General features: G+C 29.8%; 5 protein-coding genes across 12 annotated transcripts; all 5 read left to right on the top strand.

The window, feature by feature from the left end:
• Positions 1 to 11,079: 11,079 nt before the first annotated feature.
• LOC113873497 (protein IQ-DOMAIN 1-like) lies at positions 11,080 to 14,970 on the top strand. Of its 4 annotated transcripts, none has more exons than XM_027511649.1 (5): positions 11,080 to 11,277; positions 11,440 to 11,541; positions 12,662 to 12,955; positions 13,573 to 13,935; positions 14,037 to 14,970. In XM_027511649.1, the coding sequence occupies exons 2-5, from the start codon at positions 11,455 to 11,457 to the stop codon at positions 14,688 to 14,690; spliced, it is 1,398 nt and encodes a 465-aa protein (XP_027367450.1). In that variant the 5' UTR covers positions 11,080 to 11,277; positions 11,440 to 11,454; the 3' UTR covers positions 14,691 to 14,970. The 4 variants fall into 4 exon arrangements, with proteins under 4 accessions (XP_027367450.1, XP_027367466.1, XP_027367459.1 ...); XM_027511665.1 differs by having other exon boundaries at positions 11,437 to 11,541; XM_027511658.1 differs by having other exon boundaries at positions 11,434 to 11,541.
• Positions 14,971 to 16,778: 1,808 nt separating this feature from the next.
• LOC113852412 (soluble starch synthase 1, chloroplastic/amyloplastic) lies at positions 16,779 to 24,782 on the top strand. Of its 2 annotated transcripts, none has more exons than XM_027482643.1 (15): positions 16,779 to 17,599; positions 17,799 to 18,148; positions 18,376 to 18,453; positions 18,544 to 18,668; positions 19,238 to 19,319; positions 19,901 to 20,074; positions 20,318 to 20,399; positions 21,673 to 21,764; positions 21,844 to 21,906; positions 21,978 to 22,067; positions 22,446 to 22,570; positions 22,693 to 22,801; positions 22,882 to 22,937; positions 23,437 to 23,476; positions 24,126 to 24,782. In XM_027482643.1, exons 1-15 carry the CDS (start codon positions 17,287 to 17,289, stop codon positions 24,279 to 24,281), a joined length of 1,935 nt encoding a protein of 644 aa, XP_027338444.1. In that variant the 5' UTR covers positions 16,779 to 17,286; the 3' UTR covers positions 24,282 to 24,782. The 2 variants fall into 2 exon arrangements, with proteins under 2 accessions (XP_027338444.1, XP_027338445.1); XM_027482644.1 differs by having other exon boundaries at positions 17,287 to 17,608; positions 24,126 to 24,688.
• Positions 24,783 to 26,794: 2,012 nt separating this feature from the next.
• LOC113852789 (phytolongin Phyl2.2) lies at positions 26,795 to 28,187 on the top strand. The gene has a single exon (XM_027483160.1). The coding sequence runs from the start codon at positions 27,088 to 27,090 to the stop codon at positions 27,745 to 27,747; it is 660 nt and encodes a 219-aa protein (XP_027338961.1). The 5' UTR covers positions 26,795 to 27,087; the 3' UTR covers positions 27,748 to 28,187.
• A 15,432-nt stretch (positions 28,188 to 43,619) lies between these two features.
• LOC113849557 (PP2A regulatory subunit TAP46) lies at positions 43,620 to 48,161 on the top strand. Of its 2 annotated transcripts, none has more exons than XM_027479558.1 (9): positions 43,620 to 43,879; positions 43,957 to 44,076; positions 45,266 to 45,352; positions 45,557 to 45,661; positions 45,746 to 45,907; positions 46,718 to 46,753; positions 46,834 to 46,905; positions 47,288 to 47,568; positions 47,695 to 48,161. In XM_027479558.1, the coding sequence occupies exons 1-9, from the start codon at positions 43,799 to 43,801 to the stop codon at positions 47,939 to 47,941; spliced, it is 1,191 nt and encodes a 396-aa protein (XP_027335359.1). In that variant the 5' UTR covers positions 43,620 to 43,798; the 3' UTR covers positions 47,942 to 48,161. The 2 variants fall into 2 exon arrangements, with proteins under 2 accessions (XP_027335359.1, XP_027335352.1); XM_027479551.1 differs by having other exon boundaries at positions 43,954 to 44,076.
• Positions 48,162 to 50,325: 2,164 nt separating this feature from the next.
• Positions 50,326 to 56,720, top strand: LOC113872214 (myosin-2 heavy chain, non muscle). Of its 3 annotated transcripts, XM_027509599.1 has the most exons (5): positions 50,326 to 50,492; positions 51,313 to 52,488; positions 52,606 to 53,519; positions 53,931 to 54,271; positions 54,441 to 56,720. In XM_027509599.1, exons 2-5 carry the CDS (start codon positions 51,345 to 51,347, stop codon positions 54,442 to 54,444), a joined length of 2,403 nt encoding a protein of 800 aa, XP_027365400.1. In that variant the 5' UTR covers positions 50,326 to 50,492; positions 51,313 to 51,344; the 3' UTR covers positions 54,445 to 56,720. The 3 variants fall into 3 exon arrangements, with proteins under 3 accessions (XP_027365400.1, XP_027365392.1, XP_027365409.1); XM_027509591.1 differs by having other exon boundaries at positions 50,573 to 52,488; positions 53,931 to 54,551; XM_027509608.1 differs by having other exon boundaries at positions 50,326 to 52,488; positions 53,896 to 54,441.
• The last annotated feature ends 8,619 nt before the right edge of the window (positions 56,721 to 65,339 follow it).

Below are 65,339 nucleotides of genomic sequence, written 5' to 3'. Positions count from 1 at the left end.
CTATTTTTTAATTTTAAAATTAAAAACTCTATTTAAAAAGAAAAAACAAACAAGCTCTAAGTTCTTGTAACTTGTATTTTTTTCTTTCACAGTCTTATCATAATTTATTGTTTCATATTCTTTTATGTAATTTTTTATTTAAAATTTAACAATTAATTTTATCAAAGTACATTACTTCTTACCAAATACAGTCAATATTATGAATTTCTCACTCTAAAATGAATTAGGGTGAATTAATTGATTATTCCTGAGCAAGAGTGATTGTTTCATTTATTAGAGGAACAATTAAAAGGCATGGTTTTGGCTTCATCAATGATAAAATATGGTAATGTTTAAACAAGGTTGGGGTGTAACTCTTTCTACATTTGCAATGTCTACTGTTTCAGTAAATCATCAAAACACGTGGTCCCCTGATATTGTGTGGGACGTTGTTTATTTCAGGTTCATTTTCACATTAGAGCTTAGTAAATTGGCATACAATCACATGTTTAAATAAGAGCAGAGTCCAAGGTATTAGGAAAAGTTACTATATAAATGATAGTTTTCGTAGAGACTGTTTATTTGAAGGAATCTGAGGGAAGAGACGGAAGAAGAGATTATTTATTATTTTAAAATTAAAAAACATTATATATTATTTATGATAATAAATAAATAATTAATATATTAAATTTATATTAATGTATTATTTTATATATTTTAAATTAAAATATTTATTTATTTAAAAGAAATATTTGTTCTTTTCTTTTTTTCAAATTATTTTTAAACTATTTTTAAAAAAAACATGTTTGTTATATACTAGCCAAGAAAGATAAAATATAAGTATAACTTCTCAACAACAAGAATGTGAAGAATACAAGTATAATTAATGTGACCCACCTAGATATTTTATGTTGTTAGAACTCATAGTAGGAAATTAATTGAAGGTAATATTTATATACAATAGCATTAAGAATTAAGATGTCTTAAACTTTTGTATAATCTAATTTTTTTGGTGTTTTTTAAATTTTTGTTGTTATTATTTTAATTTATTATAATGAGTTATAAGTTATTATGATAAATTATGAATAACTATAAACATGAGTTTTAAAAATGAAAAGACATGTTTTTTCTCATGCAATAAAAGGTAGTGTATATACTTATTATAATAATAAAAAAATCTTAATATGTTCATGAACATACGTCAGTTTGATGGGATTACGTTAATTCTTACTTATTTTTCTTTTTTTTTTATTACTCTTTTTTGTTTTTATCATACCAAGTGATATCAGAGTCAAAGTTTATCTAAGCATTATATTTGTAGGATTATTTCATTTAAAAAAGTTTTTTTATAAAATTCTTCTACTCCTTCCCTCTACTTTTTGGGGGCTTTAAAGTAACAATTTCTTATATAACTCGTTTTTCTCTTATTCTTTAAGTAAAACAACAATCCTTCTAATTATTTTATTTTTCTCATTTTTTTAAATATTTTTTCTACTTTTGGATATTATCTCTTTTTATAGGTTAGTCTCTTTCTTATCACTATTGAGCACCATAGTGTAAAATCATAAAATTGAAGCGGTATTGATAATCCATGAGTTTAACATATCATACTTAATTTAATGGTTTAAGAATTCACTCTACTTTAATAACTCCTTTAATTTTTAACATCTCATTCTAACAATGCAAGTTTCTCGAGTGTCTGTGATTTGCTTGTTAATTATCTCCTTTCTCTTATAGTAGTATTATTCTTACTATGTGATTCTTCATTTTTGTAAACATATCTCTTTTTAATTCACTTAGTCAAACTATTAATGAATTATCTTTCTCCTTAATTTAATTTCATCCTTAATATTGTATTTAGTTACCAACCAATAGCTAATTCAAATTTTTATTTCTTGTTGGTGGATAAATTATCTTGTTGAATCCAACTCATAATTGGCTGACGATACCCTTAAGTCTAGCCAACTATATTGTCTCCTCCTTTATATTAATAAATTGGAATTTTTTTTTTGTTTAACTTTAGTTTTAAATTATTTAATTTATTTCCCAAATGGGAGTCTAAAAAAAAAAAAAAGTTACAACTTAAGTAAACAAAAATTAGGCACATGTATTTTCTTACTGTTTATTTAATAAATAATTTGTAAACAACTTTTTTTATTAATTTAACAAAATAATTTAAAATAGTTGATTTTAACAAATTATATAAAAAAAACTAAAAATAATTTATAAAAATCATAAATTATTTATAAATTTTACTTTAAAAAAACTTTAAAGTCTCGTACAGGTAAGCCACCTGCAAAGTGCATGTTGAACATTTGTTTGTATTAAAAATAATTTTCTTTTTATAAATGGTTCATAAATTTTTCTTAAAAAAACTCGTACAGGCAACCCCCTTATACAGTGCATGTTGCTTGTTCATTTGTTTTATTTTGCTTTTTTCAAGAGTGCATGTTGGACTATTTTTTTTTTTTTAATATATAATGCACACAAGCTACTTCTAGGGCCCAGAGGGCTATGAAAATTAACAGTTTTTTTTTAATTCGGTCGGTGACGTCATATTGGTAAAGTTATTACCCAAAAATATCTTTGTAAGTGGGCTAAAATTTATGGACTTGTGCATAAATATTTTAAGACTACTGCATTCATTTTGGGCCTATTAGTACAGTCCTTTTGCTTGCTGTTCAAATAAAAATGGCATTCCTTATGCGTTTCTCTTTTAATTTATAAAAATAAATAAGAAAAAATGTGTTTTAGAGAAAATTATAAAATATGAAAAAAAAACTTTCAATTTATTGATATTTTTTTACACATGAACATTTGATATTATTATGGATTCAATTTCAGTGTCATTTTCTTGTACACTAACATTTGATATTATTATAAGATTAATTTTAGTAATATTATGTATATTAGTCAATTTAAATTAGTATATAAAATTTTTAATTTTATATATTATGTTACCCTTTCAGATTTGTTGAATATACACAAATTTTTAATTTTATTTAACTATTCGAATGCATTTAAAAGATCCTTTGTAAAATGAAAAGGCAATAAAATATTGAACGAAATATTTATTGTAAAGTCCTTTCACAAAATCAAATATATAGAAAAGTAATAGTGAGTCTTAAATTTAAATTTTCATTATTCAACAATAAATATGTGTTTTTACAAAATATTTACAAATAAGAGTGTTGAATAAACTAAAATTGAAAACATACAAAAAAAAATTAATGAAAAGAATAAAAAACTACAAATGTAAAAAATTAAGAATTATAAATGTTATAAACTTCAATACTATAGTAGTACATTACAAACAATGTAGTAATGCAGTATAAAACATTGTAAAAGGAAGAAGAAAAAGGGATAAAATATGACTTGTTCATGTTTATTTTTATTTTTGTCAAATGAAAAAAATGCATAACAAAGATTGTGTAAGTAATCAAAATATATGAAGAAAAAAAAAACATCAATGTTCTATACATTATATAAGAGAAAAAGGAAAGAAATTCAAGAATGATAAACTAAGCATGAAGTCAAAAGAAAACATCAGATAACACTTAAGTTTTATCGGTTAACATTTCCTGTATTCATATACAAAACAAAGAATAATAGAGTTACAAAGCACACAAACCTGATTTAAAAAAAAAAGGTTGAAATGACAAATTGCTAGTAGGTAAATTTATATGGTAGGGTGTTTATATAGTTTCATATTTTCTATAATTCTTTAAAATTAACTCCAATTCAACATGTCAATACAGAAAATTAAGACTAATAAAATTTTGTTAAGTAATAATAATAATTTTTTATAATTTAAAATTTTAAATAAAAAAATTTCTAAAAATAAAAAATAAAGAAAAGTAAAAGAAAACTTTTCATGAGTTCAAACTTTTTACAAAATTAACTCTCTCTCTCTCTCTCTCTCTCTCTCTCTCTATATATATATATATATATATATATATATATAAAATATTTTAACAAATTAGTGGATATTCATACATGCACAAAGTTACAATTCAATAAGTTAAAATAATTTAAACTAAAATAATCAATATCATAAAATTTTCTAAAGATATATTAAATGAACTTAAATTGAAAAGTGAATCACGTAAATCAAATACCTAACTTTCTAAAGTTAAACTTAAATAACAACGGGTTCGAATTTTTAATCTTAAAAGTTATTTAAAATTAAAGACAAGATTTCAAAATTAAATTAAATTTGTTTGTTAATTTAATATAATTTTTATTTTGAAGTATTTTTAGCCATTTAGGTTATATTATTTGATAAAATATTTTATTAAAGATCTTATTTCACCAATGAATGAAATTTTTAAAAAATAAAATACCAATTTCTTTAACCATAATTAAAGGAACCATAAGTAGTATGATTCAAATTAAATTATTTGCATTCCAATTCATTCATTGATTTCTTCCACAAAATGTGTTTGTAGGAGGTACGATGCTTCATTATGCAAGACTTTTCCTTACCATGTTTCTTGCTTCTGCATTTTCCCTTTACCCATTCTTTCTTCACTGCAACTGCATGCTGCACCTTTCGTCGCTTCATTTTCTGCTCTCCTAAATGTTATCCGATCAGTTTGATTAATTTACATAATTTTATCCTAAGTTCGTATATGAATTTCATCTAATGGCGCGTTTTAGTTATTAGTTCAACTTACATATTAAGAGCATATGTTTCGTGAAATTGAGAATGTCGCTGAAATATTCACTAATTAGTGTTTGAATATAGGCATGCATTGAAATGAAATCTCAGCTGTTTATGTCTTGTCTTTATTTGATATAGGTTAATTGAAAACTAAATGGCTAAAAGACTTCCTAACTAGGATGTGTAAAGCAATTACATTAATTGTTGAAGCTAACAGAAAAGTATTTGAATTTGATTTTTTTTAATACCTGCAACTTTCCATAGCATAATAAATTATGTGCAGTAATTTTTATTAAAAAAATATAAAATTTAATGTAATTTAATATATTGATATTATCAATATTATAAACTTTAAAATACATAAATTTTTATCCTATATAATATTATATATATATATATATATATTTTTTTTTTTTTTTTTTTTATTTTTTTTTAATTTGTCCCTGTCGATATAATGCACACATAGATATCTTTTGACTTAGAGGGGGCAGTTTTCTAAATGAATCATTAATTTAAATCGTAAATATATATTATTGGCGTAATAATATTTATATAACTATTTTTTATTATATTTTTATAAAAATATATAATTAATGATATTCTCAGTAATAATACTGAGAAGATTGTGTAAGCCATGAATAAGAATAGGATTTTTTTTTGTGAATATGGTTAAAAGTTATGATCAAATAAATTAATTTTATAAAAATTTATTAAAAAATAATAAGTATTTTATTACATTATTTTATTTTAACATGTAATGTAATTTTAAAATATAATTAAATATTAAATTTTAGATAATATACTTATAAATATTTAATTATATAAATTTTGATATATATAATTGTGAAAATAGTATAAGATAATTCAACAGTTAAATTGATAAATCTTATATTTTATAAAAAAATTACTAAAAAAATATAAGTATCTAAATTTAACATATATCCTAACTCTTATTATAAATTCTGCTGTCATCAAATTGAATAATAATAATAATAATAATAAATTGTTAGAGATTGACCGTGAGTGATCGTAAAGTTATCTCTAATGGTTACTATCTTTTTTATTATTATGATTATGTTTTAACTAATCTGTAGATATTATAATACTGAAAACAAGAGATAACTGATGAATCAGATATATGTTTGGAGTTATTGGCTTTTAAATTTTTTCATGCAAACCAATGGGTGTTGCTGTTTAATTCGAGCGCGGTGCTAAAGGCTCCAATTTATTGAAATGAATAAAACAGCATAACAAAATAAAAATGATGAAAGGTGCATATGACCAAACTTAATTATAACCATATCAAATGCATGAAAAAAGAGGGCACAAAAGACTACTCACTTTCCAAATGCACACCTTTTACCTTGCTCCCTTTCAATGCAAGCAAGCAAATAAGCAAAAGTCTTTGATGGGTCAATAAACTTCACTTCCTTTTTGTTTTTCTATCTACCTCAACTACAACTCCCTAAAGTGCATGTAGCAATAAAGAAACGTTTGCATCATCACTCCTCAATGAGAGGGGAAAGAGATACATATGTTGAACTGTCTCATGCCTCAATTTGCTGATATTTGCTCCACAGTTTGAAGTGGACAACAATAGCCAAGTCAACATATAGCAGCAACAAATATGTTCAATTTTTTTTTATCTCTATAACAAGAAATTAATAAGTAGTAATTTTTTTATTAAAAATAAAGAATCCAATGAATTCTGTATTGTTTTATAAATTTTATTAAAAACTTACTATACATGAGTTTTTATTTTGTGTCATTGAACATATACGCATCACAAAATTCTTCAACTTTTTTAGTTAAGATTTTATTGAATAATATATTTGATTTTATTGAAAATGATTAAACAAATAACTTGATGTGATTATTATTATTATTATATTTGAAAAATTTTACGCGTGATTCATAAAAAATAAATTATCACTTTAACTTTTGACATTCTATCTATTACTTAACTTTGCCAATTTTTTTGTCAATGTGCTTTGATGAGACTTGTATATTAGGAAGTTAAGAGTTTATAGGTGTGCCTATATATTTATGTACGTGCACTTTGCACTTTTATATCATCACTTATTTTTTAGAAAAGCATAACAAATCACAACTTCATATTTATTAACATACTTCTAAAAATATATTTTTCAAAATATACCTAAAAAACTAAGTGGAGGTGCTATAATATATATACGTAGACACACACGAAATGTATTAGGTAAAAGGAACTAATCTTAATCAGAGAATGAAGACAGATGGATAAGTGATAGATAAACATATTGGGTAAGTGATAAGAGGGAAGTCATCTATGTTAGTTTTGCTTAAGTTGGAACGAAGAAACTTGGCATTTCTTTAATGACATAAGAGGTTCACAAAATAGAGAGGGTACAAGAGGAATATATCAGGTTTTTAATAAAGGAAATTTTGTAGGACATGAGATAGATTCGAGAGTCTTTAGCTGAAATCAAGTTAAATGTCAATGGGCGTAATCATTGGATAGAGTTGAGTGTATAATTTTGATTATGATATCTTGAAAAAGTAAATTAATAAAATTTTAACATAAATATACAAAATGACTCTAAAATATTTAAAATCCTTGTATTTATTTATGATTTATCATCTCTTGATGAAATGGGCAATCTAGTTTTGATTTGCATCTTAATCAATGCCTTGTGAGGGGGGTTTGGAAGATTTTTGAGTAAAGGGAGTGGGGACCAAATGTTGAAGATGCAAAGAATGGACAAGGCAGCGTACAGGGCGTGAGAGGAAGGGTTGAAGCCCGTGAACCATGACCTACTTGTTAGTCACATGAAGAACTCGCCACCCTACATTTAATTTTATTGTGATGTTCTAATTGGCATTGAGCTCTTAGGAATTAATAGTTTATTTTAAACCTATGTTTACATTAGGTCCACCAAAAATATACATTAAGTTCCAAATTCATTCGTATAGCATGAACTTCACTCTAAATAGTTAGATAAATGCAAGTTTTTACAAATATTTAATGTAATTATATACAAAACAAATATAGTTTTTTTTTTTTAAGAAACAAAGATAAATATTGAATTTAAACAAAGTATAGGTTAGGTTTAGATGGATGCATTTTCAACTTTATCATTTTGTCAAATGACTTTGTTTTGTATTTAACATGTGAAATTATTTAAACTGAATTTGAATTTACAGTTGTTTATTCTTGAACTGTATACTTTAATTATCCAATTTTTTTAAATTTCAATTACTAGTACTTGGTTCATTTATTTTATTTTAACTGTTCAAATTAAAATTTGTATTCTAATTTTTTTCTAATAATTCATAAAGATATAATAATTATGTGACATATTAGTTTTAATATATTACAAAAATTATTTAAAAATAAATTACTAAATGAAATACTGAAAATATTTATTTTTAATTTATTAATTTTTTATTGAATCTAAAGATAATAGCAGAATAAACTTTTACTTAATGATTAAAAAACATTTTAATTTAATAACATACCTATACATATATTAGATCTCTTATTCTTACCCATCTTTTTAAATAAATATGTCTATGGGAAAGAAACCACGAAACAAAACTCTCACATTGATTACACATATCTTTGCAGAAGGAACAACTTTTCCATCTATGATGCACACAGCGATATGAATTTTAATAATTGAGATTGTGATAGAACACTTACACGACAATTTATGAAATTGTTACAAATTTATCCATCAATTTTATAATCACTAGTAATAATTATGCATTTGTAAAGAGTAACTTTAACACATGCATGTGTGTGTAGTTTGCTAATATATATTTATTTATTCACAATAATATATTAATAAATTTATAATTTTAGGTTTGTTTAAATATTTTAAAAATATGATTTGTGAAATATTATTTTTAAAAACAGAAACACATTAACGTATATATTAATGTATTTAATTAGAATACATTAGTAATGTAAGAAATTTTACATTATTATTTAATTAATATCGTCAAATCCATAATTTTTTTTTTATAATCATTAATTTTAAAATTATATCTATTGTATATTTTAAGTAATGTTTTTTAGATTCACTGAGACTCTTAAGTTGAAATAACCTCTTCTTATTAATTAATTTATGTGCTCACCAGTGTGTATTTTAACTAATTAATAATATAAAAAATACTCAAATATAGCTATAATGACAATAACACTTACGTACATTCCTTTAGAAGTTGTTGAGCTATTGTAATAAATATAATATTTGTATTAGTTGTGAAATTTCTATTAAATATTAATTTTATAATATTTAAAAATTCATTAAAGACAATCATAAATTAATCAAATCTTTGGTGAATATTATATAGTATAGCACATATATTTTTATAGTATCCTATATTTTTATAGTATACCACATATATATCTTGATCGAAATATTTTTATCATTATATTTATTACGTAACAAATAAAGCAAATATTAATCATATAGAATTTATGAATAATTATGATTAATATTTACGTATTTTAATTAATCTATTTTAATTATTTACGTAAAATTAATTGTTTAAACTTTCTTTTCTCACACTCAAGGACGCTCAGTCCTCAAGCAAGTAAAGTTCCCGTTTTAAGTGCTAAAAAGGATTAACTTATTAGTTTTCATAAATAAAAATAATAATTACTTAAAAATAAACATTATATTATTAAGTATTTTTATTTAAAAAGATTGTTCATCCTATTATGAACTTCTCTTATGAAACAAAAATATTAAAAAAACATTTTTATATTCAAAATAGCTGTTCAACTAAAAAAATGTTAGGATTTATCCAATAGCTTTAAAATAATTTTCTTATTTTAATTTTAAGTTTTAAATATATTTTAAAATTAAAAATATAAGTCAAACATTCATTGTGACTTTCTCTCGCTCCATAAATTTTAATTTATTTTTTATACTCGTTAAAAAATTATCCTCTTAAAATTAGACATTGAATGAGCCCTACTTATCTACTTTTAATAAATAATTATAAATTTTTTACTCTTTATCCTTCCAAAGATTTTAATTACTGAATGAAAAAATATTTAATATATTTTATATTCTCAACATAATAATAAATGAGCATTTTTATTTAATATTTACTTCATAAAATAGTAAGATGACTATTACGAAGATATAACAAAAACTTTTTTTAATAAATCTCTTACTGGTGTTATATATATATATATATATATATATATTGTGAAATTATATAAATAAATTTTAATAATTACATTTTATCATAAATAATTAAAATTAAAAATATAAATTATGTAAAAGAATATCGTAAAAAGTAATTACATCACTTATCAAATTTTGTAAATTTTAACCATCATAAATGTTTGTACATGCATGTTTGATAGAATTGTTTAGAATAAATTTCTCATGTTAATCTTTTACATGAATCTTTTATATAAAAATTATAATCACCCTTTATATGTATTAAATAAATGTGATTTGATTAATGTTTATGAGCATTTATAAACACAATTTTTTTACATTATAAAATATTGTAAAAATGTAATGTAAACGCATATTTTTCATGATAAAATATTATTCAATACAATATTTTTAATATATTTTTATCATTTATTAATTTTTTAAAATTATAAATTATACAATCTCACTCTAATTTAACTACATTTACTAGTAGTTTTATAATTTTTAATAAATAATAAAAATATATTAGAAATGTGTTAAAAAATTTATTATTAATATATTTTTTTTGCTATTATTGTTAATATCTTTTTTTGTTGCTAAATTTGTTAATATCTTTTATATGTATTAAATAAGTGTAACTTCATTAATATTTATGGATCTTTATATCACAAATTTTTACATTATGAAAATTTGTGAAAATATAATATAAAAGAATTAATTTTATAATATCTTTTTTATTATTAATAAAAAATATAAAAATTATCAAATTATGCATGTCTTACTCTAATTTAACTACTATTATTCATAATTTTATAATTTTAATACATTGTAATAAATAATAAAAATTATACTAAAAATTATGTTAAAAAATAAGTTACTAGCACTCTTAATCAATAAATATCTAGACCCATTTTATATAAATTTATAAATAATTTTTTATAAAAAATTAATATAAAAATAAATAAAATATTTTTTATAAATTAAAAATAACTTACACTCTTAAATTTAAATAAATAAATACATAAATAAAATATATAAATTAATTTTAAATTGTAAAAAATTAATAAGTTTTATTACTTAATTTTAATCCTATAACAATTTATTAATAAATTTATCCACTCTAATGGAATAATTAATGACTGAGTTCGATTAAATTTATTAACATTGAATAAAACATTTTTTAGGTACAACTTAAATCCCCTTTTATATTTTCATATTTAGATTCTATTTCTCACCCACCTGCGTGATTACGGTTACTTACAATCTCTGTCTCTCTCACACACACACGCTCTCAGATACTGCATCCTCCCTCTCTCTCTCTCTCTCTCTCTCTCTATTCTGTATCTCAATTCACATTTCACAACCTTAGGACTCCGCTAAATGACCAAACAACACTTTCCCATGAATCTAAAAGATGCCACATACACACACAACACGTAAAGTTCCAGACACCAGCATTCGACTCAGTGGCAGGTTTGTTGTTTCACATCAAAACTCGTTTTCTTCTCTCAAATTTAGTACACATAGATATATATTCCTTCGTTGCATGAGGTTTTGGTAACAAATCGATTTTTAAGGTTCTGACATATCTGAATTGGTAATGCATATGATGTTGGTGGTGACTGTAAGAAGCAGATCCTTTCCTCACAGATGGGGAAGAAAGGAGGTAGCTGGTTTTCCTCTGTGAAGAAAGTTTTCAAGTCATCTTCTAAGGACTCGCCGGTAACGGAGAAGAAGGTGATTCATTCATTCCCTTGTTTTTTTTTTTTTTTTTGTTGTCTTCTTTCGTGTAGTTTTTTATTTATTTTACGACCAATGAATTTCTTTTTTTTATTCATATAAATTAATTTACTGATTTAGGATTTTGCACTTTGATTGAAGTTCCGTAAGCATAATGAAATGCTCATTATTCGTGAATTTTCTTCCCTTGTCTTTTCCTTTTTGTCCTTCAGTCGTTTGCTTACCGAGTATATACGCATTCTCACTGTTAAAAGATATTTGGAACATAAATTTTCATTATCTATTCCCTTAAATGATAACAATTTATCATCGAAATGGTTGAAGCACTATACTGACTGCTGCGATCAAATTGATATTTTCCTATAATAGCAATAATCATTTGAAGATTAAGTCCTTAATCTTTAAATCGTATCATGAAATTGATGTTTTAAGCATGTTTCCAAGACTAAATTGGAGGTTTTCTTGCTGGCATTGTTTTAAAAATTTATTGTCTTTTTCATTTTTCTAATCGTAGAACTAAAAATTGTTATTTTAATAGGCAATACGAAACTGGTTGTATACGTTAATCTATTTGTACATATATTTTGACGACTCTAATTGTGAATTACGTCATTAATCACCGATTCATGTAGAAGTTCTTGAATTAGTCATGAACCTTTTCTCAATCCCCAACAAACATAAAGAAAGCAGAAATTGCTTAACCGCAGCATAATTAATGTTATCATTGCGTTCTACCTTACACATTGAAGGCTAAGAGCTCCTTCATAAGTACGGTAAGTGAAGTTCTTAGTTGTTTTTGTTGTTGTCTTTTATGCCACCACATAAAAGGATGAGCTACCTGGCTCTTAGGACCATCAATCCAATACAGTATGTAATTATGTGAGTATATGGTCCCCTATCATGTGAACATGTATCAAATAATTTTACTAGTATTTGTGTCACATAGTTATCGTACCACCTAACCCATCACATCATTCATCTCCATCATCATGTGCTTCCCATGTCAGATCTCCATCATGTTAAACAAAACACATTCCATTTGATGTTTCATTATTCCTTGATTTTCCAAATGATTGGTAATTAGGAGTTGATCGATGTTGGGGTTTTGCACTTTCAGAAAGAGAACAACGAAGAGCAATGGCAACATGAAGCGCCTGAGGTTGTGTCTGTTGAGCATTTTCCTGCTGAGAGTTCTCCAGATGTGACCAATGAGGAGAGTGACACGTCAACACCAGTGACTGAAGGTAGAAACCATGCCATTGCCTTTGCAGCAGCAACTGCTGCAGCTGCTGAAGCTGCGGTTGCTGCTGCTCAAGCAGCTGCTAGAGTTGTGAGATTGGCTGGTTATGGACGACACTCCAAGGAAGAAAGAGCAGCAACACTCATTCAATCATACTACAGAGGCTACCTTGTAAGATCCCCTTTGGATTTCTCTTACAACTTTGAGTAACTATTCTTGTTTTCTTTTGGTGAAGTTGTTATTCGTTGTTTAATGTGTCATTGTAGTATCACAATTCATTGGTTCGGTATGGGCCATAAATATGCCACCCACTCCAAAAGTTTTTTAGTTATATGTATTAATAATATATGAATGACACTTGCAGACTGTTGTACTATATGACTCCCTTCTTCTTCTTCTTCTTCTTCGTACATTAAAGTTCACATGGATTCGTTATTTACATAAACTAAACTTAAAAAGGGAAAATATATGGAACATAAAATTTTCCTTATTTGTTTGGGATAATAAAAGGTTATCTGAAAGTACTATATTTATGAATTGCTTAGAGTTGATGATACCTTGATCATTGTACCTAAAACCAAATAACTTTATCATTTGGTCGGTTGCTAGCGCATATCCGTCCATTAAAAGTATACTTAAAACTCAAGCCATCTCTTTTTCAACTGATTTTAGTATCTTTGCTTTCTAGCCTGTCATGGGTTTACTGTGAGAATTTTTTACCACAACTTTGAATGCGGTAAGTGATTGCGACCCAAGTAAGGTCAATCTGATTGGTGTTGAATCTTTAGGCTCGGCGTGCACTGCGTGCTTTGAAGGGTCTAGTGAGGCTACAAGCACTTGTGAGGGGACACAACGTGCGCAAGCAAGCACAGATGACAATGCGATGCATGCAAGCATTAGTGCGAGTACAGGGAAGAGTAAGAGCTCGCAGACTCCAGTTAACACACGAGAAACATCAGAGGAAAGTGGAGCAAGAGCAAAGAGAATTTGAGGAACAAGATCCTAAGTTTATGAGCCCCATTGCAATGTTAGACACAGATGGTTGGGACAATAGGCGACAAAGTAGCCAACAAATTAAGGAAAATAGTTTAAGGAAACATGAAGCTGCAATGATGAGGGAAAGAGCACTTGCATATGCCTTTAATTGCCAGGTTATTGTTTATTCAATATATATTTTTCTTCTTTGAAATTCCTGCAGAGAGAACCCTTCCTGCATGCATCCATTTTTCATTGTTGATGATTTTGCATGCAGCAACAGCAGAGGCAATACATGCAGATAGAGCCAAATGGTGATGATATTGGAAGCTATGCCATTGAGCGTGAAAGGGCCCAATGGGATTGGAACTGGTTGGAACGTTGGATGTCATCACAATCACAGCATGTTAAGCACTTGGGTCCACGTGAGACCCTTTATAGGACTCTTGCCGCTACTACAACCACTGCTACTACTGCCACTGATGACATGTCTGAGGAAAAAACAGTGGAAATGGACATGGCAACAACACTGGACTCAACTCATGTTAACATGGGCCTTGGCAATCATGACTCTCTAGAATCAAGCCCCATATCATATAGGCTCCACCAACGACACCACAGTGCAGGTGTGCCTAGCTATATGGCCCCAACCCAGTCTGCAAAGGCTAAGGCTCGGAGTCAGGCTCAGTTTAAGCAACGGGCTTCATCTGGGCCTAACTGGAACTCATCCACGAGGAGAAGTTATGCTCTTGGGTTGGGCTGTGACTCACCAAGCTCTGGTGTGGCCACTGCAGTTCATATGTTTCCAAGGAGCCCAGGCCCGAAAATTAATGGGATTCGCCTTCAATCTAGACGGATTTCAGGTGGCAGCCCAGATAATGTTGGCGTGGAGGATTGGGCCCTTCCCCTCGGAGCCCACGGTTGGGCTTGATTTGATTATTTTTCTAAACATCATTATAATTATAGTAGGATGTTTTGTGTGCTCTGAACTTTGGTCGTTGACATGCAATGGTGCTTATTATTCATGGACAGTTTAATAATGTCATTGATGTCGTGTCATGAACATAAATATTGAGATTTTATAACCCGACCCCCCAAGCATACCCAAAACGCAATATTGTAGTGTCTAGGACCTCATTTTATGCTGTTTCACATGTAAGAAAAATGTTTGAAATTTTGTTTTTCTGTTCAAAATAAATAAATGTTTGTTTGAGTATTTTTCTTTCCACTAAAATTGTATAATTTTGAATTACTGTGTTGATTACTACCACTATATTAATGCTTCATACGGCCATGAGATTGTTGGTAATGATATTTAAGTTAATTTTTTTTCTTAATTCTATTTTTAACACTTTTTATTTATGTGACATTTTTAGCATGTTTTAGTTATACGATATCCATGATTATCAATAGTGAATTCATTGATACCATAAATAGTATTGATGTCATTTATTTTTGAAAATTCGATTTTTGATACCCTCCTATAATTATATAAAAGATGTGCGACTTTGTAAGTTTTCATGGGAGATTAAGCATGCATTTTTTAAACTTTAGAAGATTTGTGTTGAAGGTAGATAATGACACTTCTTTATAGTTTTAATGACTGAGAAAATTGTTTTTTTTTTCTTTTTTTAATGAGGTGAGATATTTTGTAGTCATGACACAATGAATAGGGACCAAATTACTTTACAAGTATTGTCAAAATTATTTCATTTAAAAGTTGTTTATAAGTATTAAATTTTATTAATTTAATTATAAATTTGAATATTTTTCTCAAGTGGGTTAAGTATGTAAAAATTATATAAATTAAAAATTAATAGATAATTTATTGAATAAATTTCTTTTAATGCTTGATATATATTTTTAAAATATGAGTAAATATCAGTCATAAGCTTTATACGTATGGAGGTTTGATTCTTTTAAAACTTATATTTGATCAACATATTAATATTACACTATTCAATGATTTAATTAATATAGTTTAATGTTTATAAAAAATATTTGGTGAAATAACTCCAAAATAACTATGACAAGAAGTATTATTGAAGAAACTTGATTTGTGCTCGTGAGTGAGTCTTTTCTTGACTTTTGTTTGAGATTGTGAGGGTGAAGCTTTACTTTTACTTATTGATTTTGTGATGAATTTCAAATATGACCATGTTACGGTAACAGTTGGTCATTGCTATATTTAAATTTAGGTATATATGGATTTTAACTATTTTTTTTTTATTGTGGAATTTGTTTAAACTATATCGAAGACTATGGCATTTTAATCAAATAAATAGAGAAATTAAAGGATGAAACATCAAAATTGTATTGTCCTTCTCTTTGATTCTATCAATTGTTAACACATTTTAATCACATGAAGCTTTTAACACATTCTCACAATGTGAATTCTCACACTGAGTAGTAAATCTATTGATAAATATGATTCATATAAATGTTAAGTAATTCGCAACGGATAAATGTCAAGAAGAAGAATGTACGGCCATCTATTGTAAACCAATCAATCTCATGTCCCTTTCTCTATTTTTCTTCAGTTAAATTTGTTTATTTTTATTTTATTTTATTTATAGATATTATTTGTAAGGCTGAACTATTCCTGATCTTGAATGTATGAGTCCAAGAACGAAATACTGTTAAACTTAAATAAAAACAGGCATCAAATTACATTAAAAGCTTAATGAAAAATTGCTTTCAATATATTGATGTTATTTTGACACTATTTCTTTCATTTTGTCTTTTTTGTTAGAGATTAGGGATATTTGGAGATGACATCTGAAACAGAGAAAACAAAATAGTAAGAAAAGTAACAAAAGGGTGAGAAGAAAAGCAGAAAAAAAATGTTGTTTAGAAGGGTTTTTTTTTTCTTTCAATTTTCATATGAATAAAAAAGGTAAACAAATATATTTATCATCATTTTTTTTTCTAGTAAGCAAATGTTTTCATATTTTAAAATTATATTTATTTTATTTAATAATTTAACAATAAAACCGTCCCTCCTTTTTTCTCCCTATTCAAACAACCAAACCTTCTTCCTTTCCTTTTACTTCCCTATCTCATTTGTTCTTTCTCCTCAGCTAAACAAAGCATAAACACTAGTATGAATGAGAATCAAATAACCATGCCTTAAAAAGACAGATAAATATTTAAAGAGAAAAAAAAGCTTTGAGTTTTGTTTCTTTCCTTCTTTCATTAAGAATTAAAAATGCGTTAAAGAAGAGAGAAAATTCTAAAGTAGCATGAAAACTGAAGAAATAGTGTGCTAAAGAAGAAGAAGAAAAAGGAGAAAGGTAAATGGGTTTTGGGTTTTGGCGCTTTTTCTGGATCTGAGGGAAGTACGCTTTTCTCTTTCCAAATCCAACTTATAACTTCCCCCTTCCACGTCATGTGACCACTGCACTGTGCCCTGCTTCTTTTTGTTTCTTCTCTTTCCTTCCTCGTTCACCAATCGCGATCCCTTCCCTCCTACATTGGATTTCCCTCTCCCTCTCTCTCTCTCTCTCTCTCTCTCCCCTCCAAAAGGCATGGAGTCTCTGCAACTTGTTCCTCTTCTTCTGCGTCCTCTTACGTCATCATCACCACCGCCAACTCAGCATCGCTACCATTCACCGTTAATAAGGCAACTCTGTTTCCCTTCTTTCCTCAAAAGAACAACAAAAAACGCCATCCTACGATCATTTCCCGGCGACACTCAAGGCGGTGCCGCCGCTTCACCAGACGGTCCCTTCGCCTTCGACGATGAAGTCTCTCACCACAAAGAAGAAAGAGCTCTCGTGTTATCCAGAGAAATCGATGCTTTTGGCTATCTTGTTGGCTTTCGCTTGATTCCTGAGTCTGGTGAGTGGTGTGAACACGGTTTTTTTTTTCTCATTTTTCTTTCCTTATTTTTCCATTTTAAAATTCAAAGACACATGTTAAGTTATATTTCTGTGTTATTTTGTATTGAATTGAAAAAGTGGTGTACTGTTATTATGGTTTTGGAGGATGTTATGGTTTTTCAGTGCTGGAGAGTTTATTATGAGAGTGTGACATGCAGGGAATGTGAGTGAAGAAGCTTCTAGTAGCGATGAAGTTGAAGAACCTGTGGTTGAGGATATAGAAGAGGAGAAAGCTCAGACTAGAGTCTCCTACAACATTGTTTTTGTGACTGCTGAAGCTGCACCGTATTCGAAGACTGGTGGCCTTGCTGATGTTTGTGGCTCTTTGCCAATAGCACTGGCAGCTCGTGGACACCGTGTGATGGTTGTCTCGCCTAGATATATTCATGGTACTTCTGAGGATGATAAGTTATCTGATGCAGTTGATCTTGATCGGATCAAAGTGTATTGCTTTGGGGGTGCTCAAGAAGTTGGGTTTTTCCATGAATATAGGCAAGGTGTTGATTGGGTATGAAGTTTGATATACTTATATTTTAATTTTTAAATGCATTTGGTACTCTTTGGAGAAGTTAGTTTTTCACTGACCTTAGTGGCCCTGTGTGATCAATGTAATAGACATCAAACAAGGGTTTATTGTCTTGGTTTGCTAAAGACATTTGATTTCTTACCTAGTAGCATCTATTTTTGACGTGTATTTTCTATGTTGATGATACTCGGTGCACATCGTTGTTTCAGGTATTTGTGGATCACCCCTCTTACCATAGACCAGGGAATCCATATGGAGACAAGTATGGGACTTTTGGGGATAATCAGGTATATTCTTCTTAGTTCTAGCTTTGATGCTAGATTGGTGTTACACATTCATGAATAATGATGAAATTTCCTTCTCACTTGGTTTTACAGTTTCGGTTCACTTTACTTTGCCATGCAGCATGTGAAGCTCCACTGGTGCTATCATTGGGAGGGTTCAGTTATGGGGAAAATTGTTTATTCCTTGTTAATGATTGGCATGCCAGCCTAGTTCCGGTGTATGCATACCTACCTTTATCCTCCCTTTTTATCAACCCCCCTACACCTTTCTTTTCCTATGAAGATATTCAATCTCTGCTTTTCCCCCAACCATACTATATCTGTCCAAATTTTTCTTTAAAATAAAGCAAGTACATTTGCTTTAATAAATATTATCTTTCTTCCAATATCTCCCCTAAAGTGCTGCAATTTTCTATTTGTTTTAGAAACTTAGATTTTCCTTTGTTTTTTATTTCCTCATACTACCACTCCCATGAGAGTTGTAATACTTTATTCTATTCTAGTATAAACAAATCTCTTAGGGACAACTTTTCCCGTTGTGATTCTCAGCATCATAAAAAACCATAGTAAGGATGTTAAAAACTTCATTTCATCTTATGAAGACCAAAATTAATAATAGGCTATCCATAAATAGCTGTCAATGACGCTAAAAGTTTATCTTATGAAGACCTAAAATCAATAATGTGGATTTCACACTTTTACGTTTCATTTGAAGTTTCTTGTGATTTGTTTGAGTTGTATTATTGTCTTACTGAGGATAAGTACTGGTACTTTGATTGTTGTGCAGACTTTTGGCAGCAAAGTATCGTCCGCATGGGGTATATAAGGATGCTCGTAGTATATTAGTGATACATAATATAGCACATCAGGTAAGTTAATTCATTTTATTTTATTTTTTGGAGACATTACTAAGAGTGGCGGCAATAGTATCATGCTTTGATCTCTGCCTTCGGAAATGAGTTTTCAAGCATCAACAACAGAACTTAGACAGATTGATCCTGAAAGACCTAATAGATAAATACATTGTTAAAAAATAAAAATTATTACTTTTATCTTGAAGTTTATGCCGCCAACAGACAAGCACAATCCCATTTGGTCGGATTTATTTTGAAGTTGGTTAATACATAGAATGCAAATGTGTTGGTCATTGTCACATTGAAATGCATGATTTGAACATGATTATGGCTGTGTATTCATATCAAAGATGCTCATTTCTGTTAGTATGTTGTCTTGGAAAAATGTGTCTTTGATCTGTGATGCTACAAATATGGTGCATTACGCTTTTCTGTATATAATGTATATTAATATTAATTCAAGAAATATGGATTGTAAGGATTCTGGATGAAAGTGTGTGAGTAATAACCTACAGAAGTAGTTGTTATAAATTCTTAGATGGTGTATCGCACACCTTTAAGTGTAGTTCAATGAAGCTGATGAAATTATATGTTAGGGAGTGGAGCCTGCAATTACATATAGTAATTTGGGGCTGCCTCCAGAATGGCGGGGAGCACTGGAATGGGTGTTCCCTACGTGGGCAAGGATGCATGCTCTTGACACAGGTGAAGCTGTCAACTTTCTAAAAGGTGCCATTGTTACAGCTGACCGGATAGTAGCAGTAAGCAAGGTCAGAATACTGCATATCATATATTTTGCTTCCTTCTGTTTTATCAAGTAGTATTTCTATGTTGGTCGCTATTCTTCTGTTCCTTATATTGGCCACTCATTTTAAAATTTTTTTGATCGCCCAGAAGTTAAAACCTTACGTCACTATGATGTCATAACAAATTAACAATCTTGTATAAGACAAGCATCTTGTATTTATTGTGTAACAATATGCAATGCGTAAAGTTCTGCCTCCCTTTTCCAGGGCTATTCCTGGGAGATAACAACTACTGAAGGTGGACATGGTCTACATGAGTTATTAAGTAGTCGAAGAAGTATTCTCACTGGTATTTTTTTTTTCTTCTATCATACATTTTCAAACTCTTATACGATATGAAAGGCTTATTTATGGCTGAAGAATTTTGGAGTTGATAATGTGATGTATAACCTGAAGGAACTGTAATTCTTTGAGCAAGTTAAACACTACTTTGGGGCAAATAATTCTCTTCAGTGGAAATGTGTATTTCCAATAAAAGTTTCAGATTGTATTTTATAGATTTAAGGTGATGTTATTGGACTTTGACACCCATACAGTAGGTTGACTTGAATGTAAACTTGCAAAAACTAATGAGCAGCAGAGTGAATAACAAATTTTGCTAGTTACTCAGGGACCTTGTGATACTCTCAATTAATAGTCATTGTACATCTAAAGTTTTTTTTTACTCTGTTGTGAATCAAATCCTACTTGAAAGCACTCTTTCATGTTAACTGGTTTTGATGGCAAAGAACTGGGTGTCAGAAATTTGAGACACCAATGTGACAAGAAATCTTCTAATGAATTGATTAGAAGACTTTCATATCTGAATATCGACTTGCAAGATTTTTTCTTCATAAAAAATGCATAGAAGCCTATACAACCTTCAATTGCTGCTATATTGCACCTCAGTGTTGCTTAATTGTTAATTGCTATATGGTGTTCATGTGGAGTGCTAATATTAACAGATCTTATTTTCTGCTCACAAAAATTTATGTGATGCTTTGGTCATTTGTTTAAGGATCATTAAAGCATAAAAAAGATAGAACTAGTTATTCTCTCTCTCTTTTTATTTTATTTTAAGTTGAGGGATGTTAGCTACTGGAGTTGAATACTACCAAAAGGAAAAGGTCACAGTTAGAAGGGCTCTATTAATTTCCATTTTGTTTTTTCATCAAGCTGTTTTATTCAAATAATTTTTTGCAACTCATTTATGTAATGCACTTGTGAAAAAATGCTAATGCTACTTTGGACTTGTAAAAGTTGTGTATTTGTTTTGAAATCTTGATTCGTGTCATATAGTTTGCTGTAATGATATTGGTTTGTATTTCAATAGAAAATTGTTGAACCCCCTATAGTTTGTTTTCAAAATAGCAGCCCTATTTGATTTCATAAATTTAGTAGCAAAGGAATGCTTTTGTCATTATTTTTTTTCCCTCACGATCGTGTCTAATGCTTTGACTTGTACAAGTAGTTGTGAGTCAATATATGGGAATTAGAAACCAAAACAAGAAAATATGTTGTTAATTATTTTCTGAATGATGTGCCTTGATCCTCAATCTTGTAATAGTTTTATTTTTGACTAGGAATCACAAATGGAATTGATGTCACTGAATGGGATCCATCATCCGATGAACATATTGCTTGCAACTATTCCGCTGATGACCTTTCGGGGAAGGTTGCTTCAGTCTTCTGTCTATCATCCCTCTTCTTTCTTTAGCTGAACTTGGCTTACCTTAAATATCTGTAATGTACAGGCCAAATGCAAAATTTCCTTGCAGAAGGAATTGGGTCTTCCAGTGAGGCCTGATTGTCCATTGGTTAGTTTGTTATTTGTACGGTAATAATCTTACTCACTCTTACCGGTATTGACTATTGCTGAAATTTGTAGATTGGATTCATTGGAAGACTAGACTACCAGAAAGGTATTGACCTGATTCGCTTGGCAATTCCAGAACTCATTGAAGATGATGTTCAGTTTGTAAGTGATTTTGTAAATCAATTCTATAAAAACAACACATGCTGTGCCAAATAATTAAATCCATGGTTTGGTGGTATGTAAATGTAGGCTATGTTTACTGGTAGGATGTAAAATATATCTTCAGATATTGCAGAATATAGGTGCTAAATACCATTTTAAACATCTTGATACTTACCATAAAAAAATTCCATTTGGTAGATCATTTTTTAAAATGCAACCTCGCTCCTTTTGTGAATAATTTCATTTGAGAGTATTTGAGGCCCCTTGAATTCTAATTGACAGATTTAAGTATAACTTCTGAGAAATATGTTTTATATTTGTGGCCCTCCTAAATGGTTGGGACTTTCTAGTTATTTTTCTTTTCTTTTTTTTTATCAGGTAATGCTTGGTTCAGGAAACCCTATTTATGAAGATTGGATGAGAGAAACAGAGTCAGCGTATAGAAATAAATTTCGGGGTTGGGTGGGATTTAATGTTCCAATATCTCATAAAATAACTGCAGGGTAACAAAACTTTACTTTGTCAGTGCATTCCGATTAATTTCATCTTTTCTAAGAAATTGTTGGGTCATTCAAAATTTTCTTACTGTATGTGCACCTTCTTACCGTATTTCTGGTATGATCAGCTGTGATATACTGTTAATGCCATCTGCATTCGAGCCCTGTGGACTGAATCAGTTGTATGCAATGAGATATGGAACTATACCTGTGGTTCATGAAACTGGGGGACTAAGAGTAAGTCAAGAAAATGTAAGCAGTTGACTAATTCAATATGATTTCTTTGCCTTGATGACTTTCTCTTTAATTCTTTACAGGATACTGTTCAAAATTTTAATCCATTTGCTGAAGAAGGAGATGGTGAAGGCACTGGGTATGTTGCCCACGGCTTGGATTTTTTTCCTTCAATTATCCAATTGCCATTTTTCCTTTATTATCTTACAGTTTGTCGGTCCAAGTAAAACTAACATAATATGGGGTGATAAAAATATGGAACGTATAATATGCATGGCTGGCTCTTATATTTAAATTTGTTGCTATAATGCTGTGAATTTGTCTAAGTACGTAAATATAATTCAGCAATCAGATAAACTCCCATAATTGTGTACAAGCCTGGATAAAAGGTGATGGCTTGTAACCATGCCAATTATAAATATACATTGTAAGCGCAGATTAGGTGGTCACAACTCACAACTGACTTGAGTTGTGAAAAAATAGATATCGAAGTTAACAAGAAAGGGGCCATTTATTTATACTTGACTAATGGTTAGCTTTCTAAATCTATTGATTCATGCGATAGCCCCAAAATTTCACTAATACAATATGAATATGCTTATTAAATTGTTTGACATTGTTTTGAACTTCACTCACAGGTGGACATTTTCTCCCCTGACGAAGGATAGCATGTTAACGGTAAGCTTGATGTTCTTTTCATAAATTTCATTGTTTTCATATATAAGCATACCCTGGCAGCATCTTAATATTTCAATCTAGAAAGTTCTGTTGTTTGTCTTTTGCAAATTGACCGGAGTTTTCTCATCTATTCCTTGTTGATTATCAAAAGGTTACAATATAAGTTTGTAGTTGTGAACTTGTGCGCGCTCTCCTTGTCTTCCTTTCTCCTTTTTGTGTATGGGGGAAGGAGACCATCTCTGGATAGAAAGCAAGCTATAGGCTAATATGGATAAGCATAATTTTATCAAAACCAATATATTCTTGTCTGAGTTCATTGGGGTGCTGTCCTTGGTCTATTGACACTGACGGCACGTTTGGTGGTTTACCATTGCTATTTCTAATTGCTATCTTTGGGATGGCTTCTGGAATCTTGTTACCGGCCTTTAGGTGTTAAAAACACCCATATCAAGTTACTAAAACATTGAGGAGTCTGTACCAATCTATTCCATGCAGTCTATGGTGGATTGACATGTTAGAATGTGGGAAGTATTGGCTAACTTTGCTCATTTTATGATATTTCCCACCACAACGTTTCTCTCTCTCTCTCTCTCTTGTCCTTTTTGGCTGTTGTCGTGATCGTGGACTTAAATTTCATTTATTTTGACAGGCTCTAAGATATGCCATTCAAACGTATAATGAATACAAGTCTTCTTGGGAGGGATTGATGATAAGAGGTATGACGAGAGACTACACATGGGTAAATGCTGCCACTCAATACGAGCAAATTATTGAGTGGGCATTCCTCGACCCTCCCTATTGCTGAAAGCTGAGATAAAGCATTAATGATCAGATCAAAAATTTCTTCAAAAATCCAGGCTACTCAAGAGGATTATCGTGTTCATAATTATGGATTAGGGATAACATGAAGGAGGCCCTTTTTTCTTTGCTCATTTTGAGTCTCCACCAGCTTCTTGTAATTTTATTATCAAACAGTTTTTCCTACCTTTTATTGAGGGATGCACATATCTCACCCGTCTTGGGCTTTACTCTTTGATGATATGATAGGTACATATACTCAGCTAGGCAGTCCAGGTGGAATTTTTTCCACTGATTGAAACTCCACTTTGTTTGTAACTATGCTAGTATCTGATGCTGTTAGAACTTTTTTAACCATTAAAGGGGTAAAAGGGATAATCAATTGGGATGCACAGTTATTGCTTTTGTACTCTAGACCGGTCATGTGCTACATTGAATTTGCACCATGTGAGAATGTGCGTCCATTAACATTGGTTAAAAGTGAAAATTGATGAAAGCTGTGTTATTGCTGATGACGAAGACAATTTGCAAGATAAGTCAATCTTTGGCTTGTGCATTTCTTTGATATCCGCCACCACTTATGACAATTGGTTAGGCAACTCCCTGGGGGCCTGCAACCTAGTCATCGTTGTCCAACTTTTTGTGTAGCCAGCGCGTGGGTTTTATTTTAAAATGCTTTATTTTATTATAAATAATTATAAAGTGTTTTTTTTTATAAAAAATTATATATAGATAAATAATTAATGTGAATGCTATTTTTATTATAAGTTTAAAGAACTTGTAATAAATAATTTATCTATAATTTATATTTTTATTATTTTATATTATTGGATTTCTTCTGCACTGTGCATATATTATTATATTAAAATATGGTTATATTGTATGTTCTTTCAATTTAATAAATTTACAAACTTCAAAATAATTTATACTTTTATTATAATAAATAGGACTAAGTTAATGAGATAAGGTTTTTAAAATTAAGAAAAAGTTAAATTTCAAATCAAAAGTGATTTTTTAAAAAATATTCAATGTGAAAGAAATCATGTGGTGCAAGTAAGAGGATAATAGTTCTAAATTTAAAACAATTTCACTTATATAATTATGTATATAATCTTTTCTACATAATTTGTGAGTCTGAATTCTTAAACAATAAATATTATGTTATATAAAAAAATTACTAAAGAGATAAATTTAAAATTAAAAAACCTAAAAAGTAAGATTTAATTTAAAATTAAATCTAATGTAAGTTTAATAAGCTTCTAAAATAAAATCAGATCTTTTATTTCCATTAAACATCGTTAAATTTACTTCTCATCCTTTCTAAAATCCAACTTTGAAACATATTAATTAAATATAATAATTAAATGAGAAAAATAACTATTAAGAAATAAATATTATAAAAGCATAAAAAATTAGCCTTTACCTTCAACACAACTCAATAAGCTGTGTCATACTTACGCAGCACTTTTAGGAGCTGTCCCTCCATGACGATGATCCTAGTTAACATTTTTACGACGTTACAGGTGTAACTGTTAGGTTATAATATCCATCATCCATGTCATCTGCACATTTTCTTAAGTTCATTACTCAAGTCCACCATCAAAGGTGGATCTCCTCGACCATACCAATACCTGCAGCCATGTACTCATGTCTTCACCATTGTTACACTCCTATTAAAATTCCAGTCCATCTTCACCTCAATTGAAAATTTAACTATTACACATGCATATGTGAAGTGTTTTCTATTACTTGCTCTCTTAAACAACAAATTTACTAACCTCTATATAAAATTTATATAAAGAAAATATTCCTTTAACTCAACTATGCTTATAACTTCTTATTCTTGTTTTTGACTAATACTTGAGAACAAACATTGTACACCATAATAACCAACATTAGAGTTGGGCAAAAAAATTAAGTACAAGTTCTGATTGTTTCATGAATTAATATATCTTCTACATAAAAATAATTTAATCAATAATTAAAGTTCTCACAAAAACAAGTTGATTTTTATAATTTTTAAAATTAATGTTAATTATCAAACTTTAAAAAAATCAAAATTTGTCAAAGCGACACGTGATTCGGTATGACCAAACTAATAAAATAACTAACAGAATTGATACACAAAAGTGGAATAAGTTTTGTCGTTATAATTGTTTTATCTCTTCGCATAACACCTTTTTTAAAATGTATTTTAATATACAATGAAAAAAATTATTTTTAATATGTTATAAAAAATAATTTACACTAAAAACCATCATAAATATGAATTTTAAATTATTAACAAATCAATAATTTTTTTATAAGATAATTCATGATTAAATGATAATATAAATTTCTGTATATTGTCATCTAGATGAAATTAATAAAAAACAAATAATACCTTTTTATTCTTAAATAAGATTAAAAAGTAATTTATATAATAATAATAATTTAAAAATTGACAATTTAAAAAAGTGTGTGTGTATATATATATATAATATTATTGACAATAGATTTTTCTCTCCACTCAATAACTCAATTCAATCGTGATTATTGATTGATTCACATAAAACCAAACGAAGAGAAGGCAAAGTGATGGAAACGAAGAGAGGAAGGAGAAGTTGGTAATTTAGAAGAAACGAAAGGGACAGTTGGCTATGGTTGGGCACTCTGCGCAGCCAATCGAATCGAATCGAATCGCTATTCTCTTTTCTTCTCTTCATTCCCTCATCTCATTTGATGAAATCGAAAAGCAAAACCCTAATGAAGAAAATGATGACGTGCAATTGAAATTCAAGTCCCTCATCCAGTGAATTCAATTGCTTTCTGCAATGATTTCAAATCCAGAGTTGATCCACTACGTCTGCATTGCGAGATCGAACACCATAATTGCCCAACACATGAACGAACAACACCCCAACATGGAAGCATTGGCATCTGAATGCGTCGCACAAACCCCTCCCAATCACTCACTCTTCTCCCACACCGTCAGCAACCACACCTACACCTTCCTCATAGACCCTCCCTTCGTTTTCTTCGCCATATTCGATCACCATCTCCTCAAATCCCAAACCCTCCCTTTCCTCAACCGAATCCGATCCTCCTTCCGCCAAACCCTATCCTCTTCCCAACACCACTTCGCTCCTCTCTCCTTTCAGCCCCAATTTCATTCCATCTTCAACGATGCTCTTCAGAATCACAACAACACCGTCCCTCCCAAGACTCAGCCTCTTCTTCCCCAACCCCAATGCTTGAAGAAGAAGAAGCGGCTTATGGAACCCAATGATTCCAAGGATGCGGCAATGCTCGACGTCTCTGAAGACGCCGTTTCCTTCCCTAACTCCAAGCCCCTCCCTCTCGATCGCCAGAAGGCAAAACACGTCTGGAAGAAACATGTGTGGGTCGTTCTCCTCCTTGATTTGTTCGTCTGCGCCGTTTTGTTCGTTATTTGGTTATGGGTTTGCAGCGGATTCAAGTGCATCGCTTATTGATATCAAATTTCATTTCAACACTCGAAATTTTTCAATCTTAAAAAAATGTTTTTTTTTTTTTTGGGGGTTTGGTTTTTGTCCCTTCTCTTTCTGGAGGGATTCTTAGCCGCTTGAGAAGCATGGAAAGTGCAGAGGCAGAGGATACCTCCTCTTCTGTACATGTGATTGGGGGTTTCGGTTTGCTTCTTCATCACCTCTTTTGTTTTTTCTTTTCTTTTTTCAATTCCTTTTTCTTAATGGGAATTGCATATGAAGATCTTGTTAAGTTATTATGTGGTCTGGGGTGAGATTTCCTCAATTGTTCAAAATTACAGATTCCACATGTTGACTGTGATATACTCTCTTTCCACTTTCCACTTTCCACTTTCCACTTGCCAATTGCCAAGCATTGTTATTATTATTACTGTAAACTTGATTTATAATTTATGACGCTGGGTGTTTCTTCTTTAGTACACGGTTATGTTAACTGGGGTATATGTTCTGTTCTTGAATATGTGTTTGATGTATTGATAAAAATGATGAGCATGTGGAGGGTGGACGTGTGTCTTGTGTAGTGTTGAGTTGGTGTTCTTGAAGAATTGAATCCGTTCTCGTTCTCTATCAGACGAAAGTAATCTCCCACCAGTTTAGGAATCTATCCTTTTCAGTTGTCACACGGTTAATTTTTCTGCTTGATGATGTGAAGGAAAGATGAGGTGTTTTTCGAATGAGGGAATTGCAAGTGTTGGGGGTGCATAGTTGTATGATTTCTGAGAAGGGTGGGTTACATGTTACGATTTATATAGCTTGTTTCAATTCAAGTTTAACCAGATGTGTTTTTACTTCAACGCAACTAATTATAGTCTTTACGTCAGATTCACGTTTACTACTTTTTAAGTGTGTTAAAATACACCTCTTAATAAAATTTTGTTCTTAAGAGTTCTTTAACTTCGAATTTTGATTGATTTGGTGCTGGCATGTTGATGTGGGGAACTATGAATAATCCATTTTATGCAGTGTTTAACGTTGGTCCAGCAGGGTCGACAAACTAGTTCAGTTTCAGGCAGCCAGCACATGGGCACCCAACACGTTGCAGCCGTACCATCCTAACTTTGTAGACAGATAAGATTAGATCAGATTTATGCTAAATTCAAGAATTTTTTTTAATATTTCTAAAATTTAACAAAATAAAAAATCGATAATAATAAATTTTAGGGTGAATCAAGTTTTTCTCTTATCTCTCATACAGGTTATTTTTGTATAATTCTTTATAAATATTAATTTTTATTAATTTAATTGTTAAACTAATTTTTTTAAAAATTAAATACGTCTACAAAAATTATATATCAAAAATAAATTTTTTACTGTATATATATTATATGTAATTTTTTTATCGTGTAAAATTTTGTAAAAAATAAATAAATCGGTTAAAATTATGATAATAAGTGGCAGAGAGTATTATTAAGGAATAAAACGTATGTATTTCTTTTACATAATTTTTAAAGTTTTATTATTTATTAATTTTTGAATTAATATTTTTAGGTACAGAATAGCAATGCTCTAAATTAAATTCCTAATTGACATTTCTTTATTTAAATAAAAAAACTGCAATCATTGTGCCAAGTTGGCACTCTGGCTTCGGATCTAAGGAATATAAAACATTAGAAATATTACGAGATGCGACATAATAAAGTTTGAAATATCTTATCAACCTTTCCAACAATAGTGTCACTGGTGTATAATGCTCCTTTCATTGAATGGTTGTCAATAGCTGGTTACATTTGACATTAATGTATGGTATGTGTCCAATTCTACATTTTTTCTTTCATCAATTATCTATTAGTTATGATACTTAATTATGGGAATTTGAACTTAATTACATGAATTTGAACACTTGATAGCTTTTAAAAAAATTTATTTTGTGTGTGTGTGAAGCAGTAGTATCATTTCTTCCATAATAAGATTAAAAAAACTAAAATAAATGTAGTTTCTTACAACAAAACTCTGATAGCTCTAATATTATTCACATTTACATAATTTTATCATCTAACTATAATTAATCACCCATCATTTGATGTATTTATTTCAACTGGATTCAGCTTACTTCACTGTGTGTTGTGTGAGAGACATAGGAGGAAAACAAAATCAACATAGTTAGTATTTTCTTTCTTATGTAATTGATACGTCCAGGGTTTAGTCTTTGTGGTTTTTTAACTATAATTTTTCAAAAAAATGTATTAATATAAATTTATTTAAAATTAATTATTAAAATAAGTGAATTTAACTAAATTTGTTTAAAATAAATTGATAGTGCAACTTAATTAGTATTAGGATTTTAAATTTTAGTTTTCTTCCTACTTTAACTAAATTTCAATCAACAAATAGAAAAAAAAATTTACTTCAATTTTGAATCTTTGTTAAAATAAAGAAAAGTTTAAATTTTAAATTCAAACTTAAACAAATACAAGAGATAAACTAAAATCCAAATTAAATTTTAAAATTTGGACAAAGTTGAAAGAAAATTAAAAAAAAATTAATGTCAAATCTCAACCCTTGAAAGCATAGATCATAATGGGCGATACGTCAATTTTTAATGTGTAAAGAAAACAAAAATACACTAAAAAACCTTAGAGTGCAGATGTTATGTCATGTTGTTGTTAGTTTTTGTTGCTCTTATTTACAAGATCATTTTTTTATAGATTAACAATTTTTTTAACAAATGTCAGCATACATTTTTTTTGGGGTATACATGTAGGGGTTTAGGTCCCACTAAACTAGGCTTCTACGAAGAAACGAGACACGAACACAATCATCGTATACATTCCAAGGAGGTTGCTCCCAAATTTGGAGTCTCTAAATGTTGTAAGTGAGAGCAATTTGCTACCCAATTTCTATCTCTGACAGTGTGAGAAATTTGAACAATCCAATCCCTCCTCTTAATCTTTGAATACCAGAGATGATTATTGATACACAAAGGTGTGGGTTTATATTTCCTTTCAAGATCAATTTCATAGCTGTAGATGAATCACTTAATACATTTTCAAACACACTATTTTATTGTTGGACAAAAATTGTGTGAAATTTACTTCTTGTTTAACAAGTTATACTTATGAGTGCATTGTTAACATTAAAAAGCACACTATTTTAATGATTGGGAATCAATGTATTAGAAAGATAATGATTTAATGAATGTATTGTTAACATTACATATATATATATAGAGATTACTTCGTTTAATTTCTCTGCAAAAGTAGATTTTCCATCAAACTTGTCTTTTGACTCTTTAGAATATACATATTTATCTTAAATTGATAATCTTTTTTACGGTTCTTGAAAGATGAGAAGTATTTAATATCTATTTTTGAAAGAAACCACATCATAATTTTTATCACTGTACAAAGAGAAAAAAAATCATAACAGAGGTGAGAGCTAACGAGTTTTTTAATCTTTTTCAAGAGTAAAAAAATCTCTATTCTATAATTTCACTAAACTTGTATTATGTATCATTTCTATTAGATGAGATTGAAATAAACTCTTACTCGTATTAAGAAAGGTTTTATAATCGTACTTTGTTTTAGAGTTTTTATTTATTTGGATCTTAGGATTCTATGATTTTTTTCGTTTTACATTGAGGAAAAATTTCACATTAAAATTTGTAGTGTCATTTCTTTATTTATTTATTAATCGTTCATCTCAAATCGCATAGAGAGAAAATTAATGGAATTTCTCAATAATATCATCAAAGCAACTTAAAAAATTTGAGTGAGCTATTATTATTATTATTAACAAATAACGAGAGCTCTTAAATTGAAAGCTAGTAGCTATGATTCCAAACTTCATTAAATGAAGTTTTGTTTAAGCATGCATGAACGTACACTAATACACAAAGTTTTATTATAGATTAAACTCCTACTTTAGTTTTCGAGAGAGTTTGAGTCCAACATTTTAGTTTGAGATATTTAAAATATAATGTTAGTTCACAACTTCCTTCTCCGTCATTCATTTTAGTCTCTGAGCTCAGACTCTGTTAAGAAACTGTGATAGAAGACTGAGTTGTCACATTAAATGTCATCTCAGACATCCAGTTGGCAAAAAAGATGTCATTTTAGGAAGCTAGTGCGGCACCTATTGTCAAACGACATTATTTTAATTGAAGCTCTTAGGTTTCTTTCTTTCTTCGTATCTTGCTTTCATGGTTAGGTTTCTTCCTTCCTTACAAGATCTGGGTTTCGTAACAATTGGGAGTAGAATTACCCAATTGAAACCTCACTCACTCTCTATGAACTTTTATTCATCAATCCTGTAAATATACATAAGGGTGTTTATTTATATCCGCTTGATTCCTACATAATCTGAGTTTCCCTCCAATTATAGCTAACTTCTATTTTAAGCAACCTATCTATTAACTTTTGACTAACTATTGTATTTAAAATAGAAAGGAAACTAACTTGCTAATCAAACTTCTAATTTTACTTATTACAATTTTTCCCCTCTTCAAAAATAGGACTTTTCCTCAAGGCCAAGTAGCCCTTCAATCGAAATCTGGAAATTGTTGTTGCATACTGTGTAATTTTCTCCAAACTGCATCTTTTGGGTTAGTATGTTGCCATTGAATTAGCACCTCAGTGACAGCTCTATTACCCTTTTTCTTCATACGTCCATCCAGAACCACTAGTGGTTGAGGTACAAATTCACCCTTATCATTGAACAGTGGCAAGTCATGTGACGCTGACTGAGGGCCATGATGTGTTTTTAATTGTGAAACATGAAATACATCGTGTATTTTTGTTCTAGCTGGTAGCTCAAATTTGTATGCTACTTTGCCCACTCTCTCTAATACCTTAAAAGGACCATAGTACCTTACAACTAGCTTGTGAAATGTCAAATTTTCCAAACTCAATTGCCTGTAAGGTTGTATCTTCATGTAAGGTTGTATTTTCAAGTAAACTAAGTCTCCAAAGTTAAATTCTTTGTCTACCTTTTAAGATCAACATACTTCTTCATCCTCTCCTGAACCTTGGTTAAGTTATCCTACAAGAGCTTTGCTATCTGTTGTCTTGTTCTCACAGTAGAGGCTACTGCTTCTACTAGTGATTCCCCTTGTATTGTAACATTTGGCCTAGGTGGAGGGTAGCCATATAAGGCTCCAAATGGTGTCATCTTGATGGTTGTATGGAACTTAGTGTTATACCATAATTCTGCTAAAGCTAGATGTTCTGTCCATTTCTTAGGTAATTCACCAGTAACACATCTCAAGTAACTTTTTAAAGCCTTGTTTAATGCCTCAGTTTATGCATTGGTTTGAGGGTAGAAAGCTGTGAATTTCAACAATTTAACCTCATGCTGCTGCATCAATTCAGACCAAAAGGCACTCATAAAGATGTTATCTTTATCAGAAATTATCTCAAATGGCCAACCATGTAATTTTACAACAGTGTCCTGAAATACTTGTCCTACTTTAACTGCTCCAAAAGGGTGAGCCAAGGCTATAAAATAAGTATACTTTGTGTGCCTGTCACAAACCACAAAGATAGAAATCATTTCATTAGATTTAGGGAGACTTACAATAAAATCCATTGAAATGGATTTTCAAGCTCTATCAGGAATAGATAATGGCTGAAGTAATCCAGCAGACATTTGTAACAATGACTTATTTTTTTGACAGATATGGCATTCTAGCACCCATTTCCTGACCTCTTTCTGCAATCCTTTCCAATAAAATTGTTCTTTAATCCTTCTATACGTTAGTTCGTCTCCTGAATGTCCTCCAATCACAGTATTATGGTAGTGATGCAATATTCTTTCTTTCATTGTCTGATCTGCTCCAATCACCACTTTTCCTTTTCTTCTAAGAAATGTGCCATCAAATGTGTATAGCTTGTAGGAATCTTGATTCATCCTTATTTTATCCACTAGCTTTTTCAATTTTGTGTCAGCTTTCCATGAATCCTTGGCATCCATCAGCAATTGAGATGTGACCTAGAAAATTGTTGCTAAACTTCCTGTTTCTGCCTAAACAGTGAATCAGCTATCACATTCTCTTTTTCCCTTTTATACTCAATGCTGAAATCCAACCCCATGAGTTTCTCTAATCCCCAATTCTGCATCAAGGTTATGGGAGGTTGCTCAAGAAGGTGCTTTAATGCTTTCTAATCAGTCTTAATTATGAAGTGTTACCCAAAAAAATAGTGTTGCCATTTCTTCAATGCAAATAGTATAGCATATAATTCTTTCTTATAGGCTGAAAGTAATTGATACTTTGGACCCATAACTTTGCTAATATAGGCTATTGGATGACCTTTTTGAAGAAGTCCTGTCCCAATGCCCACACCTGAAGGATTCGTTCCTAATGTGAAAGGCTGACCAAATTCAGGTAAAGCTAAGACAGGAGCTGATGTTAAGGCCTCTTTCAATCTAACAAATGTTGATTCAGTTTCTATTGTCTACCTAAACTCAGTGTCCTTCTGCAGCAATTGTGTAAGTGGGTGAGCAAGCTTCCCATAATTCTGAATAAACCTTCTATAGTAGCCTGAGAGGCCTAAAAATCCTCTTAATTCTTTGACCGTCGCAGGGCTTGACCACTGTTGGATTGCCTTAATCTTATTTGGATTTGGATGCACACCTTGGGAAGAGATCAAATGCCCTAAGTAATCTATTTTGGCTTTTTCAAAGCTACATTTTTTGTAGTTGAGTGTCAAGTTGTGTTTTCGTAATATTTGGAGAGCAGTATTTAGGCAGTGAATGTGATTGGACCATGTCTTTGTATAAACTAAAATATCATCAAAGAATACCAAAATGAACTTCTTGAGGTGTTCCCTGAAAATATCATTCATCAAGTTTTGAAACGTGGCTGATGTGTTGCTGAGTCCAAAGGGTAACACAACCCATTCATAGTACCTACTGTGGGTTCTAAAGGCAATTTTATGAATATCTTCCTCTGCCATTCGGACTTGGTTGTATCCACTTCATAAATCTAGTTTGGAAACATAATTTACACCATTTAATTCATCCAATAGATCTTCTATTAAAGGCATATGGAATTTAGTCTTTACTGTCAAAGAATTGAGTTTACAGAAATCAGTACAACATCTCCATGAGTCATCCTTCTTTTTTACCAAAACCAATGGAGATGCATAACAACTTCCACTTTCCCTGATAAAACCAATGTTAAGTAAAGCCTTAACCTGTCTTTCTATTTCCTCTTTTTGAGCATGTGGATACCTATATGGTTTTAGACAAAATGGTTTATCACTGAGTAAGGAAATCTTGTGATCATATCGTCTTTTTGGGGGCAAAGTTGTGGGTTCGTTGAATAACTTGTGATATATCTCTAATAACTTATTCAGTTCAAATTCCTGTTCTTGAGTCAACTTGTGATCTTCAATAGACAATTCAGTATAACAAACTGGTATGTGCAGTGCTAATAACATAGCTTGACATTGAGCTATTTTTAGCTTACCTTTCCAATTTGGTGATTTCAATTGAAAGTTGTTCACCTTGTAAGCAAACCAATTTTTTTTTATGTTGAAACTTTATTGTCAGCCGAGCATAATTCCAACTGATTTCACCTCATGTTTTAAACCACTGCATACCAAGTATCACCCCAAAAGTACTGTTAGGCAAAACTAAAAAGTTAGCTTGAAAAATATGATAATCAAACCTCCATTCAACCTGAGTATAACTTCTAGTGATAACCATTTGTTTATCAGATGCAATCATAACAAGAAAATTTTTTATGCTTTGAGACTTAAGTCTAAGTGATTTCACCCAATTGGTATTAATGAAGTTATGTGTACTTTCAGTGTCCATTAAGAATGACACTGGTTGTTTCTTAATTAACCCTTTCATATGAAGAATGTTATCTCTAGCTACACCCTGTAATGCATTAAGGGATATACGAACATCTGCATCCCTAATTAAGTCTAAAAACTTTGTTCTACCAATTCAGTTTCTTACTCTCCCTCAGATTCAGATGTAAATTCAGCAGTCATTTTATCTTGTGCACTGAAAATAACAGTTAATTTACCCCACACTCTACACCTCTGCTTATGATCCTTATCCCATTTTTCACCACAAAATCTACATAGTCTTTTTGCAATTCGTTCACTAATTTGCTTCCTAGAGATGAGATTTGTGGATGAAACCTTAGAATCTACTGCAGGTAGTGAGACTGTAGGATTCTGAGATTAATTTTGTTGTAAAGTGGTGATTGGATAACTTCTGATTTGTGGAAATGTAGAAGACCATGATCTTGTATATCTGACTTGTGATTCTGAACTTGCTGATTTCACTGGTGAGAACTTCTTTGCCATTTCTTAAAGCACCTCCTCTTGTAATCTTGCAATTCGTATGGCTTCTTGGATTGTTGTTGGCCTATGAACCCTAACAGATTTCTCAAGCTCAGGGGTTAACTCAGAAAGAAAGAAACTTAATGCTAAGTCTTCTATAATTGATACCTTGGCTAGCAATGTATCATATTTTTCCAGATAATCAATCAAAGGTCCATCTTGCTTCAATCTTGCAAGCTCTACTATTGGATCATCGAATGCACCTGTGTCAAATTTGCTTCCCACATCGTGAATGATTTGTTGCCAAGAATTTCCTTTGTTATTAATGTTCTACATGTAATACCGTTGCCAAGCAAAAGCTTTACCATCCATTGACAATAATAGCAAACGACTCCTTTGTTCGTCGAGAGTACCCTCCAAATCAAAGAATTATTTTGCTTTTACTTTCCAATCTCAAAAGTTGAAGCCTTCAAAAGACAGAAATGGAATCTACGCTCTATTGGCTACTGAAAGAACCATTTCCGAAGTTTCACTGTGATAATCTTCCACGTTCGTGATTTTCTTTCCAACATTCATCATTGCAATTACCACTGTGAGGCTTTCAATTGATTTTTGAACGATTTCTAACATTTTTTTGCATTGATTCTTGATGATTAGAGAGGGCCTTCTAATAGGAATCTATGCGAGTCTCGAGCTCCTTTGTGGTCACCATCGTCACCGAGCTAATATGATACAAATTGTAATAATTGGGAGCAGAATTATCCAATTGAAACCTCACTCAAGGCTCAAGAGGAAATAACTCTGACTTTTATTCATCAATCCTGTAAAAGTACATAAGGGTGTTTATTTATACCCTCTTGATTCCTACATAATTCAACTTTCCCTCCAATTCTATCTAACTTCTATTTTAAGCAACCTATCTATTAACTTTTGACTAACTATTGTATTTAAAATAGAAAGGAAACTAACTTGCTAATCAAGCTTCTAATTTTAATTATTACAGTTTTCAACACTTTGGGTCTTCCTTCTAATGGGTTGCAAACATTGTAGGTTTTGGATCTATCTTTGAATTTGCTAAACGAGACTCTGCCTCTGGATATTGGTGGTGACGCCATGTGTCACATCCCAAATTTTTCTTACTTCTAATTTAATTAATAATTATATCAATATAAATAAATTAGAATTAGATCATATATATATATAGGAATTAAAACACACTTAGTCAAATTTACCCGAAAAATAGACGAATTAAGGAAAAATTGGATAACGAAATTTTATTACCTAAAAAATTTATTTTTATAATTTTATACCATCTTAATTATGTATTACAAAATTTATAATCAATTGGGAGAGAATAAGAATAGAAAATTAAAAATAAGTTACAACATTGGCCAAAAAGACCAAAATACTCCTAGAATAGGCCTAGAATGAAGACCCAAGTTGGATAAGGAAATGATAATGAAAATTTTTGAAACTTTTATGGCAAATTATTGGGTCAAATGAGGTTGTATTCTTTCAAGAACCAGATCCAAACCTCAAATATAAAATTCAAACTAATTTTTGCAAACTCAGCACTTAAAGTGGTGTGAAAAGGGCTAGACAAATGGACCAAAACTTTTAATTTTGTAATCCTATCTTACCCAACCCAATTGGCATGGTTTTGGCACAAAAAGTAGACTAAATTTGTCAATAATTGGGCAAAGTATTAGCTGAAGTGAAGGAAGCCAATGAGAAAAAAGACTTAGTTTACTAAAATTCCTTGATGATGGCATAGGGTCAATGGTTCAATCCCTAACTAAGGAGCCTAACCAAATCCCAACCAAACCCAACCAAATTCAGCCAAAAATAGTGTTATGTGAGAGGAGAAATCTAAAATTAGAAACCAGGAACTAAAGGTAAACTAACAAGAAAAATTAACAAGAAAAATTTAGGGTAACTAGACGACACCACAATGGTCCAAAATATCCACATTGAGCATGATTATTTGGAACCACTTTTCACCATGATAAAATCTGAATTTGGGGAAGGCTCCAACAGCAAATTTACTCCACTTTAACCTCTCTAAATGGTTATGAACTCTCTGTTCCATAAAAACCAAGAAAAAAAATTAAAAAGCATTCCCCAAATATAAGGCCTAAATTCACGTGTAAATGGAGCAAATTTGAAGACTTAGCCAAAATTCCTAAATCTAGCCAAACCAAACTCTTCTACACACTTGATCACATAAAAAATATGCCAAACATAAATCCCACCACTCATCCATGTTACTCTCCAAGCCAACAAAGTAGGAAAAACTCCAAAAATACCAAATAACTCCACCACCAAATTTAGCAAAAGAACTTCAACATTTGAGAACCTTTTTGGACAAACTCAAAGATGACTTGGAAGGAAAGTAAAGAGGCTCAAACTAAACCAAGAAAAAGAAGAAGAAGAGGAGATCAACACACCCTTGCAACCTCACCCAAATAGGCAAAGACAAAATCAAGTAAGGGAAGTAAGAGAGGGGAGTATAGTTCATAAATTGGGAGAATACTTTTACTAATTAATTTTGAGTCAAGGGGAACCCTTAACCCTTTATATTGAATGAAAATTTTGTGGGTCTAATTGATATATGAAAACAAAATTTACTTGCACAAGAAAAATATTAAGAATAGTTAAAACAGAAAATTCTGCATAAAAATCTTAAACAACTGTAAGTGGGTATTTTGAAGGAAATTTATTGATGACTTTGCTTGTTATATGTTATTATTATGATATTATGCTGATTATATGTGAATCCATGCCTTGAAATTGATTGAGAGTCTTGTTAAAGTTTTGTTTAAATACTCAGGAGTTTTCTGTCATAAATTGTTTACTATTTCTGTAAATATTCTTTTGATGCATGATCTGAGTTCTAAGTTTTTGTTTGAGTTTTATATGGCATAAATATTCTAAATTTAGTAAAAAATTTCGTGAATAGGCTTTGGTAGAATATAAAAAGGAATTTTCATAAATTTTTAAGAAGATTTATGGTTTTGAGATAGTTATAATTGCTTTTGTATTGATTTTTATTTTTTAAAATTTTTTAAAAATCTAAAAAAATCTCTTAAGATGTTAGCTTGTATTATTATAATATTCTTGATATTTTGGATTTATCTTGACTTGAAATAATATTTTAAATGTATTTTTAATGATTTTGAATGAAAGGGTAAAAGGAAAATGATTTAAAAAAAAATTACTAAGAAATAAACCCTGGACTCTTGGACATTTTTTGGAACTTCTGAAGTATAAGAATCATATGAATTTGACTAAGATATGGAATTAAATTTGAAGGATTGCACCTTTAAATGAGAAAATACTATGATTGGACCATAAATAGACTTCAAAAAGTTTAAAATAATTAATCATATGAGTAGTAGGACCAAACGAGTGTTTTTGACCATATTGAGACCTAGACAATGACTTAAAGGCAAGGGAAAAACGTGCTGAACAACCTAACTTCTTCAAGTTTTGGAAAAAGGACCTCATTGCAATTAACATAAAGTAAAAGGACTAAACTGCAAATAATATAACATATGAGAAAACCTTTTAAAAAATTGTTATTAGTATTTTATTCATATAGATAGTTAAATTTTGAAACTTTTTCCACTAGTTTTACTTTATTTAGATTTAAATTGAATTAGTTATGATTTTTCTAAGTTCTACTAAATGAAAAAAAATATTCTAGGATCAGGTATATCTTAGATTCAATTTTGTTTTAATATTTGTTTGTGGCGTTATTTTATATATTTTTTTTATGAAAATAGACTTTTTATTGGAACGTTTCTTACTAATTTCACTTGATTTGGATATGAAAAAAAATAGATATGAATTTCTGAATAATATGATATGTGTAAATGATTCCTGAGAACAACTCACTTTAAGTTCCTTTCTTCTTAAAATTCATGCATGATGTAATTTTAGTTATATTTTTGTAAAAAACTATACTTCATAAGGAAACCATACTCATTAAGTTTACTTAAATTGTAGTTAAAACAAAATACTTATGATTTTCTAAAATTGTTGTTATATGAAACTAATGGTTTGTGCATATTGCTGGGAAACTTGATTTCGTTTTTAAGGATATATGTGCCATTATTTTATTCATATTTTTGCATGAAAATAGATACTATAGGGAAAATATCCTCACTAGTTTGATTAATTTTGGACTTAAAATAAAATATTTATGATTTTATATTTAACTAATTTTGAGAAGTGAGTTAAGGTAAGCAATAGAGAATAATTAGGACTACTTCTGAGATATGAAAGTGATGAATTTCTACTTATAGTTTTTTGTGAAACTATATAAGCAAAGTGAAAGAATGTCACTGATTTCATGAATTTTGGTGGTGAATTGAATAACTTATGATTGTTTTAATATGCAGTTGCAGAATTATCCTAACCTGTTACATGTACAGATAAATTAAAGCACAAATTAATGTATGCAAACATTTTGAATTTAAAAATATTTTTACTTCAAAATAGACATAATACTAAGAATAATATCACTAGTCTCATGTGTTTCGAAAGATAATTGAACTTATTACAAATTTTACAATTTAGTGGATTCAAAAAGTGGCATCATGTGAGTAGTAGAAAGAAACTAAGTTAAGCATTACTTTTTGTGTAAAAATTATTTATGTGCATATTTTTGTTGAAAAGTAGACACTTAAACAAAGAAAACCTAGGTGATTTCATGATTTTTGGATTTGTATTGAATTAGTTATGAATTTTACAAATTGATGCATGAAATATGGAAAAATATGAAAATAGCCGTGTCCATAAAATGAATGATTATCTTGTTTTAAGAGATGAATGATTATGATAGGTGTATATCCAATGGGCAGATTAATGGCTAGAATTCATTTTGTGATTATGAAGCAATTCATAGGGACAGTGGTTGAAAACACCAGGTACAGGTGAGGGGCAAATATTGTTAATTTTACCATAGGAGATAGTAAGGTACTAAAGTCCTAGCAAGAGATCAAACCTAGCTAATTTGTGTTGCAGGCAGTGAGAAATATGCTAAACCATCATGACAGACATTAGAGCATATCAAGATTGGTTAGAGTGTAAGCCGCTATGAGTGACCATAATAAAATTTGAGCACGGATTGCTTGGTTTCTTATTTGGGATGTTGTACCTATGGCACTATCTGGATTGCACCTACAAAACTCTCAATCTTTAACCTAAAAAATTAAATAGATAATTAACTACTCCATAGAGGAAAGAAATAATACAGATAAAATACTATGAGATGTTTATTTATAAGTTATGTAGTGGTTATCTTTATTCAGCAATTAGTATTTCCTTATGAAATAATTTATGAATGATCTACTCATTCTTTCTTTGAGTCTATTAACTATGTTATGGATGCAGAATGAGTGCTGGGATTATCCTTATTCTTGAGCAGAACATGAATTTTAGTATGGGATCAGGAACTTGGAGCCATAATAATGCTAATTAAACTATTATCTTTATGAGTTGTGTGATACTAACTATTACTATCATTAACAACCCCGATATTGCTCCCATAATTATGCAAAGTCCTGTTAGAGTTGAGATTCCCTACCCCATGTATTGTGCAGCAGCTTACCTGAGCCTTCATGGTGATCCTCCTCCAGATGGATTAGATGACTAGAAGAGAGTGATATGCTCGAAAAGAAACAAAAATAGTCAAAAATAGGGTATATGTAAATTATGAGTGCTTAGGATCTTTTCGCCTGACCTTCATTTTCCTTTAGTTTGTAAAATACTTGAATAACCTAGGAAAGGTAGGAGGTCTGTATTATATTATCTACTGTTGAACAACAACTCTATATATATGTAGATGTGCATTATGTGTGAGGTATATGCCTTCATTTATGTTTACTGAACAGGTTAAATTTATTAGAGTCTCTAAGTTGAACATAGTAACATAATAATTGAGATGAAATTGTTAATAATAACGAGGACGTCTCACCATGCATTACTTGAACATTTCTTACAATAGATTTTTCAAAAAAATCTCATCGAGATTCGCGGAGGAAATTTTGGGCAATGCCACCGTTGACCTCTCCTTCAACAATCTCACCGGCTAAGTTTCCAATTTTTTTATGTTGTTGAACCAGAATCTCAAGTCCTTCAGTGGGAACGCTAATCTGTTGTGGTGGGAGATATTGTTGGCATTGGAATCTTAGCAATGATCTTCGTGTGCGTGTACCGGTTGAAAAGAAAGAAGGACGTGGAGAGTGAAATAAAGCACTAAGCAGCCATAGCACGGAGTGAGAGTTCATCATCAACCTCAGAGTCAAAAGGGTTTACAAGGTGGTTGTGTTTGAAGAAAAGAGAGTAAGAGGAAGAATCATCAAAATCAACAAGCTCTTCTGAACAAGAATTTGAGCAAGGTTCTGTGTGCACTTACGGTAGGGGTTCTTTTTCGACACAAATAAGGAATTATGTCATTGAGTTAGGGCAAAAAAGGTTTGAATCATAACGACACTATTTCGTTATTAGAGGTATCACGACAGCTTCCAAAAATGACGTCATTTCTGTCAGGTGAGATTTTAACGTAGCACTTAATGTGACAATTTAACTTTCTGTCGCAGTTTCTTAACGGAGTCTGAAGTTAGAGACTAACATGATATTTTAAATATTTCAGACTAAAATGCTTGATTCAAATTCTCTTAGAGACTAAAGTGAGAGTTTAATCTTTATTATATTCTTTGAATAGTATTTATACAGATTTTGATAATTTTAGTTTTCAGGATAAATTTAAACATTTTTAACAAATTGTTATATTAAAATAATAAAATTATATTGAATTTTTTTTTAATAAACTTTTATTATTGTTAGATTTTTTAACTTTATTTTAAAAGTTGGAGTTAACTTTTTTTATATTACTCTATAAAGTATGTTTTAAATGAAAAAACACATGAATTTATTATTTTGAAAACACAAATTATTTGAATTATTTGTAATTTTCTTAATTTATCCTTTATTAGTAGTTTTTTTTAATTTTTGAATTATTAAATTAGTGTAAGACTACAATCGAATACACATTTTATCAATTAAAAGCTTATTATATAAATTATTTTAAATAATAACTTGTGTTATAATTTTAAACATGAAATTTATTTACGTAAAATGAAAATAATTTATTTTATAACTTATATAACAAATTACTGATATAAATTTAAAAACTTATAATAAGCGTGAGTTATTTTTTTAAATTATTCTAAATAAATATAAAATATTTTATTTATTATACTTAAAAAGACAAAGGAGTATAGTGATTAGTGAATATAAAAAAGGACTATTAGTGAAAAATAGCAATTAATAATGCTTAAATTTCTACGTAGACACATAAATATAAAGTAAATTCATCTTTTATCTAACCAGATAAATAAAACTAAAAATAAAATTAATTTTTAAAAATATTAATTTTAAAATTGAGTTTAAATAAATAATAAAAATAATTATAGTTTTATATTTATAAAAAGATTATAATTATTTTTAATAAAAAAATATTATTTTAAAATTCTTATAATCAATTGTAATTACAAGAGCATGGTTAATAAAACTTTTGTTTAATATATTTAAAGAGAGATTGCTTTTGATGTGCAAGTGGCAAGAACCCATTTTCTTCCTTCTCTCTGTTTCGTCAACTGTTCTCGATCTCTCTCGATATTTACTTTGTTATTACCCTTCTCTCTGTATAATCTCTCTTCTCATTTGCAACATACAAACACCATTTTTCACCCAAAAATTCACATCTCTCAACAACGATGGAGGACATGCCGTTGCCGGCGCTGTTTGAACGAGCCCGCAAGATCCACGCAACTGCCATCGACTCCGGAGCCGATCAGGTACGCATCACACACCTATGCAGCACCTTTTTTTTTTTCTCTTTTGCTTCATTAGGGTTTATTTTGGTGTTTAGGAGCTTGTGAAGAAAGGGTGCGAGGCCCTTCAAAAGTGCGAGGAAATGGTCAATAAACTGGGTTTGTTCTCTGCCAATGAGACCAAAGACGATATTAGCACCACCAATCTCAAGTACATTCTGGTACTTCGCTAACTTTGTTGCTCTCTCTCTCTCTCTTTTATGAAATAAATTTTATACTGGTTTCCTTGGTTTGGTATTCTTATTTTATGCATCTTCATTTTATTTTGCATAGTGAAGGAAAACGAATAGTGGTATGTATGATGAATTTTACGTGTCTCTGGAAGAGTTTTGTAGATTCTACTGGGTTTGTTTTTACTCTCTGGTGACAGATTAGAAGCGATAGTGTTAGCGAAGTTTCTAGGTATTTGGAGACTGATAAAACTAATCCATCAAAGCGGAAGACATGAGGCAGAATTTTAATTTGTTGTGAGATCAACTTTATAATGCTTTATAGTAAAATATAGGCCACTGGATTTGGGCTACCTTAACATTTAAAAAAATTTAATCATGCCATCATAATATAGTTTTTGACCAAACTCAATAGTGTGTGTGATTTATGTAGCTGACAGCTGACTTCACCTAGTGAGATAAGGGTTGACTATTGTTATCTCCACAATAGCTTGATGATGAGAAATTGTTATTTAAAAATTCAAACAGGAGGAAAAATATTATTCAAGATTCTTTCAAAACTGTACTTGAAACTAACTTTTCCTGTATTTTTATTTATTTCAAGGTTGAGAAAGGAAGGTAATATGACATTGAAAACTGGGATTCTTCTTGTTGTTTTATTTAATTTTCTTGTTTGAAGTACATTCTTGATAGATGGTTATGCTGGGTGTTCTGCATCAGTTTAGTAATTTAGGGTACTCTTTGTTCCCTAATAGAATAAATGGTTCTTTTTAAGTTCCCTCTGAGGATGAAATATATATAAGTTCATTTAAGCATTCACTTGCTATGCTCAGCTGCTATTCAACTTCTTGGTAGATTTGGTGGTGGATTTTCTTATTGAGTAAGTTTCATCATGGGAATGGTGGTATATGGTATTTCCCACCAAGCATCACTAAGGAACACGCAACAATTAGTATTTAGAAAGAAATCATATCATCACTATGGATTTCCCCCCTGATTACTTCAACCAAGTCTGAGGATATGTATAAGTGTGGTAAAGCTGGACACATGCTTCATCTATGGGATATTTACTGCATCTGTTTTAAGTTTTAACTTTTAAGTACTGATTGTTGAAGATAACTGAGGAATTAATATATGTTTTTTTTACTGTTTTACTAATTTCACTTGATAATTCCCTCAGGTGCCATTTTATCTTGCTGAATTGACCGAAAAAATAGCACAGGATAATAGGATACAGATTATAGAGGCTTCCCAGGCGAAACTAAAGGTGAGAGCTGATGCCAAGAAAGAAACCCCTGCCCCCACCAACAGCCAATTCATATAATATGCACAACGCTTACTAAATTTCTGCAATACTCCTTATAATTAATGCCCTTTGTTTAAAGCTTAAAAACTAAACCATTAACCCTAAACCTTACATGCACCATCCTGAACCCATTATCCCTACTTACTAAAGACAACCCTTTTGTAGGAATTCATCTCATTTTGTGAGGCAATGGAGCTGGTTCCAAAAGAGGAGTTAGAATCTTATAAGGAAGGGGCATCAAAATCTGTTGCTGATCAGAGAGCCCGAAAGGTCTTCTGTTTTCTATGTATATATTTTAAATTATATAACATGATTTTCTATAGAATACAGGAACTATAAGTATGTATTGTGTAGATTGCTAGATTTAAACGCCAGAGAGCTGCAGAATCGAAGTTGTTGGAAATAAAGGAGCGAAAGGAACGACGTGGGCGTTCTACTAAAGCAGCTGCGCTGTCCACCCCTGTTGAGGCAGGAGAGGAAGAAGTATTGGACGATGATGGGGAAGAAGAAAGAGAGGTTTTTGTCTTGATCTGCCGCCTATTTTATTGTGATGCTGCTAATATTCTGTTATTCTTGCTTTGTTTTGTGTTATGCTATATTCTTGTATCCCTGAAAGTCAGTTTTTACATGATTCATTTTCCTTCCATTAGATAGGCTTAAATTCAGTTTACTTTTGCTGCAAGCATTGGTAATTAGCAGTCACAGAAGATGTTTAAAACATTGGGATAAGCTATTAACATTTGGTTTCTGAGACTTGGAGTGGTCCTCTATTTTGCTTGACTGCCTTATGATTTTTTAAATGGATCTTGGCTGTTTCAAATGCTGAGAAGCACCTGTGTGTGTCATTTGTGTAACATTTATTATTCTTATGCTATTCAATAACTTATATATAATAAATTAATAATGTTATTTTTATCAGTTTAACCACTGAATTATAATTATTTATTACCTTAATTATTTGTTTTAAATCTTTTTAAAATTGAACAGCAATAAAAGCATAATCAAATTATTCTTATTTTCATATATTTCAATAGTGTATATCATACTAATCTTCTTGTATATAATGAGGTCCTAAATAATTTTGGAGTAATATAAGATTTTATATATATGGTTTGTATGATGAAACGTTTAATCCACCTATGGATTTTCTAATAATTATTTTTCAAAAGTGAATAAGTGATTTTTATTTATATCATGTAAACGAATAAATCATTCCCTCCACATATATGTTGGTGTGTGTATGTGACTACAGGGTAAAGATTTCTTTTAAGTATGAATAATATTGGTTTGTTTTACCATTCATTTTCTTTTTCATTTTTTTTCCAGGCTTGGAATACTACCATATCTTTGGCAATCTGTAAGGTTGGTTCATACTTATGCAACATTTTAAGTTGTTGAAACTTCTAATTCCATTCTTCTCACGTTTATCTTGCCATGTTCAGGCATTAGACCTGCTGGAAATGTTAAAGAAAGAGGAGGAGATGCTTTCTGCTGTAAAGGATAGACAATCTAAGGTAGTAAATTTTTTGGTGTGTAATACTTTATGAAGCATTGTTATACCTTGTCGGCAGTTGGTCATGGGCCTGCTGCTACTACTTCATATTGACATTGTTAATGTTATGCTGGAAATCTTTATTGCTCTATGGAATGTTGTAGAGTGAAAAATTAAAACTTGAATAACTATGAAGTAGCAATTTTTAGTACTTAACCAACTTTGTTAAGATGACTTAGCATGTTTCACAAGCTAATTCTAGAATCTCAGGGCAAATATAGAATAAATAAATAAATAATTCTATCAGGCATGATCTGTTTTAAATAGAAATGGGAAATTGAAATTTTTTGTGCTGGCTCAGATTTGATTTTATTCATTGTTTCTTGTGATTTGACATGTTTCAGGATGGGGATAATGAGTTCTCTAGAGATGTTCTTGATGAACGTGCCAAGAAAGCAGAAACTTGGCATCGTGATGCTGCACTTCGTGCACAGCACACTAAACCGTCGCCACCAATCACATGTGCCACTTTCGCCCAAGATGTTCTAGAAGGAAGAGCAAAGGCTTCACAAGCACACGATCACAAACACCAACCACTAATATTTGGACCAGCCAGCCTTGTGAATGGAAGCTTAACAACTGAGAGAGAAAGAATGGCTGCTCAGGTCTTCCAACCTAGTCATAGGTACATATTATTCCCCTTATCAATAAAATGCACATTTAACCTGGCTAATGAAAACCTTTGGTATAGGGAAATATAAGAGAGTATTTTACATTTTTTTGAGATGCTAAGTTGAATATTTTATGGAAGGTTGCCAACTATGAGCATTGAGGAAGCTGGGCTAAAAGAAATGGAAATAATGAATAAATGGCAAGAGAGAAATGTCAGACTCATGGAAGAAGCCAATTCATCCTGGTACAAAGATAGTAAATCAAAACCAGGAGAAGACGATGATGAAGATGATGATGCTGCACAGGAGAAAGCAAGAGCTTGGGATGACTGGAAGGATGAGAATCCACGGGGTGCAGGAAATAAGAAACTTACCCCTTGTGGGTAAATGGAGTTCTTCCCTGCCCTAGGACTAATGGGCTTGGGATAAATTTCTGATTGTAACCGAATAACGTAATTTATAGTTTTGATATACTTGTAGTTAGTCTGTGTTAAGATTTTATGTATCCCAGGATCTTCATTTGATTACATGTGTATATTCTTGGAGTGCAAGTAGGGTCCTATCCCCCCCTCCTCTTCTATTTTCCGTTTTGCATGTTCTTTCTTTCCCATGGACAATTAGCTTTTTTCTAGTTTTTGCTTTAATGGTTGTCAACTTAATCATTGAAATAAGGCCCTGGCGTGAACATAAGATTTGTATGCCAACTATTTATTTATTTTTAAGTGTGCATCAATGTCGGTCGACTTAAGATATGAAGAAAATTTTCTTTTTTAAGTAAAATATTTCATATATACATTTAAAAGTGACAATTTTTTTATATTAATGTAAATTTAAAATTTTTGCATTTGATCTAAATTGTTTATTTAATTTATATTTAATAAACTATAATTTGTTATATTTATATTTAATAAATTATTATTTGTTATATGACTTACTATTGTTAAATAAAAAATTCGTATTAAATATAAGAATTTGTTGATTTACACTTTCTTTCGTTAGAAATATATAATTAATTGATTTACACGCAAAACATTTTCATTTTATAATTTATATGTTGTTTATTTAATTATTTGGTTAGTAACGTAAAATGCTTGAAAAGGGAATGCTAGCTTATTCCCATACTAAAGAAAATCGCTATTGACAGGCTCTGAATCGACCTTCTACATACAGCCAAAGGTAACGTTTTGTAAAGATTTTTAAAAAAAAAAAAAATTGCTTTCTTGGAAATTAGATGGTAAGAATATGATTTGGAAAAATTTATAAAATGTATTTAGTTATTATTCATTTTTAAATAACCCATTTACTGTTGTTAATTAGCATAAAATTTTTTAAAAAGTTTTCACTTTATCACAAGAAAGTTTTTCTTTTCAATTATTCATAAATTAATATTTTATGATTTTTTTTATTCACGAGAAATAGTTTCTCTCTTCTTCTATTAAATATGTATAACTTTTACTCGTGTTACTTTTTCAAAAATGTTTCAACATACCATTGTAGTGAAATTAATTTCTGTACAAAATCTTTGTCCCTTTATATTGGAGATAGAAGAAACACACTCCTTAATAATTACTCTTTGAGACGATGCAAAACTTCGTTATACGGTCTGTTTCAATCACAATTCTATGATAATTTGCGCATGCACTCATGACTGTGCAACAGTGCAGTTTGTGGTATCATATCAATTTGCATGGACGCTAAATAAGCATCACTACAAAATCGAGATCCGTGGTAGGATCATAGGCTACGACTTTCTTAGTCTAAGACCTAAAAATTCTAACACTTCGCTGTCATACTATTGTAGTTAACAAGGTGGATAAATTTCAACATCCATCGGTCACCACTTTTAAAATCAAATTAAAATTAACATTTCTATAATGTATTGGAGATTTTGAAGCCGACATTACCGAGTTCAAATTCCCATAACGGATCTTGGATTTTCGAAATTACGAAACAGTTATTTGATTACTGCAAAATGTCCGATTAGTCATCCTCATGTCAATATTCAATAATAAAGGCAAAACTATCTATGATACCATATAATTATTCCTATACATCAACAATCATTGTCATTTCCCTTCCAATAATAATAATAAAAATATAGTGATTCTTATGTCTGGTTGACACTGCTATTAATTATTGAATAATGATTAAATGAGTCTAGTAATCGATAATATCTCCATGAGTTTTGTCAATAATATGACTCAAATTTAAATAATAATATTAATTAGTGAAAAATTACTGTAATATAATGTAATAAAAAATATATCAACCATAAGTTGAAAAGAAAGCTTATTTCATAGGCATTCATAATTTAGTTCCCTTTTGTATAGCTTTTCTTTAACATGTTCTTGCTTTTATGATCTCAACTCTCAAAAGGAAATGAGTTGAAGAGAAGCATAACCCTTTAGGCCTTTGGTGAACCATCATGATTCTGACATCTTTATTGCTTACAAACTGAGAAATATGTACTGAAGGCAAGATATATTTTACTTTTGGTCCCAACTTTCACAAGAAATTTGAATTTCTAAATTGAATTTTGATGTGAAGGAACTATATGGATGTAAACAATTACGTGATAATCGCAGGTTATATTTAAGGATAAGGTGCGTGGTCCAGATAAGTCATTAATTTGGTTGTTTGTATTGATGTTGTTACACTATATACTGCCAATCAAGAGAAGGACCAATTTGTCAAAATGGGTAAACCACGTTGCAAAGCAACCCAAGTACATGTATACGTATATAAAGAAGGAAAACACAAAAATATACTTTATGTAACTGCTTCCATGCACTTTCAAAAACTGTGTTGTGTAGTGTACTGTCTCCGATAATTTTTATCTCTTTTTGAAAGTCTAGTCTTCCAACTCTTTTTTATTATTATAATTTCTGCTTCAGCTATAATTTATTAGAAAAATGTCTTGTAGTTCACCAATATACAGGTAAGCAAGTCTTATTATATTCATTCAATATTGTATGGCCAAATTGATTGAGGATATTTATTATTCTTTTTGTTGTTCAGCTTCTCTCACTTGTTAGTAATGGTGACAAGCATCCAGGAATCTAGTGCTTTTGCTAGCTAAAATGGTTAAGACTTTAGGCATGGAGAGAGGAATGAGTAGTGGCGGGTAGGTAGTGGTAGGAGGAGAAGAAAGGGGAAAAATTAAAAAAGAAAGGAAGGAGCATGTGGGGTTGATAGGGCAATCTTTCACTGAAAACCAGGGAGCAAAATTCATGGCTTTCTATTCAATATAGAGTACACCCCCCTTTTCAATCAAATATGAAATCTTACACGTGTAAGAACCCTTATTTTCTGCATTCCCTGACCTTTTATACAAGATACCTTTCACATCATTTACATGAAATTTTCTGTTTGGTGTGACTGGTGGAGTTATTTTGTCCATTGGAATATTTTTTTTATGAGCCTAGGTGCAGTTTCTTCCCCTTCAGTGGCTTGTTTTTTTGCTTAGATGTGAGTTGCAGCAGGGAGAGTGTAAGCTGTTGAATGTTGTTTTAAGCAAACTATTGCTTTAGTCACACACTGAACCCATCAATTTCACCGGGTATTGCTGTTTCTCAATTATTGTACTGGCAGGAATGTACTAGGCCTAGTTGGTTCCCAATTATTGAATCATTTTGTGATCTGTTTTATCAGAAGTGGGTCTGTGCTTTTCCCCATTTGTGTGGTCTGAATCATGTGACTTGTAAGGTAATGTGGGACTTTTAGTTCAGTGGTTTTGTTTTCTAACCTTTGGTTTTCAGTTGCAGAGGTCAGGGAAATTAATCTCATAGTAATGGGTGAGAAGGGAATTTCTGTTTTGGATAGAATTGGGTGTGACAACAAGAGTGATATTGATAGCATGTATCCCAAGTATTTTGGTGTTTCTTGTGCATTCTTTGCCCTCCAAGTCCTCTCAGAAACACATGTTGAAGTTGAAAGATGGTCTAAAATCCGTGACACCATGCTTCAAGGGAGTGCTCAGCTCTTGGGGTTGATTGTGTGGAATGTTCAAAAGGGAATGCCAAATGGGGGAGAGTGCAAGCTCAAGAGTGCTGAGAGGGAAATTGAAAATCTGAAAAGGATGAGACATGAGGATGCTAAAGCCAATGAGAAAGTTGTGGGAATCTTTGCAGCACAAGAGCAAAGTTGGTTGAGTGAAAGGAGGAAACTTCGCCAGCAGATTGGTGCTCTATTGAATGAGTTGAGAGTTTTTGAGAAAAACAAGGATGCAGATATTTCTGAATTGAATCAGAAATTGAAGGACATGGAGGATTTGGTGGAGTCAAGGGACAAGGAAATTGAACAAGAGGAGCAGAAAGGGAAGGAGCTAGAAGAAAAGATTATCAAGGCTGAAAAGGATGCAGAAGAGTTGAGAGAATCTGCTAGGCGTGAAGCTCAAGAGCATTCTTCTGATCTCAGGAAGCACAAAACTGCATTCATTGAACTGGTGTCAAACCAAAGGCAGCTTGAGGCTGAGCTCGGTCGGGCAGTTAAACAACTAGAAGCAACAAAAGAGGAGCTAGCTTCTTTGGTAGAGAAGAAGGAGGAGTCAGATTTAATGTCCCAGAAATTATCTGTGGAGATTGCAAAGTTTCACAAGGATTTGGAACAGAAAGATAAAATTTTGTCAGCCATGCTGAGGAAATCTAAGCTTGATACTGCAGAAAAGCAAATGCTATTAAAGGAGGTTAAGTTATCAAAGGCTAGGAGGAAGCATGCTGAGCAAGAAACAGAAAAGTGGAAGGCAGTTTCAGAAGGAAAACATGACAGACATTCCTTAAAAAGCATGTTGGTGAACTTGAGTTCAAGGATGGATGTTTTTCCTGGTGCTAGAGGTATGCAGCCTAGTTCAACAGGTTCTTCACACATTGCAAAAGAACCGGACCAAAATTCACTCTTTTCTGATAACTATTTGCAGCAAAGAAGTGGAGACTTGTGTAAGATTAAATTCTTCAAACTTTTATATGATTTTATTTGTTGTTACTTGTTAGTGTACAAAGTTCAACGGTTGGAGCATTTATTTTCCTTGACCCTTTCTCTTATTTTGTCTTCAGCCATTCCTGCTAATGCTAAGAGATTGGAAGATTGGATGCGAGCTGAGGCAGAAAGATATGCAACCCTGATTGAGCAGAGGCATCACTTAGAGCTAGATGCTTTTGCGGAACAAATGAGACTTAAAGATGAGAAATTAGAGGCATTTCGGTGGCAGTTGTTGAGAACAGAGTTAGAAACAAAACAGCTGCAGTCACATGTGGAGGGATTGGTCAAGGATGTGACTCATTTAAGACATGACAAGATGAAATTGGAAACCTTACTGTTGGAGAGAGAAGATGAACTGAATTCCCTGAAAGAGCAATTTGCATCAAAGTTGAGGCCATTAAATTGCATTAGAAATAACTCTAATTTGCCCCCTCAATCTTCAGAAGTAGCCCAAGATGCTGTCTGGTCCAGAGTCAAGATTGTAAAGAAAAAACCTGGTGAGCTAGAAATGATGGAAACTTTGATTGAGGAAGAATGTGAAAAGGAAGTACAGTGCCTGCCCCATGATCATTTTAACAATGCTAACTTACTAGTTCAATCTCCAGAAAATGAGATTGAAGAAGCAAAAGATGATTCTAGGGAGGATAGGCCTGCTCCTATGCAAAATCAAAGTCCAACACAAGTAGAAATTGATGCATCTGAAAAGATAGCATCTACCAGCCATCCCTTTATTAGTAAGACAAAACAGTCCTCATGGAAGATGGATCTTCATGCTCTCGGAGTATCTTACAAGATCAAGAGGCTGAAGCAGCAACTTATTCTTGTAGAAAGGTTGACAGGAAAGCAAACCAATGATGAACAAGCAGAAATTAATGATGATAGCAAAGTTGGTATGAAGGCTTATCTATCCTTGACTAGTTTGCTGAATAAACAACTTGGAAGATATCAATCCCTCCAAGAGAAGACTGATGATCTTTGCAAACGAATGGTAAGCATCAATTCTTTAGTTTTATTAGCTTTGACACTATAATCCATTCACAATATGCTCACAACAAACAATGTTTCACCCATATTAATCCTTTAGGCTTCTTTAATGCCCACTTAAGATATAGAAAAGGACAAAATTTAGATGTAAGTACTATATGTGTTTTTGGGTACTGTTCTCTAATTCTGACTAGAGTTTTACCTTGATAATCCATGCAATAAAGGTCAAAATTAAAGGTTAGCAATGGTGAAATTTCAATTTTAATAAGAGAAAAACACCAAGAATATTGCACCTAAGTTTTGTTCTATAGAAAAATTGAGCAATTTTGCATTAACTGTGATCTAAATTATAGTGTCCAACTTCATTTGGCATAGCAAAGTTGAGCATGAGTCAATCATTTGTTACACATTTCAGCACGAGAATGACCTCTACGCAAATCGTGGAGATATGAATGCTGCAAGAACAAAGGAGAAAACATCAACACTGGAGCACTTCCTAGAAGAGACATTTCAATTGCAAAGGTACATAGTTGCAACAGGACAAAAATTGATGGAAATTCAATCAAAGATTGTTTCTGGATTTGTTGGGGTGGCAGAAGAGATGGAGAAAAGTGCTGGCATTGACATGAAGCGCTTTGCCGACAGTATTAGGAATCTGTTCCAAGAAGTTCAAAGAGGTCTTGAAGTTAGAACAGCTAGAATTATAGGAGATCTTGAGGGGACACTAGCTCGTGAAGGAATGATATGTTTTAGGAGGTAACACTGCAACTTCTATTTGCCCGAGGCCTAGAATGGTCTTAATGTGTCTTTTCTTTTTGTCTATAATATACTTATTACTATAGTTAATTACATTAATTTGTATATGGTTGTCACACAAAAATTCCATTGGAATTGAAACTTAATAAGATTTTTCCTGTCTCCTTAGTTGACTTGAATGAGCTCATGGGCCCACCATACCACAACGTGACAGGGCAGTCTCCAACAAAAAAAAAAGTGTCATTTTTGTATAAAATTGTCAAGCTATTTTTCTTTTTGCAACATTTTTATTTATTTTTCTTCTTTACAGCACTTGTCTTATTTCACACTTCTATCTTTGACCCAGTCGCTTAAAGTTTCATAGTAGTAGTTAAGGATACAAAGATCAATGTAAAAAATAACAAAATTTATCTCATAAATTAGAAATAACTCATGCTCCTCTATTTTTTGAAAAATTCTCTTATTTAACTATTCTAAAATTTGAAGAAATAAATTGTTTATGAGAGAAATGTTATTCATTGTTTATACTAATTTTTCTCTTATAAGAACTTTTTATAAATTTATCTAAATTGGATCTTTGTCTTCTTTTTGCACATCTCTTTCATTATAAATATATTATGAGAGTGTAATGTCAAAATACTATGACTCGAAAGAAAGAGGTAAATAAACTTCATAGTTGATATATTTCCCTTATTTTAAAATTATTTAACGTTTGTTTGGTTGCATAAATAGAAGTAGAAAAGATTGGTGTACAATGATTTTATGGATAAATACTATAGGCATTGTTAGTATTGTTTTTTAATCAAAGTTGAAGTTTCACCTTGATAATATATATTGACCTTTAATGCTAGTGTGTTGACCTTTTATGCAAATTTGATTATGCAAATTATGAAAGTAAAACTCTAATTCTAATTGGAGAGAAACACTAACAATACTTCCAGGGCTCCATCTAAATTTTATTTCAAAATTTTCACATTCTCGCTTTTAACTTACTCGATCTAATCACATGAGCTTTGACTATAGTTTGTGGAATTTCTTTTTGTTGAATCAAATATTTCATGAATAAGATGCTTATGGCATCTGGTGATGCTATAAGTTCCCCTCTTGAGCGTTGTCAGGGAACCACAAAGCATAAATCGTTTCAGTCCTCTGGCTTTGCTAACTGTAAAGTAGAAGAAAAGCATAAATCGTAAAAAGAAGAAGAAAAGTGTAAGCAACAATTCATCTTCTTCACAAACTGCAGCATTGCTTTTATATTTTATTTTTGGCCCACAAAAGCATACAACTTGCCTAAAATTAAGAAGCAAAACTTCACCATTTTAGAAATATAAAAGTATTTGGTTTTATATTAATCTCATCGGGCCCATATCCCATTAATGCACACTCCTCACTCCTCACTCCTCACTCCTCACTCCTCACTCCTCACTCCTCACTCCTCACACACTATTTTTAAGCAGTGTCAAATTTGACATGCTAACCAGCTCTTATTCTTCCTGCCAATATTATACGCTTACCCTAAAATTGCAAATAAAAATTTGAGAAATATTAACCATAACGCATTCTTTTAATATACTTTATTCTTTGTCAATTGTAATCCTAAAAAAATTATTCATTTAAAATAGTCTCTGCAGTTAATTAAGAGTCGCTAAGTGATAATTAAATAAACTGTGTTTCACATATTAAGTGTCACTTAAAAATTAATGCTTGCTTTACATGTAATAATCCTTAAATAAGTACTTAGTAATTTTTTATAAAAAAAAGTTTGAAATTACTTTTTTTAATCTTATAAAATTTTAAATAAGATATTTTTTTATCATTACATTTAATATCAAAATATTCTTCTATTTTTATTACCACAGGAATAAGAGTTTATACTCCTATTCTTTAACATAAATTTGAGTACGATAAAGGTAAATCTTCTAAACTCACACACTAATAAAAAATATAGGTTGAAATATACATAATAGAGTAAGTTTTTTTTAAAATTACTCTCTAAGCAATAATATTTTAGCTTATAACACTACCTCAATAAATATTCTCAAGAGAGAAATGAGGTATAAGATACTATCTAAATAAAGAATGCTGATTAAAAAGATAGTAGTAATGTTTATTTTAAACAAAAATTGAAAAATATAATTTTATATAAATTTTATTCATGATATTTTCAAGACATTTTTAAGGGTATACCTAACAATGTAGGGTGTTTGAAAGTTCACCGGACATAAACAAAGTTGTACCAACATATCGTATATAAACTCAGTTTTGAAATGGACAGACGAAACTTCTTAGAGTTATTGAGGTTTCAAACACATTAATTTCCTTTTTTGTCCTGTTTAAGTGGCAAATACCTTCAATTAATTCTGCATACGACCCTCCAATGCATATTTGCATTACAATGTGCTTGCTTGCTTTGAACTGCCGATAAGTTGGGTTGATGTCAAATTTTAGGCCCCCCAAATATAAAAGCTTCATGCTGAATCGATGCAGTGCTCTTTTATTTGTTGCTTTCTGTGCCTATAACAATGTTTCTCTGTTTTAATGATGCACTACGGCACTATGAAGGAGAGAAGAAGAAATAATTATAGTTATTGTAAAAGGAAAATAAGAAAAGAAAATTGCTTGTGCTATTTCAGGTAGCAGTGGATGTTTTTGACAGTTTATGTATTATTCTCTTCCACCAACTCTACAATGCACATTTTATAATTTTATGAGTCCGAAGCTTTCCCTATTAAAATATATTATGGTCCTCTTATGATATATTTGTTAACTCATAGTTCTCTAATTGGTATTTTTTTTTTTTTTTTAAATACAACGTGAAACTTATTCTCCTCAAGGTTATAGTTAGAAGTCTTGCTTTGGCCACAATTTATCTTTATTTATTGAAACCTGTTTTTGTCTTTGTTTTATTGGATCTTTTAATCTTTCACTATTCCTTTTTTAACTTTCTTTGAATATAAACTTTCATATCTTATTTCAATATATATATATATTTGGATCATATTCGACAATGTATTAATAAGCTTCTGATTTGACTGATCTATTTAAGCAAAAAACATTTGGTCATTTTGAATTCATAACCTTCTTAATTAGAGTAATTATTTAAGTGCAACTCGCCTTATTTACATAACTCTCTTTTATTTCAGAATATACAAGTCCTTTTAGGTTTACAGCTATTACTTCTAAATAAAAAATAATTCTCTATGCTACTTTCTCCTTCCAAGTTTAATAGTGATATAGGCTGTGCAAGAGTTGCTTAAAAATTAGCAACTTGTAATAACGCGAACCTTATCTATATACTCTCTTATTTATTTAATTATTTCTAACACATTTTTGAGGACTTTTCTCAACATATAAAGCTTTATTTTTTAAAAATTAAAAAATAATTCTTATACATTTTAATACAAAATACATATTCTAACAAAAATAATATGCTTTAGACTAATTTATACATATATCTTAATCATATTCAATAATTCAAAATTAAATTCATCAAATTTAACTTTAAACCAAGAAGTCACTAATTATATGACTGAGAGAATCACCAAAAAATCTTGGATACATATAACACCACTAAAATATTGTAACGATGACCATTATGCATTGTATATGTAGCTTTGTTTCAGGTGAACCACATTCTTTATTTGGCACGTTTTGTTTAGATATGATCTTGTAGTTGTGGTCTATATATATATATACACATAAAAACGATATGGACCACTGCTGGGGTTAGGTTTTCTTTATGACAAAGGTATATATGGTAATGGAACTTAAAGTCAGCATTTAGTTCATTTATGAATGACTTTTTCTTTTATGAGATTCCTACTCTCTATTCACACACACAAAACACTTCTTAAGTGCAAAATCAAATTTACACATGAAAACTTTTACTTATTTGAATAAAAAATGTAAAAAATAGTTCACCGATTAACCAGTATTTTTGTTTTGTTTTATTATCTTAAACAAAATTGATGTAAGAATTATGTAAAAACTTTTTGTGAAAATATTATTACTCTTTTCTTAGGCGCATATCGTAAAGAGGGATTACTTTATGCGTATAAAGACGCCAAACTCAATAAAAGTTAAGTTTAATTCAATGGCATGAAGAAAAAACAAGTTGTATGGATTGAAATAAAATAATAAAAGAAAACTCATGAGTTAATCAAAATATACATTTTATTTTAAACTTACATGAATGACAGTGAGAAGGAAAACACGTCGTACAGCTGTATAAATTTAAATATAAATATGGATGATGAGGATTGCACTCTACCCTAGTACTAGTTTTATTTCTACACACCAAAATCTTATGTTGCTGTTGTGAATATGCGTGATTAATTGATTGATTTCTCATTATTATAACGAGAAAAACATTTTATTTAAATTTATATTTTTACTTCTAAATCATTACGAATATATTTTTGATTTATAATAAATTTTTATTCATGTCTTCCCCTTGACATTTCAAATATAAAAAGAGTATCATAACTTATCTTTTGTTATAATTTACTTAAAAGTTATCTTAATGATACGTAAATAATAGATTATTCTGTGTGTATAGCAAGGAAAATTTATCAATTGTAATAAATTGATCCGTGCATCAGCACAAGTGACATAGTAGTTATATAGTTAAAAAGTAAAAAATCAGCATCTTTAAAAAGCTTTTCAATGTGACACGTAAAGCTGAAAATTAAATTGTTAGGACAGTAAGGTGACACTATACATATATACAAAATTTGAATATAATTAAGGTTATATAAGATCCACTGAATTTCTTATTCGAAATACTTTTTCTTTTGGGTCAAATTACTTAAAGTTTATGTGATGACACCAAAAGCCATGTATCAACTGCAGCATCAGATAATTGGAACACAGTGGTGGAGATGGGCTTGCTTGTCGTAGTCACTACGAATCAACATGCATGTTCCCTGTACGTGCAACAAGTATCTATTAGACGCGATTGTGATTAGGTTCTAGCAATTAAAATTTTTAGAAGCCATGAATTTGGCATCCAATCAGTGATTAATTAAAGGTTACACTCATGGCATAATATTGTCGGTGGTATATAACATTTAAAAGCTGCTTAAAATCAGTGAAGGAGGAAATTCACTATATATAAACAGTTTCCAGTAACATTGATGGAGAAAATTAGAAAACGAAAGGTTACAATAATTGATACGTGTATCTCAAGTGATCCTTATTGGCAATAACCATCGATCACTATTACTGCATTTTCAAGCCATATGCATAAATTACGATTATATTACCATCAATTAATTTTTAAGTGTTAAATAAATAATTAATATTATTTCATTAAGTAAATTTTAATATTTTTATTAAAAGTATGTTTAACATAAATTAAAAATATTTAATAATATTAATAATACAACATAAAAAATTAATTATATAAATTATTTATACATTATTAAAGATCTTTTACATACTATAAGAAAAAAAATATCTTTTACAAGACGTGTCACGTGATTTTTTTAATATATTTTATTTATCTTATCTATGTAATTTAAAATTATTTATTTATTATTATTATTACATTTTTATATTTATTTTAATAATTAAATTAACATTAAATAAATTTTTAGGTATAATAAATTATTAAATATTTTTTATGCAAATAAAATTTAATATATTTCATTAAATGCAATATAAAGTCGTGCATCGTACATACATAAATGTTAATTAATTAATTAATTAACAAGTGCTAGGCGTTAGAATTACTTTTACTAATATAATTTTTATTTTGTGAAAGTTAAATTATTAAGATAAGTATTATGAATTTCTACTAATAATATAATATATTATAGTATTATTTAATTTATTAATAATATATGTTAATTTTTTATATTAACAGAAATGAAAGTTAACGTAATGTATTATATTATAAATATATTTGCAATATTTATACTAACATTTTAATTTTAGTTAGACAAAGGTCACCTGAATGAAAACTATATTCTATCTTCAAGTTGTTAGTATATGATCATTAAGAGTTTATAGGATAAGAATTTAATTAATAAATATAACTATTAAATCATGAGATATTATTTTAGTGATTATCCATACTGATTAACATAAATCAAATGTTCTTAGATGTAATTCTATAGTTCATGTTTATATTATAAAAGTATATTATACGATAAAATGAAATTAGTTAATAAATTATTAATAAATTTGTAAATTATATAAAATTATATTTAATTTATTTAATAAAAAATTGAATTTAATAATTAGATTGCAAAAATTTAACGATTATAAAATATCATTAGGGGAAATAAATATATGACTGTACTAATTCTTAAAACAAGTGAATCTCTAATACACATATAATTATTTAAATAAAAGCACTTGATTAATATGAAAAATAAGAATGACAAATATAAATTATATTTAAATAATTATAATCAAAAGATTAATACACACAATTTTTACGCATGCAGATTTTCTTGCAATATGTTCCATCTTTTTTCCATTCCCTTGTTCCTTCTCCTTTGTAAGGCATATTTATGTTCCTCTAAAAAAATATATGAAGTTCATCTAATTTAAATTTAATTAATATTTTGTTGTATTATATGATTTTAATAAATAATAAAATTTTGACGAATGGGGCAAATTCAGCCTATATATATATATATCTTCAACTCCTTGAGAGACTTCCAAAAACAGTACAAACGTAGAACTAAATATCAAAGAGTGAAAAGGGCGTAGCACAAGGGCCTTTGTGTTTTCTCATCCTTACCTTTTGTTTTCAATATATTTTCTTCCCTTTTTGGGTTGGCTTGAACCCTTTTTTTCTGGTTGGCTGGAACTTTATTTAAGATTCTCCATAAAACGTTCATTATATTAGGATAAAGCGAGTCTCTTCATGCAGTGTTTCAAAATGTTTCCTCTGATATCCTGTAGTTTATTCAACATGCATGTTAATTATTGAGAAAATGACCTCAAAAGATTCTCAAGGACCAAAATAATTGTTTCAAAACTCCTTTACAACTCCATGAATATATATATAATTTCTTGACTTTTAAGTTATTCTAATTCTTTTTTCTTATTTCCCATAAAGCTCCATACTTTTCTTTGACTCTGCTAATTGCCATTTCATTTTCGCCAACTTGTGTTATAATAATAGCAGTCTGTATGAGCATTAAGAATACAAAAGTTGTCACCATCGCCTCCATCCTCTTTAAATAAAATAGATATATATAAAAAGGTGGAACTTTTGTTTAGATTCTTTTTTTATTTTTTGGGTAAAAGATGTGCAACGATAAGATGGATAAATTTATGCATTAATTCCTTGCACTCATTCACCATAAAAGTTTTTCAAAAAAAATCCAACGATTTTAATCTCACCAATTTTTAATAATAATCATACGTAGCTAACCCATTATTAGGAAGAGATGCGTAACCTCGTTATATATCTCGCAGTATTCATAGAGTCCATTCATCTTCATTATTTTGACATGGCAAGATTTAGTATATAGCAAATAAAAACAATGTTTCGTAAACACCTATTGCATTTTAAGAGATATAGGAATAAGTAATAATGATAATAATAATAATATGATTAATGGTGTGATGTAATAAAACAATAAAGAGACATAAAACTATTGAATAAACATTGTTATTATTATAGATTAAAATTTTAAAAATACAAATATAAGTAGTCTAGGCAATAAGTACCTTTCAATTAATGACAATTAAATTATTGAAAGGGATAGAAGCGTGCGAATAAGTCAATTAGAAATTATTAAGAACGCGTTTTACAAAACTAGAGTGAATAAGCTACTTGAAAGTTAAAAATATATATTTAAAAGTTAATAAATTATATTAAAAATGTTTAATCAAATTAATTATTGAGTCAAGTAATAAATATAAATAACAGTTAAGGATATAATCAATTATTAGATCAAAATTGGAAATATAATAATTATATAATTTTTAAATTATTATGTTAATATTTTAATTTGTTTCAAATTATTTATTATCTTAAAAATCAATATAATAATTTAAAAAATCTTGAAGTACTTATATTTTTATCAAATAAAATAAGATAACGTGAATAAATTTATATTATTGTTTTAATAATTTTACATTATAAAAATAAAATTTTATGATTTTGTTAAAATAAATTTCGTGACGGAGAAAGAGGTATTGGGATTTTAGAAATTAAATGGGAAGTGGAAAAAATACTAAAAAATAATAAGGATGAAAATAAAAAAATAATTGAAAAAAATAATTGAAAATAAGCGTTTTAAAAAAATACTAGTTTAAGTAATATTAAAAAAAATTAGTAACTATTTATTTTAGTTATCTTATGTATTAAATAGATATTTTTTATAAATAAACCTTTAACTAATAAAATAAGCTATTAATTATTAGAAAATCCTTTCCGGAAACACTGTAACAAAGAGGAGATTATTTGACAAACTTTATGAGTAAATTAGTCGAAAGTAAAAACGTTAGTTGAAAGCTTAGCATTAATAAAAATTTAAAATTTAGAAAATAAAATTTGATAAGCTAGTTGTTTTAATTTAAAGCGTTTGATAAAAGTAACTATTAAACTAATTGATAAACATAAAAAAAAAAAACAAACACGTTTTCTTACTTAAATTTAACTTTTAAAATCGAATACTATACATATTTTAAAATATTTTTACAGAATTTTCATTTTGATTTATTTTAAATGATTTATCATCTTAAAATTTAAGATAATAATGTTTTATATTTTATTCTTACTTTAAAAAATATAAAATAAAATGAGATAGTATAAATGAATTTATATTATAATTTAGATAATTTTATAATGTAAAAATATTTCAAAATGTGATGCTGTTTAAGAGTTTGTGAAATTAAAAAGATAATAAAAAATTATTATAACAGTAAGGATGAAAAAGTTTAAATATAATAAAGCATTGATCTATCATACAATGGAGTGTAGATAAATGAGAAAGTGACTACTTGCTAATGAAAAATTATATGATTTATCAAGCATTAAGTAATAAACACATGTGATTTTAAAATTAATAATAACAACAATGATAATAATAAATGTGTGTGATTCCCGTGTAATTGTGTAGCAGCCATTTTTGCCTTCCTCAATCACTGTCTTAAGACCGATTTGATGATCGTGAATTAGTGGCCGACCACCGTTCGGTCTTTACTGACGATGTTACTTGCTGCTAAGTGCTTCCCCAATTCAAAACCGTCTCTTCATCAAACAAAAACAAACGAAACTTTCCATTTCAGTGCAATATCATATCATATATATCGCAAGTTACAAGAGAATCACAATGCAGGCTGCGTTTGTTTTTACGTTTAGAGACCTTCTTGAATGGTTTACGCCTCTGAAAATAATATTGGGTTGGGCGTGAATATTTCATGTTTTAACACATTACCAAACACGCACTTATAAATCAACTGTCCACAGTGTTTAAACTCATAATAAAGAAAAAGTTAAGATAAAGGCTTATAAATAAACAACTGATTCTTTTTCTTTTTTCTCTCTATTTTGTGTTACTCGCAAATTCAGGTTATCATACTTTGAAACTTATTTTTTCATTAAGATAATCTATACTAATAATTTTCATTTGTAGATATTAACATGATTCGTTCATGTGGGTTCTATTAAAAATGTTGCAATTAGGGAAAGTTTAGTGATGATTTTTCTGTGTTTAGATTGCAGCTAGTTTTGATAAGTCTCGAACCAGTGTGGATAAAAAATAATCTTATAATTTTTGGTGAAATGATTTGAGTGTTCTCACCTACAAACCAGATTGAATACGCTATTTAGCATTTGGGAGATGCAACCTGCACACGAATAACTAATAAATAGGATTATAATGGCCCTTCTCCCATGAAGACGAAAGAAAAATAAAAGGATGTTTCGTTTTTGGCTTTATATGGATTATAAAAGGGTAAACTCTTCGTTTTTTGCGGAAAATAATTAAATTATGTTAATTAAAAATTATTTATTTTTATTTAATGTTATTAATTTTACAAAAAATAAATCTTCTTTTAATATGTCCTTAAGATAATTTAATATTTTTATTAGTATTAAATATTATTTTCAGTCATTTAGTATTTTAATGAAAGGCAATTAAATTTTGTTATATAGTTTAAAAGATATTTTTTTCAATTTTAAAAGTCGTACAAAATTATTAACTCATATCTTAAAATAAAAAAAATTAAAAGTATTTGAATTAAATAAGAGTATTTTAAAGATAATTTTATTAAATAACATGAAAGAGTTAAATTTTGTTTATATTTTAGACAACCATACTTTCACAAAAGAGTATTTTTAATGAACATTTTAAATAAATACTCTAGCTTATTTGAATTTTGGTCTTATTATTTTAATAATTTAAAATTAATATTGTACATGATATTCTATACTTTTTATTTTTAACTATTTTTATATAAATATATCTTAAAAATATATTTTATTTTAAAAAAAATACCTATATAGTATAAATAATATTTTGTTTAGTTTTACTTTGGGGAGACATTAAGTACTCTCCAAAAATAGTGAGATTAAATTTTTTCAAAAAAGAAAAGAAAAGAAATTATTATGAATGATGTGATATAATACGTGTTAATAGAAGAAAAGTTAAAAAAAATTTAAAAAAATAAATATAATTTTAAAATTGATCTTTTATCAAATTTTTATTTTATTTTTAAAATAAAATTTTAATTTTAGTCTCTATATTTTAAGAAATTATTATTTTTAATTCCATTAACTTAAATGGTTGAACATTTAAGAACGTCAACAATAACGCTTAAAAATAAAAATTTATAAAAAAATAAAAATCAAAACAAAAAATTTCCTAAAATATAAAGAAAAATATATTTAAATTTAAAAGAAAAAATGAAAATAAAAATTGATTATAAAACGATGCAACGTTGAGCAGTTTCTATCTGGTCCTTTTCTGACTCATGGGGTTACCTTGTAATTGGGGTGAAGTGGGACTTATCATTCACATTCATTTCCTTTCAACATTTCTCATCTCTACCGCAACTATAAGTTACAAACCAAACACACGTAATTTATGTCTTCTCCACG

The sequence above is a fragment of the Abrus precatorius genome, unplaced genomic scaffold (assembly GCF_003935025.1).
Source record: "Abrus precatorius isolate BTA unplaced genomic scaffold, Abrus_2018 Scaffold10, whole genome shotgun sequence".
NCBI classification, from domain to species: domain Eukaryota; kingdom Viridiplantae; phylum Streptophyta; class Magnoliopsida; order Fabales; family Fabaceae; genus Abrus; species Abrus precatorius.
The sequence above is the reverse complement of the archived record's forward strand: the minus strand, read 5'-3'. Positions and strand labels throughout refer to the sequence as shown.

Bases quoted from the DNA above. Each gene is read 5' to 3' on its own strand.
- LOC113873497 (XM_027511649.1), top strand. From the start codon at position 11,455: ATGGGGAAGAAAGGAGGTAGCTGGTTTTCCTCTGTGAAGAAAGTTTTC. The intron at 11,542-12,661 runs GTGATTCATTCA...TTGCACTTTCAG, and splicing joins CGCCGGTAACGGAGAAGAAG to AAAGAGAACAACGAAGAGCA. The intron at 13,936-14,036 runs GTTATTGTTTAT...TTTTGCATGCAG, and splicing joins CATATGCCTTTAATTGCCAG to CAACAGCAGAGGCAATACAT.
- LOC113852412 (XM_027482644.1), top strand. From the start codon at position 17,287: ATGGAGTCTCTGCAACTTGTTCCTCTTCTTCTGCGTCCTCTTACGTCA. The intron at 19,320-19,900 runs GTAAGTTAATTC...ATTATATGTTAG, and splicing joins TACATAATATAGCACATCAG to GGAGTGGAGCCTGCAATTAC. The intron at 22,571-22,692 runs GTAACAAAACTT...TGGTATGATCAG, and splicing joins TCTCATAAAATAACTGCAGG to CTGTGATATACTGTTAATGC.
- LOC113852789 (XM_027483160.1), top strand. From the start codon at position 27,088: ATGATTTCAAATCCAGAGTTGATCCACTACGTCTGCATTGCGAGATCG.
- LOC113849557 (XM_027479551.1), top strand. From the start codon at position 43,799: ATGGAGGACATGCCGTTGCCGGCGCTGTTTGAACGAGCCCGCAAGATC. The intron at 46,754-46,833 runs GTTGGTTCATAC...TGCCATGTTCAG, and splicing joins TATCTTTGGCAATCTGTAAG to GCATTAGACCTGCTGGAAAT. The intron at 46,906-47,287 runs GTAGTAAATTTT...GACATGTTTCAG, and splicing joins TAAAGGATAGACAATCTAAG to GATGGGGATAATGAGTTCTC.
- LOC113872214 (XM_027509599.1), top strand. From the start codon at position 51,345: ATGGGTGAGAAGGGAATTTCTGTTTTGGATAGAATTGGGTGTGACAAC. The intron at 52,489-52,605 runs GTAAGATTAAAT...TTTTGTCTTCAG, and splicing joins GCAAAGAAGTGGAGACTTGT to CCATTCCTGCTAATGCTAAG. The intron at 53,520-53,930 runs GTAAGCATCAAT...TACACATTTCAG, and splicing joins ATGATCTTTGCAAACGAATG to CACGAGAATGACCTCTACGC.